A 70,603-nucleotide genomic window follows, 5' to 3' on the forward strand; every position below is an offset into this window, starting at 1 on the left:
CATTATTTATCCTATAAAAATCGTATTTTAGGGGCTAGGGCTGTAGCTCAGAAACAGAGCTATGTGTGATGAACTGGGTGTGAGTTCCAACGCCAGTAACAAGAATGAACACATGTTTCAGGGATGGAGATGTAGCTCAGTGGTGGGACATTTTATGTACAAGGTCCTGGGCTTAGTTCCTAGCACTGAAAACATTTTTTAAAAAGATATGTTAGTTTTTATGCCAAACTGGTTATTTTGCAGATGAGACAAAGTCTGTGTCCAGCACTCAAGTATTAGAATTATGCCAGGAATAGGAAGGAAGCTGAAAGAGAACACAAAGTGCTTCAGCCTGAGAGGCTGGTCTCTGGGTGGCACCTGCTCCCTCCTGGCCTTGTCCTTCTGTGGGGAAACAGAGAGTTTTGGGCTTAGGTCCCAAGCAATCTCAGCTCAAGCAGAGGGGCCTCCCCCCTATCCCCTGCTCAGTTCAGAATGTTTGTGGACAGCTGCAGACCAATGAGAAGGAAAAGTCCTATTAGGTTAGCCTCTCCCTTTGGGGGAGGTGATGATAGTGTTGGGATCTAGGGGATCTGTTGCCTGGCAACCCAAAAAGATTCTTCAAACAATCCTGCAGCATCTTGGTCCAGAATGAGAAGGGGCTGTATTGGGGACTAAGCCTCTTTTGAGGTTCCCTGAACAGCCCCCCTTCCCTCTTTTGACTGGTGACCCCATATGCTTTGGAACACCCCTCAATTCTAGGACTTGGAGAAAGCACTACAGTGAAGGATATGAGACCTAGCATCCAAGTAGCCACCAGGGATTAACTAACACTCATGTTCATGAGAGTGTGTGTCCTGTAGAGGGAAGTCACTCTGGACCTTTGTCGTGCTCCTGCAGCAGTGGGCAGCTCCGGAACACCAGGCACCACTGCCTGGCACAGCAGCAGTCTTTGCCTCTGGCCAGTTTCTCTCCCTCCCACCACTCCGGGCTTGCACCTCCAAATGTTCTGGTAGTTCCTCCACTCTTGTCTTGCTTCTGCTTTCTAGAACATCCAGGCTAAAACAGTGAGTGTCCTCCATGCCCATCAGAGTCTGGTGATCACACCTACAGCCTGTCACCTTGCAATGGATCCTTCTATCACCGTTACCAAATTAGTAGTTTTGTCACCCCTAATTTAGGATAAAGAAACTCAGGCTTACAGAGGTCAAGCCACTTACTAGAGGTCATACTACAGCATACCCAGGACCCAGTGAATGTTAAAACCAGCTTAGCCAACACTGCACCTAGCACACCTTCTATGTAGGCCACGACCTACTTATCCCAGCCCCTGAGACCCAATTGTACGCTGTGTGTCCAGGCCCAGAAGGGTGCCTGAAGGGTCCATATTTCAGGGCCCCTGAAGCCTCTGTCTCAGCTAATTGAGCACCTTAGGAAATGAGGGCAAAAGAAATGCAAGGCCTTACCAGCTCCTTTCTCAGCCACTCCAGGGTCTGCCCAAGGCTGGGGGTGGGCTCTCCTGTTGTTTTCATTTCAGAGCTCTTGAGGGAGACCTTGATGTTGATCTGGGTATGGGCTTGAGGGACCTTTGACGTGTATAGTCCCCAGCTTTTCCCAGGCTGGCGGCAGGGACTGGGCAAATCACTGAGATTGGAGCTAATAAGAACAAAGCAGGAAATAGTTCACCTTGGAGAATAGAGTTTTTTTTTTAAAGGGCTTTTGGTACTTGGAACACAACAAGGAAGGAGGAAGGGAAATCTCTGAGATATGCAACCCAGTGCTCACTGCTTCCACAAGCTGAGAACAGCTGAAGTCAAAAGGATCACAGAAACTGTAAAGCTTTGAATGGTTACAATAATGGCTACTAGGAAAAGAAGTCCCTCAGCTTGATGGGTGTTTTACATATAAAGAATGCACACTGAGCTTTCGCTGGGACATAGCCCACTATGTGAGACAGAGTGTTCCATTCCTAAAACAAAATACCTGAGATAATTACCTTAAAAAATAGGAAGTTTTTTTTTTTTTTTGGCTAATAGTTTTAAAAGGTTCAATTCATGGTCAGATGGCCCAGTCATTTTGGACTGCGCATGACAGGGATTATGCTTACCTTTAGGCCCACAGCAGAGAAAAGGAGAGACAGAAACAGAGACAGAGAGACAGAGACAGAGAGAGACAGAGAGCAGACACACAGAGAGAGACAGAGACAGACAGACAGAGACAGAGACAGAAACAGAAACAGAGACAGAGAGGGACAGAGACAGAGAGACATGGAGAGAGAGACAGAGAGAGACAGAGGACCAGAGTCCCAATATCCCCTTCATATGACTGGAAAGCCTGCTAATAGGCCCCACCTCTTTCTTAAATGCTCTGCCACCTCCTAATAGCACCATTGGCTGGGGCCCAAACCTTTACTACATGGCCTTTGGGGGACACTTATCTAAACCATAGCAGCCATTTGTTTTCATGCATGAGTTTGTCGGTTGACCAGGATGTTTTATTTCCAGCGGCACATCTGTAGGTCTGATGCTGCTCCTGTCTTCCATAGTCCTCTTGGAGTCTCTGGGTTGGTGGTACAATCTTCTCTTAGCAGCAGCAAAGGGTAAGACAGCAAAGGAGTTACGTGAGGCTGCTGTAAGGCCAATGCTCAGAAATGCCACTTTGCCACTTTTCCCACATGCCTTTGGACAAAGTGAGTAATACAACCAAGCCCAAAGCTAAGGCATAAGGACACCCACCCATCTAAAAGGACCATGCCAGAAGCAGGGAAAAATTAGATCAACAACTCTATATGAGGATTTCACAAGGAGTCTTGAGGGATCATGTAGGGCAATCAACTTTCTGATCTCCTTCTCTGGGCCAGGCATTGTGTCAGGCATCGTGCTAAGCCCTTGATGTCCACAACTTCCTTTCATCTTCAAAGTCTTATGACTGCAGTTCCCAAACTGTGTGTCAAGGCACCACCAACTGTTGCGGGAGACTCCCACAGAGGCGGGGCAAAATAGTTGTGATTTTGAGGGCACACAATGGTATGGTCCAGATGCTATGCAAACAATCATTACTAAGTTATTTGAAACTAATCAGTTAATAAATAAGCAGGGAGCTACCACACTGAGATACTAAGGGTATAGTGAACTGAGAAAATTTAGGGTCCTCTGCCTGTGAGTTAAGTTCCACATGACCTGCACCTTCTAGATGATTACAAGTAGATCAAACCACTTTGTAGTGGCTGAGACCAAACAGGTATGGATTTTCCTAGGATCACCCTAGCATGTAGGTAACAAAGCTAGAATTAGAGTCCGTTCTCCCAGGCCAATGTGTGTGGTGGTCTCACCTACTTTTAGGGTATTGGAGGGTCAAGGGAGCCTGCAGCTAGCCCAGTATGCTCCCTGCCCTATGCAGTAGTGGAATGATCAGAGCACTTGATAGTTAGAGCCTGATGCTCTAAAGTTGGCCTCCTACACTGACGCCTAATTACCCTGGAAGCCATTACTATGGTTAACTTGCTTTGATATACTTTCATTTATTTTTAATCCCAGTCAGGAGTCTGGCCTAAAGCACATTTTATTTCCTAGGCTTAGAAAAGCTTGGCACATAGAGACGAGAAGTGGTGGAGCCAGAAGGCTTGGAAGGAAAGAGAAATTAAACCTCTGAATGAGGGGAAAAAATGCCACCCACCAAATAGGAAAGTCCAAATGGCCATCATTCATCATCCAGGAGCAGACAGTATATGTCTTCCATGTGCCAGACCCGCAGTGCATTCTGGGAATATAGTGGTGAGCACTAGAGACTTTGTACCTGACTTCATGGGGCTTATAAGGTCCACTAGCATTAAGCAGGTTCAAAAATCTTACTTTAGAGCCTGGCACTGATGTCTCTGGCCTGGGGTTCTAATTCTCAGGATTTGGTGACCTGGAAGATGGATTTTTGTTGTTGTTTTTTGGTGGGTCATGGGGCTTGAACTCAGGGCCTGGGGGCTGTCCCTGAGATTTTCTGCTCAAGGCTAGCACTCTACCACTTGAGCCATAGTGCCGCTTCCAGCTTTTTCTGTGTATGTGGTACTGAGGAACGGAACCCCAGGGCTTCATGCATGCTAGACAAGCACTCTACCACTGGGCCACAGTTCCAGCCCCAGATGGCAATTTAAAGACAGCCTAGATAGAAAAGTCCACTCCATCTCCAACTAACCAGCAAAAAGGCTGGAGATTGGCTCAAGTGGTAACTGAGCAAGCCCAGGGCACCTGAGTTCAAGCCCCAGTAATATAAAAATATTTTTAAAAAATCTTATTTCTGCGTGCGTGCGTGCGTGTGTGTGTGTGTGTGTGTGTGTGTGTGTGTGTGTGTGTGTGTGTGTGTAGGGAGAGAGAGAGAGAGAGAGAGAGAGAGAGAGAGAGAGAGAGAGAGAGAGAGAGAGAGAGAGAGAGATATGAATGAATTTAACAATAAAGAAACTATGACACAGATAGAGCCCAAGCAAGTCAATGGTTGTGATAAAAAGTGCAGGCTGTTTCTCCATACCCCACATGATATGGCAAAGGACTACATTTCCCAGACTTCCTTCCTGGCCAATGGGATATGAATGGAGGTAATATGTGCAATTTATGGGTTGTGCCCATATAAGGATGGAGAAGGGTACCTTCCCATCTCAGTGTTCTCTGCTGATTTCAATGCAGTGATAAGGGCTGGAGCTGAAGCAGCCACCTTGGCCCACAGATGAGGATGGCAGAGTAAGAAAGAAAGAATCTAGGTATCTTTGATAGGAAAGCCTCCACTCACCCTCAGCTAGGGAGTCTTCACAGGTGAGAAATAAATCGTGTTTTATTAAAGAACATGACTGTTTTGAGACGCTCTATTGTATGACTCAAACCAGTATCCTAACACTCTAGCAGCAGAGCTACAGCCAAAGCCAAGCATGCTATTCTCCCCTTCAGGGCTTGTCTGAAATCCCAACGTATCGATTTAGACATTGTAAGTCATTGTAAGCTCTTCCACCTGTTTTCTTGTTCTTTGTTTGTTTGTTGGTTGGTGGTGGTGGTGGTGGTCACGGGGCCTGAACTCTGGGCCTGGGCGCTGTCTCTCAGCTCTTCAGCTCAAGGCTAGCGCTCTACCACTTGACCCACAGCGCCACTTCCGGCTTTTTTCTTTCTGCTTATGTGGTGCTGAGGAATCAAACCCAGGGCCTCATGCATGCAAGGCAAGTGCTCTACCACTGAGCCACCTTCCCAGCCCCTGTTTTCTTACTCTTGTATCTGGTCCTTACCACAGTGCTGTGGCATCCATAGCTGAGAAAAGACTTGCGTGACCACCGCTGGGGTAGACAGCAAAGCCAAAGTGCAAGAAGGGTGGATGGCCTGCCTAGGGACAGGAATGAGGAGTCTCTTCCATCTCTGGGATGGACAAGTGGGCCCATGCTATTATTCAGTTCTTCCCTTGTGTTCAACTTCTAGGCAGGGCTTTTCCACCTTTGGGAGGGCTGTATCCTTTCTCCTCTGTGCACCTTAGCTTCATTCACTTTGCCAAATACAAATGAGTCATAAGTCTGATAAACTTTGAACTCTCAGCCCTCCCTTCCTACTGTGCAGGCTCACACTGTCACATCAACCAGAGGCAACATGGGGACAGAAAACCCACGGGTCCTTTCACCACCTCTCTGGGTTTACCCCCTTCCAGTAGGCTCTCCCTTTAGCCCAAACAATCATTGTGTCTCCTGTCTATGCCTGTTGACTGTGTCTTCATGGGCCATGTGTGTCCCTGCCCCTGTGCTCTGTATCCAGCACTGCCAGCACCCTTGTCACCCTTACAGCAAGCATGTCTGATTCCACTTCAGGGACATCCTTGGCCAGTGTAAAACTGATCAGAAGTGCTGAGAACAGCCCTCAGCCATGCTAAGCATGAAGACAAACATCTCAATCCATCCATCAGCCTGAGTGTGGGGGACCCAGTGAGAAAACACACTAAAGATCACCACACAGGAGATAATCCATGGAGTAAGGCCTTCCCCATCTCTCCTTCAAGCCCTACCGTCTCCCAAGTGAGTGGATTGAATACAAAGCTAACCTAGTGCCTCTGGTGCCCCGGGCCCTGAGGAGATGGAAAGGAACTGCAGGTGGGAACATAGGCTCCTCTCTGCTTCCCTTCATTTTCTTTCCACAGCAGAAAGAATTTTTCCTTCCTGAAGGCTGGGAGCACCAGACAGAGCAAGTAAACAGGGAGGGAATCCAGGCAGGTTGACTGGAGGTTGCGTGTATATGTAAGGGTGGGTACCTGTAGGCTCTTCCTCCAGAGCCCAGAGCCTGGCCATCAATTCATGTCCTCAAATCTCTGACAAGGTATCCCCAGAAAGACACTAGGCTCCAGAGAAACCAGAAGATCCAGTTAGCTGTACCCAGCCAGATTCTGAGATTGGTGAAAACTGTGTGGGGTGGGCCAGAGAAGGCAGAGGATTAGATCAGCCCTGGGACGTAGTTCTGCCTGAGGTTTACAAACCAATATGGAAGTCAGGGCTCCCAGAGTCTGACAGGACTGAGGCCACTTTTGTATACCTGTAGGGGAGTCTTCTCTTTGGCACTCAATTTTCCCCCAAATGGAAAAAAAATAAAATGGTAACAAGTAATTATATTAACAATTAAAGTTGGAAATGTGAACAATCTCTTAAGAGTGTTGTAAATGCTTTGAAAATTACAGTGAAACCTGGCCTCATGATTTAGGTATTGACCCAAAGTCTGGTGCGTTTTTGTTTTGTTTTGTTTTGGTAGTACTGGAGTTTGAACAAAGAACCTCATACTTGCTTAGGCAGGTGCTGGACCCCTGGAGCCAACCCCCCACCCCCGTCTTTTTATTTTGTTGCTTTAGTTACTTTTTAGATTGGATCTTGCTCATTTTATCTGGGCTAGCCTTGAGCCTCAGCCCTTCTAACTATGACTCCTGCTAGCACATCAGACTTATTCATTGAGATGAGGCTGGCTTAAAAACTTGGGAGCCTATACAGAAAAGGAAACTCAAAGTGTTTTCCTTATTAGGTCTTCATAATTCTTCCCAGCTGTTGTTACAAGGATAACTTGATTGATTGCTTGAGACAAGATTACAGGTAAGCACTACTTTGCCCGGTAATCATTGTATTTTTTAAACAGCTTTAAATTTACAGAAAGTGCAAAGATAGTTTCCTAGTATCTCCCCTACCCAGTGTTCCTTATTATTAGCATCTTACATGAGTGCTGGACACTTGTTTCAATTGAAGACTGATATTAGGTACACTGTCTTTGGCTAAAGTCCTTAATGCACTCAGATTTCATCAGCCTAAGTACTATGACTATTTATTTTGTTGCTCTAATTTTTCCAGCTTTAGCCATTGGAGGCTCGTAAATTTGGCCCATATCTTTTGACAGTGTCCTATCAGCAAGTGTGTGTGTGTGTGTGTGTGTGTGTGTGTGTGTGTGTGTGTGTGTGTGTATTTTGCATGTCTTTATTTGCTAGACATTGTAAGATGCTGCAGGTTTATCTTGTATACTCACTGCCCCATTTATCACAGGAGCCCTGATTCCTCTTATTGGAGAGTGGTGTTAGGAACCAAAATCTTGGCATAAGGCAGGCTCTCTACTATGGAACATCACTGCTGCTGGTCCTGCTTACCTGACAGAGCAAGGAGACACATATATGCACATGTGCCTATGTATATTTTTTAAATGTACCTGTAACTGTTTTTATATGTGATTATCCGCATGTGCATTAAGTGAGCCATCTATCCAGGTATCTCTAGTTCTAATCCATTGCCGCTTGGACCATTCTAGCATCCTCGTGAGGGGTCATTTTCATCCTAAGCAATGTTGCTTAGTAACCTAGAAGAATATATTTATGTGTTTCTAGGAAACAGCTTGACAAGTAATCAAAGGTGAAAAGTCATATGCAAAAGGGAGTTTGGTTAACTGCCACCTACATTCCAGCCTGGCTTCTGGTTGTGCTGAGAATAAAGGACTAACTCTTTGGCCTACAAGACTACAACATCCTGGTTTGCTAACACTGAGTCCTCCATAGAGGCCATACAGCTCTCTCTCTCATCCAGATTCTCACATACTCCATTCCACGCAGGGGCCTTTCCCCAAGCTAGCCCTCTGCCGAAACCCATCCTTGCTCTCTTTATCCAGCTGCCTTCTATGCATCTGCCAGATTTCACCTCAATCCTCACTTCTGCAGGAAAGCCATCTTGTCCTCAGGACCAGGTGAGCAAGCTTGTTTGAAGCTTGTTCATGTAAGGTCCGCTCCTGGATGGCGAGCAGACTCCACCCTCCTCGCAGCAAAGTCTCCACCCAGTACCTGCGTTACCTAGGCAACTGGGACACCTGGAAGAGGTCACATCTGCATCCGCTGAGGTCACATCTGAATTTGATGTGGCCACACCTTTCCCCACCCATACCCTACATAAGGGCTAGCCCAGGCCCAGACTCTGCCTTTTTTTCTCTCTCTGTTCGTTTCTAGCTCTTGCTGCTCTTTTCTTGCTCTCTTGCTCTCTCTCTTTCCCAGCCACGTGGAGTGCCAACCTTGCCTGGTCCCAGCAGGTCTACCCCTTACCTGAATACCACGTGAGTGCTACTGTTCTTACCCCTCTCTCTGCTCTTTTCTCTCTCTTTCCTCTCTTCCCAGCTCTCTCTCATTCCCAGGCCTTTCCCAGCCACGTGGAGTGCCACCCTTGCCTGGTCCAAGCAGGTCTACTAAATAAACCTACCCCTTATCTGAATACCACGTGCGTGCTGGTGCTGTTCTTACTCGGCTACCTCTTTTTTAAAAACCTAACAGTTCAACACGATGTCCCTTTGTTTGCTAGCATTTTCTACAGCGGTGATGTTACACTTACTTAGCCTTTTCTTCTACTGGAATATGATATGAGTTTCTTCATGGGGTCTACTAAGTTCAAGAGGTACTGACAGGTGTACAGGAAGTACCCACTTACTTCCTTTATTCTTTATTCAAAGAGTATTTATCTATCAAGGGCATCCTGGGGTTTGATTCATTTTCTAGACTCTTGAGTGTACACAGGGAGGGAAACAGTCAAAGCCCTTAGTGCACATGCGTTCTCTCTCTCTCTCTCTCTCTCTCTCTCTCTCTCTCTCTCTCTCTCTCTCTCTCTCTCTCTCTCTCTCTCTCTCTCCCTCTCTCTCTCTCTCTTTCTCTTTCTCTTTCTCTCGTGGAAGTGAAAGGAAGTAAATTCATGTGAGGAACTGAAAAACAATACAGAGGAAAAAGAGTGAAGCAGCAAACTATACTAGGTAACAGGATCAAACCTCTAATTCTACATCTTTTGAACTCAACTTCCCAAGTGCTAGGATTACAAGTATGTACCACCGTGTTCTTTCAGCAAATGATAATGCGTATTCCCTCCTTTGCTGTGGATGAAATCTAGGGCCAAGTGTGTACTAGGCACGTGCTCTACCACTGAGCTACATCTCCAACCTACCAATTTTTTTTTAATGGTTGTGGGGCTTGAATGCTGGGCCTGGATGCTGTCCCTCAGCTCTTCAGCTCAAGGCTAGTGCTCTACCACTTGAACCACAGCACCACTTCTGGTTTTCTGGTGGTTTATTGGAGATAAGAGTCTCATGAACTTTCCTGCCCGGGCTGGCTTTGAACTGCAATCCTCAGATCTCAGCCTCCTGAGTAGCTAGGATTACGGACATGAGCCACTGGCACTCACCAAATTTTTTATGGATGGCCTGGGATCTGAGATCCCAGATGGCCTGTGGTAGAAGACCTGAGGCAAGGGAGTGAGTGCTGGAGATATCAGGAAGATAATGTCCCAAGCAGTACAGCCAAGGCACAGGCTGTGAAGCAGGACCAGGTAGGGCAAGAAAGGACCTGTGAGGACTTTAAGGAAGGGTCTCATGGAATTCCTGCACTACATCCATTCTGCAGAGGAGGTACTGAGCTCCACAAGGGGAGCTCAAGGCCCACAAGGCTGTAAGTGGTGGCACTGGGTGTGCAAGAGTCTGGTGGCAGGGCTAGAGCTTCCCTTTGGAAATCCTCACCACCTGCCAGCCCTTTAGAGAGCTGGAAGAGAAGCAGACCCCTTCTTCCAGGGTGCTCTCAGCTCTCCTAGGGTCCCGAGTGTCAACAGCACAGGCCTTTGAAGCCCAGGTCCATCAGACTCTAATGGGCAATGAAGAGTTGGCCCATGGCCCTGAATCCTGCAGTCCTGATTCCTAGAGACAGACGTAGACAAGAAGCTCAGAAATAGATGCAAGGGGGCTCACCTGAAGCCCTGCCACAGAATTCTCCTGGAAAGCCAGCTCCTTCGATGGAGTTTCCTGGGCTTGGCCTGGGCCCTCCAAAGAAAGTGTCTAGTTGAGGTCTGTGCTCAACTTAATACACCATAGCAAGAAAGGGTCACACCCACTCACTACCTGCTCACCCACCCACCATGCTGTATTCTGGGGGTGTCCTGCCTAGGCCCTGTTCTCTTCAGAGCTGCCAGGTTGAAGGAGGAGGCTGGCCCTACACAGACAATCACAACCAAGTGGCTTGGTCTAAAGAGCATGGGGTGTCCGGGAATATTCAGGAGCTGGCTGCAGGTGAGTCTCCTGGACTCTCTGAGCCTATATCCACCCCTGTCCATGGGGATAATGATGGCAGGGCTCAGGGAGGGTGAGCAGAGGCAAAGAGGGAGCCTGAGCTGGGTGCCCGTGGCTCACGCCTGTCATCCTAGCTACTCAGGAGGCTGAAATCTGAGGCTCATGGTTCAAAGCCAGCCTGGGCAGGAAAGTCCATGAGACTCTTATCTCCAATTAATCACCAGAAAACCGGAAGTGGCGCTGTGGCTCTTGGGGTACGCGAGGGGGTGTAAGGAAGCTAGGGGTCTAGCACCTGAGCCATGGAGGGTGAGGGTGTGCATGGCCAGCAGGAAAGCCCAGAACATGCCCGTTGGGTGTGCAATCTTCTCCTTCTCCTGTGTCCCGCAGATGAAGACCGGGGGGTGGGGTGGGGTCTGTCAGAAGCTTCCCTTCCACCTTCAGGTGGCGCCCTCGAGCCATGGAGTCCCACGAGCGCGGGGACACTGGGAACCCCAGGACCTTAGAGCGGACCTTCGGTCCTACCTGGGGAGGGAGGCGTGGGAGCGGGGAAACCGCGGGGCTGGGCGCAACCGGAGCCCCCAGCGGCGGGGGGGAAGAGGCGTCTGGACCCCGCTCCTCCCGCCGCCCCGCCCCGGTTCCTTGAACCCTGGCGGGGACGCCGGCACTCCGGAGGTGCCCTGACGGAGGAGGAGGAGGAAGCCGGGTCGGCGCCCCCGAGTCCCCCGCCCTAGGCCGTGGCCCGCCTGCCGGTCCCGCCCCGCGCTAACTCTCGGGGCGCCCTCGCCGGCGGCAGGCGGAGCTCGATCGGCGGCGCTCGAGGATCCCCGGCTCCCGCCCCTTCCCCGCCCCTCCTTCCCTCCCTCCCTCCCTCCCTCCTTCCCTCCCTCCCTCCCTCCCCGGAGCCCCCCGGCGGCCGGAGCCGCGGCGGTGTGGCCCCGCGCGGCGCGAGCAGGTACGTGCGCCTCGGCCGCGGCTCGGGGCCGGCAGGGGAAGGTGGGCGGGAGCCGAGGAGGGCGAGGCAGGGGCGGCCGGGCCCCGAGCCGCAGCCCAGACTCGGGCAGGCGGGCGCCGGGGAGGACGCACCCCGGGCCGCCCCGCGTGGGGAGGCGGCGGGAGGCCCGGTGCAGGTAGGCGCGCCGGGCGCGATGGGCTCCGCGAGGCGGGTGGCGTGGCGGCGGCGGGAGGCGGAGGCCCGAGGCGGCGGCGGGGGAGCGGCGGCGGACAGCTCAGCCTGACCTCGCGGCCCGCCGAAGGACACGCGCCGCGGCGTGGGGGGGGGGACCCGGGCGCGCTCGGATCCCCGCCGCGCCTCGGCATCTCCGGGGCCTCCCTGCGGTGGGCGCTGCCCGGCCGGCCCGCTCCGGCCTGGCCCGGGCCCGCGGCGGCGTTGGCGGTCAAGGGCAGGAGCCGGGGGGTGTGAACTGCGGGCCGGCGGGCGCACGGGCGCGGCGGGCGGGCGGGCTGCCGGGGCTTTCTGCGCGGAACTTTGGGTATGACAGCGTGGACCTGCGTGTGCGTACCCGCGCGCAGGAGGCTTTGTGTACAACTCATGCGTGCGTGTGTCTGCCGACTGGATTTGTGAAGCTTCGCCCATCCTCGCTGGGCGTCTGTTTCCCTGGGTGCTGGGGTACCTACGCCATGGGCCGGGTGTTGGGGCCTGGGCAGGTCTGGGGTGGACATGGCCTGGATCTCAGCCGTCCTAGGAGGACCAGGGGAATCTTTCTGGATGGTCTGTCTGTCTGTCTCCCTTTCTCTCTTCACTCTATTCCCTCCTTAGTACCAGAGTGGCCCGCGGGTCACACTGCTGGCTCCCCGTACCTGGGGGTGTGCCTTTCAGGACCTGCCCCCACTGCAGATGGGTATGGTGGTGGTGGTGGTGGTGGTGGGGTGTAACCGATGGGCACCAGAACATGGCATGGCATGGTCTTGAGTAACTAACTGGTGGGCACTGGGACCTTAATGAGAAAAAAACATATTCTAAAACTGAGGGTGGAGGACCCCCCCCCCCCACCACACACACACTGTCATCCTACGGAAAAGTTTTGGGTTCTTGTAGGGTGAAAGAGAGCCCCAAGCCAGGAATTTGAGCGCCCAGATTTCCTCTGGGATATAGGGTTATCAGGGAAGAGGTAGGATATTCAAGGGGACTGATGGGTGGGGCACATCTGAGCACCTTAGCACCGTGGACGTAGCTTTTGGTGCTAAGAACCAAAAGTCAGCCAGCTCTCCTGTCTTTCCTGAGCAATCACCAGGGAGTGAGAGGGCCCTAGGCAGGACCTTCGGGGCTCTATTACAGTTGGACCAAGCGGAGGGCAGGCAAGGAACAGGATGAGCTGGGGAAGGAGGGTGGAGTGCTGTCACGCACAGGACTTGCACAGCTGTGCAGGCTTTAGGGTACAATCATCTTAGAGCACCTGCACTCACCTGGCTCCCTCGTGTGTGCCATGGAATCCCGGCATGTTTCCTGTTCCCTGTGAAGATTAACCAAGATATTCTTCATCCTGAATGAAGGGCGGGTCCAGAGTCCAGCACATAGTGGGTGCTCAGTGAACACTTATTAAATGAATGCTCCGGAAAGAGGGACAAAGTGACAGAATTGTCTGTAGAAGCAGGTCTTGTGCTCAGATGAAAGGCCCAGGGCTGCCCGTCCACATGGTTCAGAAGGTCAGAAGGGGGAAGCCTGTGCCTTCTTGCATGGAACCTCGTCCTCAGCATGTAAGACTTCCATTTCATTCATGCTCACTTCATTCATTTGCTCAGATTCACACATACAACTGCAGAGCATGAGAGAATAAACACGAGAATGCACAGCATCAGGTATGTGTGCATGTGTGTGCATGTGTGTACATGTGACAGATAGCAGCACAGAGCCATTCTGAATCTAGGGGATGGTGTCCCTGGGATGTGTGAGCACTTGTGTGCTCAGGGGGTCTGGGTATCTGTGCCCAGGGCCCAGCAGAGCTACCTGCTGTGTGGCTCTGCAGTGAAGGAGGGGCCTGTGGGAAAGAGACAGGATCTGGGTGAGACAGGACTGGGCTGATAGCTGTCCCCGGGTGTTAGGAAGGAATGGCACCAGGGTGGGCTGATTCTTCCATTTTTCAAGAGAAGAAAAAGCCAGGCATCCAAAAAGTAAAATGGGATTTTGCTATACATATAAGTGTGTGTGTGTGTGTGTGTGTGTGTGTGTGTGTGTGTGTGTGTGTGTGTGTGTGTGTGTGTGTGTGTGTGTAAAACTAATTCACTGAAACCAGACTAGAAATAAAACAAAGCAAAAATTTGTGTGAGTCAAATCTGGCCATGGGACTGTAGATAGGTATTGTTTGATGGGTGTGCCCGTGTGTGTGTCTGTGTGTGTGTCTGTGTGTGTGTCTGTGTGTGCGTGCACACACACATGCATGCGCACTTGTTTGAGCATGGTGGGATATCCCAGCTTTGCAGCTCACAGAGTCCCCCTTCTCCCTCCTCCCCTTTTCTCTTCTTCCCCCCTTCCTTCCTCCCCCTCCTAACCTCTCCTATTCAGTTTCAGTCCTGACTCTCAGGTCTGCACCTCCCCGTCCCCGCCTCGCTGCTCCTTATCCCAAGGAGTGAAACACATAGCTTGTTCTAGCCCCCAGCAGCCTCCCTGTGAGATGAGCCACCACCGGGCCAGTCCGTGCTCAGGGGCCAGTCCGTGCTCAGGGACCAGTGTGGTGTCAGCTCCCCCTGCCCACTGGCTTCCTGGCGGACCCTGCCCTCCATTCTCCTGCTTCCTTTCCTACTATCTGTCCTGCTGCCTTCTGAAACTCACCTGGATCTCAGCCCTCGGGGTTCTAACGCCATCACTCCCCTGACTCCCCGGCCTGGCTTTCAGAGCCCTCTGAGCTGCCTCTGGGGCCCTTCTTTTCCTTTCCTGAATTCCCTCCTAGATCACCTTACTTATGGGGAGCCCCATAAGTCTGGCCCCAGGAACAGCAAGTCTCAGAGGCTTCCCTGGTTCCTCTCCTTTGTCCTCACCCCACTCCATCCTCACCACAAATAATGATGCTCATGCATTGAACCAGCCAGGGCCTCATGTGCATTGTACTTGAAATCCTCACAGCCACCTTGGGAGGAAGATGTTTTGTTTACTCCCACTTTACACATGAGAATAGTTAGTCTGGAGAGCCACCCACACCACTGTGCCTAAGCTCAAGATGGACTTAAAGCCTATGGCCGCCCTAAGTCCCTCCATCGCTGACACTTCTGTGTGTTGCCTCCATCCCACACTAGGCCTGTGCAGCAGGGAGTGCTGCTATCCTGTCACTCCATAGACGGAGACACAGAGGCCTAGAGAGGCCGAGGGACTTGTTCAAAGTCACATACCAGCCCGTGCTGGAGAGGATCTTTGCGTGGACCATACTGCTGTGTCATTGTTCTTGTCCCCATCTCCTCCTCTGTATGTCCAGCCAACCCCGGGTGGAACCACACCCATGGACAAGTGTGATGTCCCATCGCAGCAGGCATTTACTTGGCAGAAGTTGGCTGAATTCAACTAATGTGCTGTTTTCTCTTCTAGCTGCCAAGGGGCCAAGGGATGAACTGGGGTCTTCCTTCCCAATGGCATCGATCCCTGGACTGGAACTGAAGACATTGAGCAATGGTCCCCAGGTCCCAAGGCCACCCAGAGTGGGTGTGGATAATGCCTGTTTCTCCTCTGAGGAGCATGAGACTCGATTCCAGTACTCTGGGGATGCCAGACTGGGTGGCTCCCCCAGCTCCCCAGGGCATGTTTCCTCACTGCCCCGGTCTCAGAGGGACGATTTGTCCCTGCATTCAGAGGAGGGGCCGGGGTTGGAGCCCATAAGCCGCCCGGTGGATTATGGCTTTGTTTCTGCCCTGGTTTTCCTGGTGAGTGGGATTCTCCTGGTGGTCACAGCCTATGCCATCCCCCGTGAGGCCCGCGTCAACCCAGATACAGTGACCGCGAGGGAGATGGAGCGCCTAGAGATGTACTATGCCCGCCTGGGCACCCACCTGGACAAGTGCATCATCGCGGGCCTGGGGCTACTCACTGTGGGCGGCATGCTCTTGTCTGTGCTGCTCATGGTCTCCCTGTGCAAGGGTGAGCTGTACCGCCGGCGGACCTTCGTCCCAGGCAGGGGCTCCAGGAAGACCTACGGCTCCATTAACCTGCGCATGAGACAGCTCACTGGGGATGGAGGCCAGGCCCTGGTGGAGAATGAGGTTGTCCAAGTCTCAGAGACCAGCCACCCCCTCCAGGGCTCTTAAGTAGGAGCACACCCTTGGTGGCTGCTTCAGCTGCAGGTCTAAGGCCCCCAGAGGCCTGAGCTCCACATAGTGCCCCATGGAAGGAGTCTTGGTGCCAGAGAAGGAGACAGAGCCTGGGCCAGGCCACATACATGCAAAGTGCTCACTGATCTGTTTTGCAGCTTGAGGTTTTGCATAAGGTTTTGTTTGGAGGGGGATGGCTTCTGCTGCTAAAAATACAAAGTTTGGAAACCACTGCTCTTGGAAGATGAGGTCTCTTGGCATTTCTGAGGGCTGAGAGTTGTTTGAAAGATTGCCCAGGCCTGGGGGAATTCTGAGACCTCCACCAGCCTCTTCTGCCAAGGTTTGATCTTGGCAGGGTAGGGTGGAGGGGGATTTTGAGCTCTGGCCATCCACGGTGGCAGATAGCTTCTTGAAAATGGGGATCCCATTCAGCATTGGGGTGACTCCTGCAGCATTCCACTAACTGAACTATAATCTCCCCCACTACAGACAGCTGTTAGGCTTGTCCATAAAGTGAGAGGTTAAACTGCACAAACCCTTAGGGCCAGCTCTGCCCCGGAAATGAGAACCCCCCAACTCTGACCTCGGCCATTCCTCCAAGGACCAGCAGGCACAAGTTATTCTCAGTGGCACATTCTGGCCCACGTTTGGTGATCACCACTTGGTGACCCAGGAGTGGTGATCTTAGGCCTTCTAGAGTCCTTTGGTCCAGTTGGGCTAAATCTATCATTTGCCAAAACCTTAGTTTTGGTCTTGGGGTATCACTTCCCGTAGTGCAGGTGAGTGGGAGGCCGAGAGGGCTTTGCTGTGTCTGTGGCACAAGGTGGCCATCGTCACTTCCTTTCGCAACCGTGTGTCCCTAGGGATTGACCTCATTCTGGTAGTAAAAAATGTTGTTTTTCTTTTAAAGAATTTGTTTTTTTAAATGCTGAATTTGTAGCAAACTATAGATGTGATCCCTGAAAGTATAGTCTGAAGGTATAAATGCTGAATTTGTAATCTTTATTTCTCCTCTTAGTAGTTAACATGCAGCCATATTTGTTTGGGGAGAAATCAGGCACTTTTAGGTAGATACTCCAGCCATATTGATCACTGTTTGTTTTTGGTCCTGTGGAATTTTTGCAGGCTCCTTCCAAACTCCCTTTAAACTTCTAATGGGGAAGGGACACAGATTCTAAGGGCAAGGGGCTGTGGGTGTGTGAGGATTGGGGGCTTCCAGAGCCCATACCTTCTAAGCCACTGGTGAGTTGTTTTGGTGATCCCCTAGGGGCTGAGGATCTGGGCTGTCATGGGGTATGGATGGGGTGGGCGGTGGGGAGATGCAGGGGGAGTCTGTGGATTAGAAATGCCCTGAGTCCCTGTAACAAGAGCCTTCAGTCTAGCGAGTTGAGCCTCTGGGGCAGTGTAATGTCACAGCTTCTGAGACAGATCAAATATCTGCTTCTGCTGGCAGTCTTTGCCAGAGCTGAGGGCCCAGTGATTGCTGAGGGGACAAAGATGGTAGAGCTTGGCCTCCCAGGTTCGGAGGTAGTGGTGGTGAATGGGTGGAGCTTGCCCAGCATGGGCGGGAGGATCACGAGTCCTGGGCTTGTGTAGACAAGTCAGTCTCTCTCTCTCTCTCAGGCTCCAAGCAAAGGAACAACGCAAAGAATTCCACCCCTGGTGAACCACAGTGGAACTGGACCATCCCAAATGATGGGCCCAGGCTTTGCAAATCCATAATGATAATAATAAAAATGTGAACCTAAGCCATACTGGTTCCTGTGACAGTGGCAGGGGGGGTGGGGGGGTGGGGGGGGGGTCGGGGCTCATTTGGTTCTTAAACCTGTGAAGAAGCTGAACCTGAGATCATCCACTCACATCCGTTGAAATGCAATGAATTGTATGGAGGGGAAAAAAAAATCTGTGAGAAGATTAAATTCCAGGAATCTCAGGTTTTTCTCTAAACCACAGAAACCTGCTTTGCATGCTGATGCGGAAACTCCTTTAGAAAATGTGGATAATGGATCGAGGCAGTCATTACCTTGTCAGTGAATTAAGAAAAACGTGCGAGATGCCAAAAACATTTCCCTAGATTGCAGCTGAACTCTCCCAAACTGGCAGATCCCAGACAGAAAGGAGTCAGGTAGAGGGTAGATGCCTAAGAAGGTCCTTTGTAGGGTTTTTCTCTCCCACACAACAGGCTACCAGGGTTCCAAAAGCCCAATTTTCCTCGCAGTATCTGAACACATCGCGATTTTGGAGTGAGCGAGCCCTGGTGATACTCATGGCTAGCCTTCGGCTCCTTCTTACTCTGTACCTCTGGCCCACTGGCAGATCCTGCTGGTTCCACTTTTAGTCTCATCACAGCTCATTCCTTGGCCACTGATACCCATCCAGGATACTCTCTGGAGGTCATGGTTTTCTTTCCTCCCCCTCCCTCCCACCCCGTGTTCAGCTAGGTCAGGTCATCCCTCTGCCCTAAGCCTTGCTAAATGTCTCTTGTTCTAAGCAAAACTCAGCCAGAGGTGGATGGAGGCAGGACTAGCACAGCTCATGCATCCAGATCCCTCCCTTGCACAGCCCCCTTCTGAGGCCTTCAGAGGCACCCAATCCTGGGCCTTTGGAAGTCTCCACTCACTCATCTCAGGTGCTGGCTGGGATCCACTGCTGTTGCTCCCTTTCTCAGGAATAAATATTACCTTCTCTGGGATTCTCTTTAAAATGCCCTCCTTGCACACATGCATCTGCCTACATGCATGCAGGTACATATGCACATACCCTTGTGTGTACACACTCACATCCTATCACACACACACACACACACACACACACACACAGCTTCCTCTTGTCTGACCTTGCTCAGAAGCCAAGGACACATGCTCTGGGGAAGCAGCACCAAGCCAGGGCATCCTTTGGATGATTGACGACGTTTGCTTTCTCTGCCAGCTACAGGCTGTGTGGTTCCCAGCATGCCTCCCTCCCCACTGTCAGATCTGCCCTTTCCAGGGTGGGTCGCCATCTCCTTCCATACTCTCTGTACTGCTTCCAAGCCTCTTCACTTGGGGAGAGGAGGAGGATGCTAAGACGTTTACCTGGGCACTTTGGGAGGGGACTAGGTGAGCCAGGTCCTGCCCAGTGTTGACTTTGGGCAGGTAGGTCTACCTCCTTGGTCTTCCAGCGTAAAACTGGGCAGATAGAATGTGGTTCCTTGAATGTCAAAGGGCAGAAGCAAGAGGAAGATGGGGTGTCAGTAGCACTGAGGAAGGCAGAGACACTCAGGGGAGAGAAGCTTGCTGAGATCATTCCCAGATGCTGGTGGTGAGTACCTCATCACTGAAGGGATGTTAGCAATCAGGCACTGTCTATATTCAGGGATGGAGCTTGTAGAGTTTGGTGAGCTCCCTGAGCTTTTACACCTCCTGTGAGGAACGCCAATGCTCCATTGGCCAGAGCCTGGCTAAAGACAAGGACAACATTTGCCCAAACACCCTCTTCCAGGCCTAGTTTGCCCAGGGACAGATGGGCAGAGGTACCAGGCCACCTGTGAAGTGCAGAGTGTGACAGGATGGCCACCTTCCTCCTTCGTGTGTGTGTGTGTGCGCGCGCGCGCACGTACGTGCGTGCGCGTGCACACGTTGTGATTCCCCAGGGGAATCTAGGCTGAGAGCAGAGCCTTCCAGAAGGACTCCATGAGATCTGATGGAAAAGTCAGTCAGTGTCTCCAGACTGCCAGGGTGCTGAGAAGGTGCCCAGTGTCTTGTAGACTGTTTCCTGAGCTGTGTAAGTGACAGTGCGAATCTCAGTACCTTCCCCAGAAGCCTGTCCAGGAAGCACTTAGCACGGTGCTTACTCACTTGATGCTTTCTGCGCCGGTGCTTCCTAATTGTTTGGTAAATGTCAGCGCTCAGGTTCATTTATTCACGCACATCTAATCTCCATTCTTCACACACAGCCCCTGTCCTGGAGCCACTGCCAGGCTGGCTGGGGAATAGGGCAGTTCAGTGGTCCCTGTGGTGATGTGGGAAGCAGGGAGGCTTGTGCATGGGGGTGGGGGTGCGGATGAGGCAGCTGTGTGAGCTGGAGTAAGGCTGTCCTGGTAGGGGGAGGCCTAGTAGGAATCTCAAACAATGAAGTGGCACCCATGTGGGATGAGGAGAAAAGACACCCCAGACACACACAGAGGCCAGCGTGAGCAAAGTCCTCCACAGCAGGCAGAGTGGGGATGGGGGGAGGGTAAGGTCTACAGGTTCTGTGCAGGAAGGAGTGGGAGATGACATGCTGGAGTATGGGGGGGTGGGGGGGGGTGCGGGTGGAGTTAGTAACTGGCTTGCAGGTTACTGTGAAGACTTCTACAGGCTCCAGGAGTAGCAGAAGGTCTGTTTGCCCTTGGATGGCTACAGATGTGTGTACCAGGAAGGATCTGCAAGGGCAGATGCAGTGGGGGAGGACTGTAGCACTGTGGCTTGCTGTGGGAATTCTCCAGGGCTCCCGCTGCAGTCCTGACCCCAGCATGACCTCAAGCTCCCTCGTGTGACCTCTTACCTCCAAGGTCAAGACACAGCCACTTTCACTGAGTGAAAGGGAGCTCACTAACCAGCTCTGCTAGCAGCAAGACTGGCCCCAGGGAGCAGGGAGGGAGCCGGGGAAGGTGGCGGCGGCCTTGTCAACCTCTTCCCAGGAGGTATGGTGTCTGACTTAGGGCCAATGACATTCAGCCACCCCTTTCCAATCGTCTCTTTCTTCTTCTCTTCTACTCTCCCTACATCCTTTGATCCCTGTCTCGGTGTCCACCTCTTTCACTGAAGCTGCTTAGGAGCGGCCAGGCATCCAGAGGTGAGCTGTCACTTTTGCCGACTCTCCTGCCAGCCGCCAGCCACTCCTGAGCCCCCACCAGATGAAAGCTGGGACCAAGTGCAGATGTCTGCAGGGCTTGGCAGGGACATCAATGAACGCAGCGGGTGGCTGTGGCAGTGGTGGCAGGACCAAAAGGCATCTGTTCCAGCTCTGGCCAGCTGTTCCCTGTGGTCACCAGAGCCCCGGGTTTCTCAAGGGCAGCTGGACAGCTCAACTTTTAAGTGGGCGCAGAGATGATGCCAGGCATTATCGCATTGCTGAGGCCAAAGCTGGGGACAATGAGATAGCACATGCTGGGGCTAGAACAGCACCCACTCACAGTGACGGGGGCACAGACCATCTGAGGTGCCCAGCCAAACACCATTCATTCATTCTCTGGTGCTTGGAGATTCAGCACTAAATAGATAAAATCCCAGTTTTGTTTTTTTTTTCAGGGCTTTGTGCTTGGTAGGCAGAGGCTCTACCACTTGAGTCAGGCGACACCCCTTTTTGCTTTAGTAATTTTCTAGATAGGGTCTCCTGACCCTCTCCCCCTCTCACCTAGGCTGATCTGGATCACAATTCTACTTATGCTTTCCTTATTCCTACCACTTATGAGTAGTTTCAGTGAAAGAAATGTGGACATGGAGGAATCCAAAAGGTTGAACACCTGTCATCACCTCCATTTCACAGATGAGGAAGACCAAGGCATCTGCAAAAGTCCACACAGCTAATAAAGCAGGGACAAGACTCAAGCCTAATGATACATCATCATGTATCACATGACTTAATATGACAGAAGCCAGTTGGAGCTTGTTTATGGAAGATCTAGGCTGTGGACTACTCACAAGTGGCCAGATCCTAGTCAGCTCCATCCCTACCTTGGTTTTACAGATGGGAAAGCAAAGGGGACAGGACTTGCCCAGGGTGTCTATGACTCAGGCCCATCCCTTTTCATGAGCTTCTCATGGATGCAAAAAGCCTGAGGATGAATCTGCTCCTGTAGTTCTGAGGGTGGGAATTCTACATGGGAGGCAGGAATCCTAGATATAGTTTTCCTCCCTTCAGGGATGCCTCCCTGTTCCTAGGAGTTGGACAATCTGGGTTTTTGGGTAGACTGGTCTGGCATAACCAGGCCCAAAGTTCTCCTCCCAGGGCTGCAGGGCAGGCAGGCGCTGGCCAGGGTGCTGAACTAGTACAATGCTCTCCTAACTACTCAGGAGAGCATCAGAACCTCCATGACTGTTTTGGCCAGTGTTTGGTGGGAGAGCCTTGGAGTTGAAGCCAAGATTTTCTAAGGTCAGTGTGACTCTGGGAAGGTCATCCTTACTCATCTGCTCTGGACTTGCTTTTCCACTTGTTCATTGAGCAGACTATCCTACTAAACTCAGAAGGCTGAGGTGAGCAGCCGCTGGGCAGGTGAGCAGCCGCTGGGGGCAAGTGATTGCCATCCTTTAGAGCCCAAACCTGGTTTTGACACCCAGAGAAGCCTCCAAGGAGTTTACCATCCAGGGGGCTCTGGGCTTATCTCCTCTGCAAGGTGGAGGCTGTGCCGGGTGGACCAGAATCCCCTTCTGCTCCAGGCATTCTGGAACAGTAGCTGTTAAGCTTAGGAGTATGAGGAGCATTTTGCCAAAGAATGTTTTTGTTTATTAGGATCACACAGCATTGTTCTTTTTCAGACAGGCCTTGATTCTTCCCAGCTTCTGGGATGGGTTTGGGCCAGGGCATGAGGTCTAGGACACCTCTATTGAAAAAAAAAATGCTACAGCTGTAGAATCAATGATCCCTACTCTGCCACCCCCCCTGGGGACATCTGGCACAACAAGTGTCACTAGGAGGGTTTATCTTGGGTTTGAGGAGCACTCCTTGAGATGGTATGCCTAGCATACTGGGCACCATATTAATGCTTGTCCCCTGCATTGGGGACAGCGCAAGGTTCCTATTCTTTGGCTCATTGAGTCTCATCTCACCTACCCATAAGACCTTGGTAATAATTGTGACTGGCACCCACTGGGCCACCATTATCTGCTGATATGGCACGTTTGCCACACACTGGCAAAAGGAATGTGGGGTCACATTCACGCCTGCCTTCTAGGGTCTGTCCTATCACCAGGGCTGGAACACCACACTGCCTCCACCCCCAGTGCCGGCTTAGACTTGCCTTATAGCCTGCTACCAGAGGCAGATTCAGGGCTCATCCTAACTGGAGTGAGCCAGGGTGTGTTTGTGGCAAACAAGGTCTGGGGCCCAGATCCTGCCTGGAGCAAGAAGTCAACACTACCCAGCAAACATGCAAGTGTTAGGACAGCAAAAGGTAGAGGTATGCTTGTGGGGTAGTGAGTCCTGTGTTTACCAGAACTGCACCAAAGTGTATGAGATTAGGTGACAGAGAACATGACCTACTCCCTGTGTCCCAGTTGTCCTCCTGTGAAGACAGCCATGGGTCTGTAACACAGTGTTATTAATGAAAACAGATAGGGAGGCCCCAGGGAGGCTGGGCCCTAAAGAGTGAGTCTGTGTGGGACTCACCACATATTCTTTAACTCTGCGTCCACAGGCACTGCTCAGCTTAAGAATATACTTGGCATTGCAAACACTATGCATTCTTGGGATGGGTCTTAAGAGACTCATGACTTGGATTGGAGGTGTCCTGAAGTTCAGGATGGAGAAGGTAACACAAGGGGCCACTAATCTAAGCATGGGGAAAACCATCCAAAGAAGAGAAGGTGGAATGCGGGTCAGTACAAGGTCTGCGGCACTTCAGCACCACTGGAAGACCATGGTTTAGAACCAGACTCATATTCTACTTGTGTAAGCCTCTGATGAACTATGATATTTCAAACCATGCAAGGGTGGTGCTGTGAACTTCACTGTATCAGAACAGGTCATAGGAACTCACCTGAAGGACTGTCCTGTATCACATCTAGCCAAGAACCATCCCCCAAAGTCACAACTTCTCTGTGTCTCACTGGCAATGGCTTGCCCCAAGATGGCTGTTCTCAAAGCCATGGTCTGCTCCCTGAGGGTGAATGCTCTTCTTTCTTTCTTGCATGACATAAATATAGGTAAAAAAGAAAACAAAACAAAAAAACCCACACAACCAAAACCACAACAAGGTGAGCTGAGAGCCACTAGGTTGGCTGGGCCAGAAGCTGAGTAACAGAGCTGGCGAGAATGACTGGAGTTGTCTTCCACACTTCTGGGTGTGAGGATGGTGCGGTGCTGTGGAAAACAAGAGTTCCTCACCAGCAAGTAGACAGACTCCTTCACTGCCCAGATAAACACAACTCATCTGCCCACGTAAAATCTTGTACACCACTTTTCATAGTAGTATTAATTGTAATAGCCAAAAAGGAGAAGCTATCCTAGTAGTATTAATTATAATAACCCAAAAGGAGAAACTATCCAACTAGCCATCAGCTGATGGATTAATAAAATGTGATATAGCCCTATAATGGATTATTCAGCCACAAAAGGAATGCAATAGGCTACCACATGAATTAATCTTGAAAAAGCCGGACTGATTCCATTTATGAGAACTGTCCAGAATGAGCAAATTTTTAGATAGTGGACTAAGAGTTGCCTAGGCTGGGACAGAAGAAAAGGGGGTAAATTGCCTGTGGGTATGGAGCTACTTTTTTGGGGGTGGTAAAATGTCCTGGTGGCAGATGCCTAATACTATAAATATACTACAATTCACTGAATCACAGTACTTTAAACAGGACAGCTTATAGGTAGTTTCTCTCTATATAAAGCAGCTACTTTGAAGGAAACAGAAAACAGGCTATTAATGCTGATGTTTATTGTCAAGGCTGTTTTGGGTTCTACAAGACATGGCCTGAAACATGCCACTGCTGCTTGTTACCATTCCTAGCTCAGACAGAAACAGCAGCAACAGCCTGCCGGGAAATTCAAGCCCCACTCCCTGCCTCCTTCCTCCCTCCCCCCACTCTTCTCCTTCCCACCCAGTCCCACGGCATTGCCAATGTCCTTGATGCAAGACCACATGAAAAATGGCTGATTCTGCAAATGTATCACTGTCTTCAGAAAACAGGACTTTATATATGATTCTTTTTGACCTTTTGCTACTAGAAAATCAGTGGCCAATTTATTGATTATATTTCCTCTTTTCCTAAAATCAGAGTTCTAACAGTTACCTATATTTGCTGCAGATATCTGTCCAATGGCCTTTAATCCAATATTCCTCTAAATGTTCCTCTGATTGAAATGGGTATTTTTATGAGGAAATTGCTCCTTGAAAGCCCCTTTAGCTGCAGGTATGGTCCAATTCCAAAACAGAGACAGACATTCCACCCATCCACCAGCCCTCAAAGGCAGTTAAGAGCAATGATGGCATTTGCACTTATGCCTTTCTTTCTCCACAGCATATGTTCTAAAGGCTTCAAGGTGATCAGCACTCTGTCTCCAGGATTTATGCTAGTGTCTGACGTGGGAACTGCCAGAAATACCCGGAAGACCAAAGCTGACATTCAGCTCAGGTAGAAAAGTCAGGGGCTGGGAAGGTGGCTCAGTAGTAGAGCGCTTGCCTTGCATGCCTGAGGCCCTGGGTTCGATTCCTCAGCACCACATACGCAAAAAGAAAAAAGCCAGAAGTGGCACTGTGGCGCAAGTGGTAGAGCGCTGGCACTGAGCTGAAGAGCTGAGGGACAGCGCCCAGGCCCAGAGTTCAGGCCCCACGACCGTACCCCCAAAAAAAACAAACAAAAGAAAAGAAAAGTTTGCCAGATTCCAACTCAATGGAAGAAGTTGGAGTGGAGTATACTTCTCAGATGTGTGGGAGGCTTGAGATTGGGAGGATCATAGTTTGAGGCCAGCTTGGGCAGAAAAGCATGAAACTCTATCTTAAAAGAAGCTAGATGTGGTAGCATAGGTCTGTCATTGCAGCTACAGTGGGAAGCCAAAAATAGGCAGATCAAAGTCCAGGCACCAGCCATGGCAAGTAAGACCCTATCTTTTATCAAAAATAGTGCAGAAAAAGCTGGAGGTACGGTCTAGCAGTATAGCACCTGCCTAGCAAGCATAAGGCCCTAGTAGTTTAAAATAAATACAACCCCCCCCCAAAAAAAACCCAAAGCAGATTCAGGGAGCCCACCCATGCTAGCCTGGCCTCAAGTCCAGTTTCTACCTGAGACTAGCTCTGGGCTTGTTCAGTTTTTCCTGCCCATTCTTGGGCTGAGCAGACAGGCAGTCCTAGGCTATAGAAAAAAGCCTGCAGCACTTCAGAAAAGTGACAGCAGCCTGTTGCTGCCTACAGGAAATGCTGTGTTTCATTTTCAGGGAAGGAAACAAGGAAGTGAAAAGTGGAAGGACCCACTCAGCCAACAGTGCCAAGCCCACACCTGTCAGCTCAGGCTGCAAAGGATCCAGATGGCCAAAGTCAGGAGGACTGGACAGAGATTTCCAGAGGCTCCCTGCGTCCCAGGGTGCACGACCACGCTCAGATGGAACCTATGTTCCTGTGTTCTGAGCCCCAAGAGAGACAAGAGACACAGATGGACTTAAGGCCTCAAACTTTTACTCTTTTCCTTTTTTCCAGCTCCTAGGGTTGTTGCTATCCACAGAAAGAGACTTCATAATGTTTCAGAGTAGAAAAGGCAACTCTGATTTTACATGGGGCTACAAGGCTCAGAGAGAACTTTTTTTAAGGCCAATACAGAGCAAAAGTAAGATCAGCTTCAGGTCTGTTCTCATTATTCCTCTTCCTGAAGGCCACTGCTACTGAGGCGCACATGTACCTAGAGGTCTGCTCAGAAAAGGAGCATTTGGGAGGAGAGTAGGAGCAAATGGGAGGATTCTGCCCTCATGTAGAGGGAACAGTATTTCCACATTGTGCCTATCCTGGTGACAATCATCCTGGTGGCCTATTGGGGGTTCCATGCATGCCACCCATCTGGGGCCCATTTTAGTAATGTCAGGAGCAACAGCAATGTATGAAAGGAAGGTGCCTGGGAAGCAAGAATGGTTCCTGGATAGGCAACAAGTCCTTTAGCCCTACAAAGACACAGAAGTCTCAAAACTGGACAGCACTGTGCATTAATATAAATAAAAAAGTGGAGTCCGGCAACATGAATTCTGTATTGACATTTGGTTCTTAATTATAACATCCAAAATGCATTTTGTTCTTATACCACTGTGAGTGGGACTGCATCGGGACTGCTGCCGGAGTCTCCCTTGGAAGGGGGGAGGAGCTGGTGGTATGTGGACATACTGATTTCTCTTTGGGACCTATATGCAGCCGGGTGGAGAGCTGCGGCAGAAGCCTCGGCTGTGACAAGGGAGGGCGAGGCAATCCCAGCCAGCCTGCAAACACACGGGCAGAGTCCCTTGCTCCGAGCCTGCCAGAACACTGTTGCTGACAGGGCCAGTGGCGGCAGCTCCTGGATAGTGGAGGAAGGACTGGGATGTTACATTCTTGAGGATCTCACAGGTACATGTCATCGTAGCCAGGTGGGGGGAGATGGTCTGGGTTAGGTCTGAAACAGAAAGAGGGACTAGTGAGCATGAGGAGATGCGAGGGAGGACCGGGTGCACACACAGATGCGACCACCTGCCAGCCCTCCAAAGTGTTGCCTGGATCATGGAGTTTCAGTGCATGCACTTCAACCAGAGGGCCTAAGTGTGAGCCCCTTTGGCTAGGTTATCCAATCCTTGGGGGCTCGATTTTACATTTATAAAATGTGGATCGTTGTCATCTACTAAGCCCATCACAGCAGCATTCAGTGTTTCTGCCACACTTTCGGTTAAGTGTGGTGCCTCCTCCCCGAGGGGAGGTTAGGGAGCAGGCATGGAGGGTAGGGGCTCCCAGAAGGCTCCAGGGAGGCAGTAAGCAGGGACTGGAGGATGCGCCGCCCTCTTGGCAGTGGCTGGTGGTAGCAGTGGTGACCATGAGCTGGGTGCAGACATCTCAAAGGCTGTAGTGCGGGGTGAGCTGAGCTGCCTCCAGGTCCCACCACTGGGCATGATGGAGTAAACACCTACCCGGATGGGCTGGTCCCAATGGGTCCAAAGGGGTCAAAACGAGCTCCTGGGGGCACAGCGCCGGGAGGAAGCCGGTTTGGGAGGCCCGAAGATGGGTCAATGAGTGCTCGTGGAAAGCCAGATCTCAGGGGATCCACAATCATGCCACCTCTCCGGCACCTGAGGCAACAAGGAAGCTGGTTAAGCAGCTGGGCAGGGATTGCGCTGGATAAGGAGGTGAAGAAGGTGAGAAGGGACCAGGTGGATGTGTGGGGCTCAGCTGGAAGTGGGCCAGAGCCCCAGCACAAGAGTGTGAAGGGTACACTGTCACTGTACAGACACCTAGCACAGTCCAGGAAGTTCTGCAGGGATGGTTCCACAAAGTACTGCTTAGGTTTAAGGACTAATAGCACAGAGACTACAATGCCAATGCTTTTCCTTTGTCAGGGTGGTAGCTTCTACCCAAGTCTGGCTCTACACAGCATCTGTCCCTCATGGAGTTCCATGGACCTGACTACGGGCCCTTGCAATGGCAGGGATGAGCCTCACGTTCTCAGGTCATTGGTGCTCAGATGATATAGTTGGGTCACTGCAGCAGGGGTTACAAGCTCATCTGAACCTATCAAAACACACACACTGCACAGCCGAGGCTGTATTCCTTTGCTAAGTGCATGACAAGGGTCACAGAGAACCTAATGGGACTCAAAGACTCCCCTTACAGAGGAAAAGAGCACTGAGGCGGCTTGGGCTGCCCTCAGGCCTGTGACCCACTGAGTGCTCTGCACTACATACCCAATATCCTTCCATCCAGGGGAGGGCTGCTGTCCCCTGGGTGGGGTGGGGGTAGGGCATGACGGGGACCTGAGGTCCTCCCCAACACTCAGCGCTCTCCTGGCTGTTCCACGTATGGCAGAACACAGAACATGGCTGTGTTTTCTCAGCCACTCAGCAACAATGGCCTCCTTCACCCCTAAGGAAGACACTGACGAAAGCTCTAAAATTAGAAAATGAGCTGGGGCTGACATCCACAGAACTAGTTCTGTGGCTGTCACCTTGCCAGCAGTACTCACCCGAAGGGGTCTAGGTCTTCTCCCCCGACAGTAAATGGGCCCAGGGGATCACACCTGAAACAAACAAGGGACAATTACTGCAAGTCCCTGAACAGCTGGGCGCCTGGGCTCCCAGAGGCTTGAAGCTGATGCCAGCGGAGTCACAAATGCACGCCCACGCATAGGAGGCAGGGAAGACACCCACCCGCAAGAGACCATAACACAAGGGTATTTTAGCACAGATTAACAGATTAACACTGATGGCAATTACAGAAGAAGGGATGAGCCAAAGCAAAGTTACGTAGAGGATGACAATCTGTATCAACAATGGTTACCCATACGTACACTGTGTTTTATTCGCACTTACCTCAAGTTCCTAAACTTTAAAAAATCAGAATGTTTACATCTGAAAAGTATTACTCTAAAGCTAAAACCCCAAACCCCAAAGCTGAGATTTACAAGACAGGCATGTGCTGGAAAGCTGATGATCCTCAGTGCATTACAATTAGCCTCACAGGGGGCCTCTACACTCTGGAACCTGGTTGTGCAGGTAGCCTGTTAGATTACCACAGGCCAAAACCTCAGCAATCTCCAAGATTTTCTCCTCTATTTTCCTTCACTGAGATGCCTAGGCTAGGAGCATAAACATCATGCATTCTGGAGGGCATTTCTGATTTATCTCAACACACACCAAGTATCATCGATCTCTTTGTCCTTTAGCTAAATGATTTTGTGCTTCAGTATCCAAAATATATCCACAAAGGACTTTAATGAGAAAGAGTGGACTCAGCCTAAATGGGGACCAGTCAGGTTCTCCATGGTTTAGCCTCTAGGTAGCCATGGAAACAATAGAAACAAGGTTTTGAGAATGCAGAAAGTACCCATGCCCTAGTGCTAAATGTTGAGCCGCGTGTGTGGGGGTGGGGTATGAGTGTGTATGGGCGGGGCGTGAGCACAGGGAGGAAACTAGGAAGCAGCACACTCTAGCCGCAACTGTGACAGGCACTTCTGGGGGTGGGTTTCTCTTTATACTTTTCACAAGGGATGTACACACAAATGTAATAACGTAAGAGAGATTCAGTATTTAAAAATGTGTGCTTGGAACCCTGGCAAACCACATAACCCTGACAGTTCTGGGGCACAGGCAGCTTCCTGCCAGAATAGAAGAGCCTGTTCAGCAGCAGCTAATCCAAGCTCACAGGTAGAGAACTGGGAAGAAACCCCAAAGTGTCTCTGCCCCCAACCAGTCGCACCTACTGGGCTGGAAACCAAGGCCAGGCTCCAAAGGAAGGAAGTGAATTGTTCCTGACCTAGGTTAGGTTGCCAAGACATGGTTCACAGAGCCAGACCCAGTTTCTGGTGCCCTTACTCCTCCCCAAACCTGGCCTTTCTGGAGACAAGCCAGATGGTGCCTGAGGGAAGCATCTTCCTAACTCTATGAAGTGCTTGGCCAGACCAGCAGCTGCAGGGGTTACTAGTGTCTGGGCAGATGTCTAGAGTAGAGCCTAACTTCTACTCTTCTTGGACCAGAGTGAGGATGAGAGAACAAACAGCAAAAAGGCTAGCAAGGTGGCTGCAAGGCTGTCCCAGCAAGTTACACACTTGAAACTGTCACAGCACATTCAGTAGGCTCTCAACAGTGTCACGGCTACCCGTGCATACTTGTGGGAACACATTCTGTACACACAGCTCCTTTAAAGCAAATGGGCCAGGTTCTGGTCTTCCTTTCCACAACTCCCTTAGCCAGTCCCCGTCCTAGATGTGCTCAATGGGGCTCCAGGGATGAAAAAAAAAATCACTTTCATACAAGACTCCTGAATTCAAGTCCTTACTCTTTTCTGGTGAAGAAGTGTTGACAAGATCTTCTGGATCTGTAATGGTCTCTCTTGTTCTTGTCCTCTAGCTAATGAGGCACGAATGACATTAGTTTCTTCCAAAGGTGCCCATGAGACACGCAGATGTGTTCGCACTTTTTAAGTAGATGAGGTGTGTGGCTCTCCCTACACACCTCATCTTACCACACCTCTGCAGCAGCCCTCTCAGTGTGTTTCTCATCCCTTGTCACAGAGGAGGACACAGGCCCATAGAGGCAGTTGTTTTTTGGTCAGTTGTGGGGCTTGAACTCTGGGCCTGGGCGCTGTCCCTCAGCTCTTCAGCTCAAGACTAGTGTTCTACCCCTTGAGCCACAGAGCCACTTCCGTTCTTCTGAGTGGTTTATTAGAGATAAAAGTCTCACGGACTTTCCTGCCTGGGCTGGCTGTGAACTGCTATCCTCAGATCTCAGCCTCCTCAGTAGCCAGGATTACAGGCGTGAGCCACCAGCACCCAGCTGGCAGTTTCTTATATGTCTTAATAAATGACAAGATGGAACTAGGCTCCACAGTGGCTCACACCTGTAATCCTAGCCACTCAGGAGGCTGAGATCTGAGGACTGTAGTTCAAAGCCAGCCCCAGCAGGAAAGTCTGTGAGATTTTTATCTCCAATTAACCACCAGAAAACCAGAAGTGGAAGAGGGGCTCAAAGTGGTAAAGCACTAGCCCTGAGCAAAAGAGCTCAGGGACAAAGCACAGGCCCTGAGTTCATGCCCCAAAACAAACAAGATAGGGGGGCTGGGAAGGTGGCTCAGTGGTAGAGTGCTTGCCTTGCATGCATGAGGCCCTGGGTTCAATTCCTCAGCACCACATAAGCAGAAAAAGCTGGAAGTTGGACTGAGGCTCAAGTGGTAGGTGCTAGTCTACAGCTGAAGAGCTCAGCAACAGCGCCCAGGCCCAGAGTTCAGGCCCCATGACCGACAAAAAAAAAACAAGAGAGGAATCATATCAAGGCCAGTCCAACTTCAAAAATCAAGCTATTTTAACTGGGCTGTGGAGACTGTTGAGCTTTATGTGATTATTGTTTAGATTTTGATGTCATTTTATTACTAGATTTCCTATTGCTCCCTCTCATTTTTATTTCCCCCTTCCCATTCCTCCATTTTAATATGTTGTGGTTTTTGCTATTTCTCTTTGCAATAGTTTTGTTGGTTGTGGTTTTTTGTTTTGTTTTTTTGTTTTTAGTGGCTGCTCAAGAGATTGCAAGTTATCAGTCTTCTTAGAAATAATCTTTAGCCACTTCAAGGGGAATGCAGGGACCTTATATATTCTCTGCTTCAGCTCTGACACACATTTTAGAGAACAGTCTATTATGCTTTTCATTTCTTTCACTCTTCTTCCATTCCTGATGCTTCCATCTTGTACCATTTCCCTTTTCCCTTCTGTCTGAAGAACACTTCTCTTTGAGAAGACTTACTAAATTCTCTTAAGCCTCTTTCAAAAAGGAGACAATCTTTAGAAATGAAGGTGAAATACTCACTGGAATCTGGGTTGAGGATTCTTTATTCTCTATACTTTAAAAAGGCTGTTTTACTTCTTTCTGGTTCCCATGGTTTCTGATGAAGAATTCATAACCATCCGAATATGTCATTTTTCCCTAGCTGCATTCAAAACTTTTCTTGGTCTTTAGTGTTCAACAGTTTATGAAATGTTTAGGACTTCATTTGTTGTTGTTGTTGGGTTTTTTTGGTAGGTAGTGGGGCTTGAACTCTGGGCCTGGGCACTGTCCCTCAATCCTTCAGCTCAAGGCTAGCACTCTACCACTTGAGCCACAGAGCCACTTCCAGCTTTTTTTTTTTCCTGCTTATGTGGTGCTGAGGAATCAAATCCAGGGCCTCATGCATGTGAGGCAAGCACTCTGCCACTGAGCCACCTTCCCAGCCTCCAAATTTATCTTATTTAGGATTTGCTAGGCTTCCTGGATCTGTTGGCTGTTTTGTTTTTGCAAGATGGAAGGAGTTTCCAGTCATTATTTTCTTCCATCATTTCTTCTGTATTGTATTCTCCTTTTCTTCTTGGACTCCAATGGCCCCAGAGTTAAGACCTTTTACAATTGTTTCCCAGGTGCTAAGAATTTTAAATCCTCTTTTCTCTCTTGTTCAATTGGATAGTTTGTTAATTTCTAAGTTAATTCTTCAGTCAAATAAATTCTATTAATCATTGAGATTTAATCTTAATTCAAATTCTTAATTCAAATTCATTTTGTATATTTGTGGAGACTTTTTATCATTCCAGTCGTTTCAAGATTGGCAGGCTGAGAGTCATGGAGTCACAGCTGGAGAGTCATAGCTTGAGCCAGGAATCCTAGCTACATGGCAAGCAGAGAGTAGGATTGCAATTCAAGGGCAGCCCAAGCAAAAACACAGATACTTCCTTAGAAAACAAACTGGGCATGGTGGTACAAGGCTATAAACTCAGTTATACAGGTAGGGTGTATAGGAGGATCACAGGCTAAGGCTGTCCAAGGCAAAATAAAAGATCTTACCTGAAAAACTAAAGCAAAAAGGCTAGGGGCCTGGCTCAAGTGGTAGTGTAAAAGCTTGCCTGTGTAAGGCAAATCCTAGTGTACAAAAAGCAAAAGCAAACAAAAACCTGTCCTCACTCTTGTAATAGGTTTATAATAGTTGCTTTGAAGTCTTTACCAGGTAATTATGATATCCTAGTAATTATGCCCAGTAATTTTGGACTTTAACCCACACATTTTGAACATCTTGTCTTTCTTGTGGTCTTGCTGTCAGCTGAGTCTTCCAGCCTTTGCAGTACTCGTAAGCTCTGCACCCAAGTCTGTGCTTTCCAGGAGCTGGTCTGGGACCCAGGCAGTGGCTCTCCTATAGTCCTATGTGCTATTTAGAATCAGATGCATTCATATACACTTTGAAGGAAGGCCAGATGTCCAGAAACAACTTTAATGGAGTGTTCCCTGAGCTTCTTCCACTCTGTGGTCTCCTTGGTAATTCCCATTGTCCAAGGGGTGAGGAGCATTTTGGTCCTTTGCCAGAAAGCTAGGGGCTTTATTCACCCTGTTCTGCCATGGTGGAACCCATGTCCAGCATCAAGCATTGTTACTATCCCTATAAAGGAGAAAGCTACACTACCTTTTTGAGACAGGATTGTGCTATGGAGCCCAGGCAGCGTTCTTGCCCTGTGCCACCATGCCTGGCTCTGCCTTATACTCCTGAGACTCTAAGTCCTCCCACTGGAAGGCAAGCTACTTCACCCTTGGCTGAGGTGTCTGTGCATGGAGGGGAACCAGGTAAAGAACACAGGAGGTTCCACCTGGTACACTCTGTCCAGACCCACGTCCACTTTCTTCACTTCCGACTGGAGGGCCTGCCCCGAAGTTTGATAGTGCTTCCATCTCTGGTCTTGTCCGATGTGCCACTCCACATGAAAGGCAGGATGGGCTGCACTTACTTGAGCCTAGGGCTTTCTCAGCCAGCACAAAACACGAACATGCTGCCTTGTGGAGATCTGGGTTTACAGGCCTTGTTTTGCCAAGTATGCAAGTGTAGGGTTAGAAAAGGGGAGATGGAGATGGTAATAAACTAGATACACAGCATGCGCACAGATACCAAGTACAGCACCTGTCACAGGACCTGAGCAAGGAGTTCTGGCCTTCTCCTTCTGAGGAGAGCCTGTGAGTTCAAAGACAAACCAGGAACTCAGAATGACTCAGAAATACTGTGTTTAGGCTAAGAAATCAAAGATTCTTTTTTTGGGGGGTGGGGGGTGGGGGTGGGGTCTGGTCACAGGGCCTGAACTCTGGGCCTGGGCGCTGTCCCTCAGCTCTTCAGCTCAAGGTTAGCACTCTACCACTTGAGCCACAGTGCCACTTCCGGCTTTTTTTCTTTTTGCTTATGTGGTACTGGGGAATCGAACCCAGGGCCTCATGCATGCAAGGCAAGCGCTCTACCACTTAGCCACCTTCCCAGCCCCGAAATCAAAGATTCTTAAAAGAGAAAACATCTTTATAAATTAGACTAAAAAGTATAGAGCATTCAGAGAAAAACAAATGTCCCCCATATTTGACTATCACAGTGACTATTTCTGTTATCCCTTTTAAGTCTTCTTTCATAAGCACATTTTCTTAATCAGTTGTAATCACATTATAACATCATTCTGGATCCTGCTGCTCTTCCTCCATGGTAGAGCTGCATTTCTCAAGTTGTCTTTTACCTTTCTAATTGCCAAGCAATATTCACTCAAGTAAAGCAAAAGTTTAACTTGATCTTCTATTTCAGGTACTGATACTGCTTCTGGAGTAACTATTACTGGAGTAACTATTACTAACACTTATAACTTCCATGCACATCTTTAGAAACTATAACTGTCCCCCTCTGTGTACTCTTCCCTGCTGTGCAGGGGAGCCCACAGCCTATTTCCTTGGTCAACAAACAGAAAGGAGCCTCTACTGCACCTGATTCAGAGTATGAATGAGACTTGGGTTTTGAAGCTAATAAAATCTAGATGACTTTTTTTTATTGTGATTAAGTGATTACATAATTTCCCAAATTTCACAGTATTGTGGAATAATGATGCTCATTTAAGGTCACAAGCTCATTCTAACTTTCCTGGAGCAAACTGTCTATCACGGTCTATAACATATAACGGTGTACACATACACACCATACATGTGATCAGCAGCATGGGGATATTTAGTAGTGGTTCGACCAGATGAGTGGAAGTTCTTTGTTTCTTAAGTCTTGTTAATTTTGTCGTATCACCTAACATTTTGGATTTAACATCCACTTATCAGGGAGACCATGTACTGTTTGTCTCTTTGCTCTTGGCTTACCTCGCTCAACATGATTTCTTCTAGCTCCATCCATTTCCCTGCAAATGCCATTATTTTGTCATTTCTAATGGCTGCATAAGATTCCATTGTGTATAGATACCACAATTTTTGGATCCATTCAATTCTAGATGACTTTTGAAATGAGTTGTAGTAATGGGTAAAACTTGGGAACGAGGAGAGAGAAGAGCTGTGTTTTGCATTTGGTAGGTCAAAGGCTAGACTGCAACAGGTAGAATTTGGCACAATGCTTGTGATCCTAACTACTTGAGAGTTGGAGATAAGGAAGACTGTGGTTCAAGGCTAGCCTGAACAAAAAAGTATGAGACCCCTTTCTTCAGCATCTGGATGCAGTGGTCCATTAGCTATCCTCCTAGCTTCATAGAAAGCATAGAAACGGTGCATCACAGTCCAGGCATGTGCCTCCATAGAAACTGAGACTCTATCTCGGAAGAAAGGGCCAGTGGTGGAGCAACTGCCTAGCAAGTGTAAGGCCTTGAGTTCAGATCCCGGTATTTCCAAAACAAAAATAAAATCCTGCCAAGAGCCAGTGGCTCATGCCTGTAATCCTAGCTACTCAGTAGGCTGAGAGCTGAGGATCATGGTTCAATGCCAGCCTGGGCAGGAAACTCTATGAGACTCTTATCTCCAGTTAACCACCAGAAAACTTAAGCACTGTTGCTTAAGTGGTAGAGCATATACCTTGAGCTGAACAGCGCAGGGACAGCGCCCAGGCCCAGAGTTCAAGCCCCATGACTGACAAACAAAAAAACAAACAAAAACACTTTTAAAAATAGGCTTAATCCTTATTGCAATGTTTGCCAAGGGACTATTCAGAGATGTACCCCAAGTTGCATGAAGAGTATCTCCATTGAAGCCTATGCTATGGTAGCCCCAAATTAGAAATGACTTAGGCTAAAAACAAAACTTGCACCATCCTGAGTTTTTCTCCCTTCATTTAGTCAACCCATCAGCAAGTCCTGTCAGGTACACTTCCAGATATATACCAGCTCCATTCACCACCACTTACTGCCTACCACCATGACTTCCTGCCTGGAAGCCAGCGTCAGCCTCTTCCCTGGTCTCCTGTTTCTACTCTTGTCCCTCTATAATACCTTTCTTTAAAGAAGTGAGGGGACTGGGGTTTGTATTTTTTTTTTTTTAACTGTAAGCCAACGCACAGTAAAGACTCAAAATATTTACCATCTTAGAATCTTAGCTGTCAGACTCTTACTGGGATTCCTTGGAAGAAAAAGTCACTTATTTAAGAGATGGAAACCAGGTCACTATTGAAAACTTTTACTAGGAGCAGTAGCTTATACCTATAATTTTGGCTACGTTGGCAGGTATTGAGAGAATTGCCAACACAGGCAACAAAACAAGACAAAAAACCACTTGAGAGACCCCATCTTAATCAATAAAATCTGTCCTGCCAATCTAGCTACATGAGAAACACAAATAGGATCATGATCTAGGTCAGCTGGAGCATAAACATGGGACCCTATTAAAAAATTAACTAAAGTCATAAAAAGGCTGGTGGCAAGGCTCAAGAGGTAGGGCACCTGCCTAGCAAGTGCAAGACCCTGAGTTCAAACCCCAGTATTACCAAGAAACAAAACAAAAAGTGTGACTCCTGAAGGACCCCATCACCCAGGGTTAGCTCCTGTTCTCCAGCACACACTGGCCCTTGATGGCTTTCACATTCACCTCTTCTCCTGTCCAAGGGGATTTCATAGCCCTATTAGCACCCACCATTCCCTTGGTTATAAAACCCAATTACCCTCAATACCATGACATTTTTATTGGTCTTTCAAAACTTCGGCATCATCTTTGTGAAGCTGTCCTTCCATCCTGTCCTACTGAGTCCTTCAGAGCAACTGCTGTCCTCTGTGCTCGGCACACGTCAGGCACACTTCTGGCACTGTCTTCAAGACTTATGATCTAGACTAATAAGGGTATTAGCCCTAACTATCTGGAAACAACTTTTTTGGCAGTAATTAGGGGGTGAACTCAGGGACTAGCATTTGTTTGGCTAGCATTCTACCACTTTAGCCATACCTCCAGACATGATTTTTGTTGTTTATTTTGCAGATGGAGTCTAACAAACTTTTCTGCCCAGGCTAGCTTCCAATCATAACCATCCAATTTCATTCTCCTGATAGGATTACAGCTGTGAGCCACTGGCCTTTATTTTTTGTGGGTGGTGGGGAAGAAGGGAGGAAAGTACTGAGGTTTGAACTGAGCCTTACACTTGTTAAGCCACAACCCAAATGGCTTAGAAACTTCTCTAAGGTTGGTCCACATCTCTGTGTATTTCCAAAGCCAAGTACAGTATCTGAGAATTTGAACAAATTGACTTGGGGATTAGAAAAACAAAAGCTTCTAAAGGAAAATATGTGAGAATGTCTCCAGGATCTTGGGATAAAGCAAAGTTTTTTCAAATAAAGAAAACAGCAATATACTGCAAAATTATTGATAAACTAGATTATATAAAAATTAAGTTTTATTAAAAACACCTTAAGCCAGGTAATTAAAGAGATTTACAAAATTAAAATGTTACTCTTTCATAAAAGTTTGTAATTTATGTTACAAAATGTATTCTTTTAAAACGATGAATGAGCATTTGAAATTGTTCATTTTAATTCCCAATGCATTAAATATTGCTAGATATAACCTAAACCAGAGCTCTTTAGGGTCTTTAATAACTCTGGAGAGTGCAGAAAGGTTCCTGAGGCTAAAAAGGTTGAGGTCTGTTAGAATATGGATTAACAGAGCATAAGAAAAAAAAATCTCTATCTCTATCTCTCTCTCTATATAGTTATAGTTATTTGTAACTGTTCTACTTAAAATTGGAAAGTTGGAAATACTTGAAAAGGTCCTCTATGGATTCATGGAGGTTAGGCAATGCCAATAAAATAAAACTATCAAATACTCAAAAGATATGCTCAGTATTTTTACAAATAGAGTACGAAAATTTAAAAAGAAAATGTAAAACACAAACTGGAACATTAAAAAAATTACAAGTCAAGATACAGGCTGATCAGGATTAAAAATAAATTTAGAAAGACACAAAGAGCTTTATATAGAGATTTACTTTTAGCAAACCTGGTTAAACATAGGAAAAATTAGTTTTTCTAAACAAGGGACAGGATTTGGGGCAAACGTTTTCCTGACTGTGAGGACAGATGGTGAAAGAGAGGTGGCTAGATTTATACAGTAGGGACAATAAAAAGTTAGGCTTAGATAACAAAACAACCCTTCCCTAGACAGGCTGGCTCAGTCATTCTTTCCTACAGAGCTTGGCGGTAGGACTGATCCATGCCCCTTATTTCTCCTTTGCAATGGGATGTCCTCTCTAATTGTATGCCCAGCACAGGACCTGTATTGAACCAGCACACCCATTACCCATTCACATACTCTGGATATACTTTACTACACTTAGGAAAAGACATTAAAAACATTTTTTGTGGTACTGGGGAATGAACCAGGGCCTTGTGCCTGTTGCTGGATGAGCCCTCTACCATCTGAATTATATCTCAAACCCCAAACACCCTATAATGTGCTAGGGCAGACCTTGAAAGTTTCCAGGTCTAGAATGAGCAAAATACTGGTGTGGCAGGTAAGGGGTGAGGGGTGGCCTGCATCCAGGGCAAAAGGGGTGGAAAGGGGCGCAGAGCACCTGCCAGGAATGGGGATGTTACTTTGGTACCTCCAAACCTTCCCCAACTTGACAGCTCTCCTGGGCTTATGCTTGCATCTTACCACCACACTTCAATTTGCAGGCAGCCAGGACACCTGGCCGCAGTCCCAGTTAGGCAGGTCAATCTTACCTCCAGTTCCCTTCTATGAAATAAGGTTGTTGTGTCAGTAAGCTGTTCCCAACCATTTTAACCACTTTTTTTTTTTTTTTACTATTTTCCAATCTCTATAGAACCTACTGTTTTTGCTAGACTTACGAATTATCACCTACAATAATTGATCCTCGTTTTTAAAGTAAAGCTATACAACTGCAAGCCAAAATAAAATGTTAGTTAACACCTTGAGCACTTACTTCCTTCTCTAGCTCTGTCAAGCCCCATCCTTTCTAGCACACATCATGGGCCTCAAACTGGGAAGTGCTAGAGTCTGAGGTCCCCTGGTATTTGTTCCCCATGCCAGAGCAGAAATCTCCAATTCTTTTTAGCTGCCACCCCAATCTGCAAGGACTATGGCTGTGACTCACTCCACCTGCAGCGTGCTGCTTTGGAAGACTTCACAAGTTGCCAGAGTGGTCTGGGCACCTCAATTGAGTGAAATGGACAAGAGCCTGAAACTACACTCTTCCTGGACAGTGCACTTCTGCATTTTTTGCATTTTCCCAAAAAATCCAGCTCAGAGTCCTGCACAAAGAGGTTTAGAATGAATAACTGGACAGCAGCCCTGGGCCCTTGGCCAGTGTCAGGATGCTGGATAGTTAGAATGACCACTAGTGCAAGAATTCACTGATCTACTCAGGTCTCCACTTTCCACCCCACTCACTACAACCTTGGCAGCTGTGCTGAAGACATGAGGGGGCCTGGAGGGCGTCAAGTGTCAGGAGAGGGCCGATGGCAGGGCTCCTGCCACAGACGCATGCGCTGCGCTCTGGAGGCTGTGTACTCACCAGGGAGGCTGCCGGCTGGTTTGGGGGTGGTGGTGCGGGGGAATCCGGAGGGGGTCTACCTCTCTTGCTGTGGCAGGTGGGAACTCCCTCGGGACACTGCTTACACTAGGCTTGTCCCACTGCTCATGGATGGGTGTGAGGATTCCAGATGCAATTAGAGACCGAAGCTCCTCACTGTTTCGGTAAGTCCTGTAGGAAGGAGACGAGGAGTCAACTTCTTGCAGCTGGCTGGCACTCTTGGGTACAGTATTCCGACGGCGACAGCGACGGTCCTGAGAGCTCTTGTCCTTGCACTTGGCCTGTTTACAAGGCTGGGACTGGGCCGTCCGGCGGACCTGGGTGAGGGGGGCAACGGCCCGGCGCTGTCTCCGAGACTTGGGCCTAAGCTTCTTAGGCATCTGAGTTGCCCCTCCTCATTTACCACCCCATTAGAAAGAGGTGAGGGTGTAGGGGCACAGGGCCTGGACTAGCTGCTCCTGTCCCCACCACACCCCTCCTCAGCATCATTGTGTGCTCATCACATGTCATGGGAAAGGTCATGGATGGCAAAGGCTCTGTGAGAAGATGGTCTAGCTGCCTGGTCTGGGCAGGCAGGGATCTCAGAGCTCAAGGCCCAGTTCTGTCACAGGACCTTGAAAGGCTGCTCCACTCTGTCCTGTCTTGCCTTGCTTCTTTTCTCTACCAGTGAGGTAATGTGAGCTTCAGCTGAGGTAACAGGGAATGGGCAGGACACTAGGACTCTTGTCTTAAAATAAGCCAAATCCTGAGCCATAAGTGAACCTCAAGCTAAAATCATATGGAGTATATCCCTGACCATATAGTCACACTGGTAGTCAAAACTGAGAGGAAGTCTCTGAATACATGACCAAATAACCTAGAGATCAAACAATTAGTCCTAAAAAAACCACAGCACTGAATTAAAATGAAAATATAACATTAAAGTATGTAAGATATAGCTAAAGCACTGTTGAAACTCTAAAATTAAAGACAGATGTTAGAAGTGGGAAAAGGCCTCAAGCCAGTGAGGTCAATGTTGACCTCAAGAATCCAGAAAAGAGCAAACCAAACCAGAAGCAAGCATGTAACAAAGAGCAGAAATCAGTAAAATTGGAAATAGTAAAATGCAAAGAAATCTGGCTTTTAAGAAAGTGAAGGATTGGCCGGGCGCTGGTGGCTTATGCCTGTAATCCTAGCTACTCAGGAGGCTGAGATCTGAAGATCGCGGTTCAAAGCCAGCCTGGGCAGGAGAGACCATGAGACTCCTATCTCCAATAAACCACAGAAAACCGGAAGTGGTGCCGTAGTTCAAGTGGTAGAGCGCTCGCCTTGAGCTGAAGAGCTGAGGGACAGTGCCTAGGCCCAGAGTTCAAGCCCCATGACTGACCAAAAAAAAAAAAAAAGAAAGTGAAGGAAGCTGACAACCTCTAGCAAAATTTACAAGTGTATAAAAAGTGACAAACTAATGTCAAAATGAAATTTGATACAATAGATTTGTAACCACTGAAAAGATAAAAAGAACGTAAAGAACAAATTCAGTAACTCAGAATAATCAATTATTCATCAATGATACATTACAACTCAGTCAAAATAAAATACATAATATGAACAGCTGTATTAATGTGATTGAATTCACAATGAAGTACCCTTTCCCCCAAGACAGGCTTCTCTAGACCTAAATACAGGGAAGTCTACTAAGTAGAGAGAAAAAGACAATTTGACAGTCATCACCAGGAAACAGGAAAGAACATTTCCCAATTCACTTCATGATCACTCTCACGTCAAAGCTTCAAAAAAATCAAGAGCATAGAGCTAACAATCCATTTCATGATGACTGAGTGCTTTACTCCTAGTCTTGGGTGAGACAAGCATGTCCTCTCTCATATTCTCATGTGACACAATACTGGAATATAGGAAGTTACAGGCACTGTACTAAGGCAGAAAGAAAGGGCATAAGGATTAGAGAGAAAAACCCCTCATTCACTATACAAATTAGAACTATGATGAGGTATCACCACACACAAGAGTAATTAATATAAACTGAATGCTAACACAGACGCAGGAGAAATGGGCCACTCATATATGAGTTGTGGATGTGAACTGCTATAAAATTTCTAGAAAACAATTTCTTAGAACATGAAACTACCATTGTACTAGAGAATACTTCCTGCAGAGGAATGAAGACTATGGCACACAGTTCCCAATTGGACATAACACTGTCCTTTATCCTTTAATAGTAAGCAAACCCAAAGCTGGACGCTGATGACTCATGCTTGTAATCCTAGCTACTCAGGAGACTGAGATCTGAGAATCGCAATTCAAAACCAGCCTAGGCAGCAAAGTATGTAAGACTCTTCTCTCCAATTAACCACCAGAAAACCAGAAGTGGAACTGTGGCATAAGGTGGTAGAGTACTAGCTATGAGCAAAAAAGCTCGGGGGAGGCTGGGGGGGGGGCAGGGGGGCGGGGGAAGGGGACGCAGGAAGGGGGGGAGTGTAGTTGAGGAGGTGGGAGGGAAGGGATGGTAGGGGAAAAAATGCTCAGGGAGAGTGCCCAGGCCCTGAGTTCAAGCCCCATGACCAACAAAAGAAAAAAAGAAAAAAGAAAGAAAAAGAAAAGAAAAACCCCAAAGATTAGGACATTGTTGGCATGATAAAAATTAGAATATGGACAGAATATTAGATGCTTTATTCCTAAGTGTGACAGTTGTATTGATGTTAGGTCCTTGTGCTGCAGTATTAGGGGTGAAGGTCCATAGAGTCTAGGAATACCCTCAGATGATTCAAAAACAAAAGGTAATATGAACAAATTAAGAAAGAGTGGAAAATGTCTTTTTTAAAAAAACAACAAAACACCTGGCAACTGTACATGATAGTCGTGTTCACTGTGTTTTTACAAGCTCTCTCTCATGTGTTGAAAATTTCAAAATAAGAGCTTCACACATCAAGTGAGGGCTGGATCAGTGATAAGAGCACCTGTCTAGCAAACGTGGGGGGCTAGTAAGTCCCCCACGTTCAATCCCCAGTACCACAAAACAGTCAAGAAAAGGAGAAGACAAGCAAGACGGAAAATTTTTGCAAAACACAGATCAAGTAAAAAACCCATTGTTTAAAATATACAATGAACTCTTGAAATGCAGAAAGAAAATAAACCCAATTATAAATTGAGCAAAGAAGAAATGCAGATGGCAAAGCAGAGCACAAGGAAAGATATTCCATATATTCTAGGAAACTACAATGAAAACAAAGAAATACTACTATTTGAATGGCCTACATTCAAAACACTGGCATTGTCAGATGCTGGCCAGGATGCCGAATAAGAGAAACCCTTCTCCACCGATGGGAAAGTAAAAAAGTACAGTCACAATGGAGATAGCTCATATGAAATTTTTTCCAACTACATGATGTTCCAAAAGGACAAAACCATGGAGACAGTGATGAGATCAGAGTTTCCAGGCATAGGTAGGAGAAGAATGTGAACAGGTTGATCACAGAGAATTTTATGGAGTGAAACTGTCACTGTCCACAGAATGTAGGACACCAGGATGAATCGTCATGTGAATGTCAGGTGGTAAGTATTGTGTTCGCTCATGAATGGTAACAGATGTGGACTCTGTTGCCAGGGGCTAAGGGGGAGGAGTTCTTCTTGCTCGGGGGCAACATAGGGACTCTGTCATTTCTGCTCTATTTTACTATGAACCTAAAAGTGCTTGAAAAATAAAGCTTATTTAAAAAAAAATCTGGGCCTGTCATTCATGACTCTTGCAATGATCGTAATCCTAGCTACTCAGAAGGCTGAGATCTGATGATCAAGGCTTGAAGCCACCCTGGATATACAAATCTGTGACTTTTATCTTCAATTAGCCAGCAAAATGCCAGAGCCACTGAAGAGGTGATGGAGTACCAGTGTAAGCAAAAAGACCAAGCTAGAACTTTAGACCCTGATTTCAAGTCCTGTTACGGACAAAAATTAGTAAGTAAGTAAATAATGTTAAGGTGGAGTGGGGACCTGATTTGGCATACCTCCTCGCCAGAAGCCCACACTGGACTGAACCAGCTGGCCTGGCCTCAACTCTGTCACCACTGTTGGGCCTGCAGACATCTGATTAATTCCTCATTTTATGTCCTGTATGATTTTTTTTCCTGTTCAAGTAAATGAAAGCAGAAAAGAGAACTAAAAAAAATGACTGTTCCCCGGAAAGCAAGTTCTTCCATTCACTTGCCTTGGGCACTTCAACCTCATTTCTCATTCTTGCTGTTGCTTCTCTTCCTTGCGCTAGGTTAAAGACATCATTTAGAAGTACCTGTGGAAGTCACTCAGATCTTCATCACTGATGTAATCATCTAAGTTCAGAGTCAAGTCTGCCACTTGCTGTGAGCCATATTCCTAGAAAAATGAAAATAGAGAATAAGAGACGGGGATATTTCTGGGCTAAGGTGTGCGTGGATAGGGAGGACATACAACCTGATTTACTCACTTATGTTCACAAAGCAACAGATATAAGTACTGTTTCTAATGTGTGAAACGTTCTCACACTTAGGGACATCTGTGGTTTAGGAATATTGCCTTTCCAACACCAAATTCCAAGTATGTCCACATCATGGGCCCAGGCATGTAATCAAGGTGCCTGATGGATGTACCACAGTGACTTCAGTGACATGGAGAAACAGGCATCACAAGAAGTAGGCATCTTGCTAATAAGGGTAGCAGTGGAGAATATAAGGGTTACAACAGTGGTTGATACAAAGCACCAAGCTGGCAGTACTAGACAGCACCTAAAGCTGGAGGCAGGTAGGAAGCAGTGGTTTCTAAGGTGTGGGGCACTGCTTTCTGTAAGCCCAGCACTGACCTGTTTCAATGGGCTATCTCAGTTCTTTTAGTAAACACTTTCTTCTTACACTAACCTGAAGGAATTCTGTTGCTTACAAATAAGAACCCTGTTTACAAGATCTCAGTGCTCATCAATGAGAAGGTATAGTGAAAATATTTTATAGTAGCTAAAGCAAATGAGGTATGTCTTAAATATGTTCTTGTGTAAAGACTTGCAAAAAAAGCAAAGTACAAAATATGCTGTATGATACAGTAGGCCTATTTGCAGTTTTCACCAAACACAGTAAAAAATTTTTTTAAAACCAATCCAATAAAATTCAAAAGAATAAAATAAAATCTCTGTATGCATTACACAGCTGAGTTGATGTGGAAAGCTTTCAGTGAGTCTAGCATTATTTGTCAGTTGTGTTTAAATCACTGTGTGATCTGCCACATGGGCCTAGCCTTTCTCTGAATTTTGTGAAAATCTACCTCTCCAAAAGCAAATGGTATCAAAAAGGAAGGTTAAAAATTAATGTAAGCTGGGTGCCAGTGGCTCACACCTAAATTCTAGCTACTCAGGATGATGTGATTTGAGAATGGCAGTTTAAAACCAGGTAGGGCAGGAAAGTCCACAAGACTCGTATTTCCAATTAACCAACAAAAAAAGCAGAAGTGGAACTGTGGCTCAAGTAGTAAGGTTCTAATCTTGAGGGGGGGGGGGGAAATCAGTGACAGCACACAGGCCTTGAGGTCAAGCCCCAAGACCAGTACCAAAAACAAACAAGCAAACAAACAAATGAATAAATAAATACACTAATGTACCTAGTGATAAAGTGAAAATGTTGAGATTTGGTGAAAATCAGGAGGTCTTTAGCAGAAAAGTTCAGTGGCATTATGGAGAAAGTGAATGGCACGTGTACAGTACAGCAGAACTCTGCATCCTAAGCATGCATGGGCTTTCACTGGCTCTCTCCCTGGAACACTGCAGATATCAAGGAGCTACCTTACTTGCATATTAACATACACAGACCACCATGACAGATTTAACAAGAAAGCAATTGCCCTCAGGGTGCTTATAGTTCAGTGACAGAATTTAGACATTAAAGCAAAGCACAAATAAAAGTGCATAATTGCAAGACATGAAGGGTACCCTGCAGGAAGTACAATGACAGTGAAGAGACGCATCTTCCTGGCAGCTGGGAGTGAGGTGTCAGGACTGAACTTTTTGAGTAGTGAAAAAAGAGAAGAAATTATGCAGCTGAAGGAATGAAGGGACAGTGGAGTGTGGGAGGAGGGGGGAGGAATTAGCATCTTTAGAAATATGAAATGTAAACCCTCTGAGGTAACAAAGAATGTGGCTGACTTAAAGTAAAAGAGCCCAATGAGGTACAGTCCATTGCTTTCTCCTACGATGTCACTGAATGGGTTTAACATTACTTTGTGGACGAAAGCCCTTGCTTTGTCACACCAGCAGTGAGCATCTCTAACAAAGCCTTTCTGCATTTAGGGGTCTCACCTCAGAAAAACGCTCCAGAAGTGAGGACACTGGGTACAAGCTTCAGGGATACGCGCTCTGTTAAAGGTGTTTTTTTTTTAATTTAATTTTTTTATTGTAAAGATACTATACAGAGGGTTACAGTTACATGAGCAAGGTAATGAGTACACTTCCTATTAAGCATTGTTACCCCCTCCATTGTGTTAAGGGTGTTTTATCCCAATTCTCATACCATGGACAGACCACACAGACCTGACTCACCAGCACGTTGATGATCATGCTGTTCTCTATGGTGACGGCTTTCATCAGGAGCTTTCTGGAGCCATCTTTGGACTCATACCGGAGAACATACAGGTCTTTGTTGCTATTCCACCCAGCTGGCAGCAGTTCTGACTTCTTATCATTGGGACCTGGCTGGAAGACACCAGTGTTGAGAGGAGAAAGATGAGAACACAGAGCTCTAAAGGACCTTACAGATATCTAGTCCCACCCTCACGTCACAGACAAGGATACAGAGGCCAAGTTACATTCAGCAAGATAGATGCCTTGGACCCAGGGCTCTCCCAGGTATCTGCTGCCTTTAGGACACAGCACAGGACCTGGGGAGAACCTACAGCCTCTCCATCATCCTGCTGGGAATAAAACCAAATGGCTCTATGCTGGTGGCTCATACTTGCAATCCTAGCTACTTAGAGGAGGTTGAGATCTGAGGATCTCAGCTTGAAGCCAGCCTGGGCAGACAAATATGAGATTCTTATTTCTAATTAACCAGCAAAAAGCTAGAACTGCAGGTGTAGCTCAAGTAGCAGAGCACCAACATTAAGCAACAGAAACTAAGCAAGAGTCTGAGGTCCTGAGTTCAAGCCCTAGTACCAGTGCAAAAGGAAGGGGGTGGGGAGGGAAAGACCAAGTGTCTCAAGGTGGAGCTACATCTTCCATGATGAGATCTTGGGTCATCTGTAATAGATCACAAAATGTTGACTAAAATCAGATCCTAGTGTATAAACTCCCCAACAGACTGCAGTGGCTTAAGAAAAATTATGAAAAAATTTATGTACACTAAAACATGTACTTTTTAAAATTGTAAGACAGAGATCTCTGTAGCTACCACCAGATGAGGATATAGAAGATTACTGATCACCAAACACTGACATCCTCACTACAGCCTTGCGTAGCATATTCCATGAACCTGCTTCTGCTCCCTTGACAGTAACCACTACTCTTGACAACATTTTTTTTACTTTGTCCTGGAGTTCCATTAGTATAGAAGCAACCATAAAAACAGTCTCAAATGTTTCTGAGTAAACAGTATCACCTCTGCCAACTGTCTTCTTGATCTAATTATTGGTTTTGGAGATTCATCCCACAGTGCATTTAACTATGACGAACTGAATTCACAACAGCATCCCATTGAATGACAAAGCTGACACTCATGGTCACTGGATGATGGTGATCAAAAGTGCTTCTAGTCTATTTCTTTTGCCATTATAAAGAATGCAATGAACATTCTTGTACACATGTGGTACAACTCCCAGAAGCTTTTAATTTCTGCGGTGGATGCAAAAATACACTGTACTGTGATGCAAAAACACACTGTACTGTGAGTTGTGGTGTTTTCCTTCGTTCAGTACTGGGGCTTTGAATTTGCCAGACTCCTCCATTAGCACTTTTGGTGTTGGTTATTTAAAAAAAAATTGATTCTCATATATTATGCCTGGGGGCTAGTCTAGACAGCAATTCTATTTGTACTTCCCAGAGTAGCTGGAATAGCAGATACTCACCATCATGCCTAGCTATTAGTTGAGATGAAGTCTCACAAACCTTTTTTTGTTATTGAACTATAATACTCTGATCTCTGTCTCCGCTATGATTTTAGGCTTGATCAACTATGCTTGGCCTCTTTCTTTTTAAAATCCTAAAACTTTCATGTAAGAAATCTGAAACAGTTCTCAAATTATCTTGATGTTAAAAGCAAACACAGTTGATTTCTAGGTGGGGAAAGTATTCTTATACAGGAGCCATTAAAGAAAAAAAATGCCACTTTTAAGACAGTCTATAAAAAGCTTCTGCTCAGAGCTGGGAAGGTGGATCAATGGTAGAGTGCTTGCCTTGCATGCATGAGGCCCTGGGTTCAATTCCTCAGCACCACATAAGCAGAAAAAAGCCAGAAGTAGCACTGTGGCTCAAGTAGTAGGGCGCTAGCCTTGAAGAGCTGAGGGTCAGTGGCCAGGCCCACAGAATTCAGGCCCCACGACTGGCCAAAAAAAAAAAAAAAAAAAAAAAGGCTTCTGCTCACTGACAAAATGTGAAAGTAATATCTGTTAAGAACAACAGGAGGCCATTAATTCAGAATCGCTGGCATCTTTCATCTCCCTCCTGTTTGAGAATCCACGTGGGGAAAATGATCCCAAGTAAAATTCAGGAGGTAGCAACTGGAATAATTTAAACCTGACTGACAGTGAAATTCACTGGCCCCAGTGAGAAATAAAAACAAAAAACTAAAAGTGAAACTAATCAAACCACACAGCCAGGAAAGTGAAACAAACCCTTTTCCCAACCCAGGCTCATTTCCTGTGACACTTCAGAGCTATGAATGTTTAAGGTTTTTCTGGACAGGTGGGTTTGATGACAGGTTTTATTTTTGTTCTGCCAAAGGCCTTTAACTTTCTCTTACATCTTCTGAAAATTCCACACTTACTCAGTCCACATAAATTCTCTCGTGACATAGAAGTGATTTAATCTTCTTACTACCTCATCTTTGGCTTCCAGAGTTGAGTGAATCCCTATTCATGTAAGATGGATGGCCCTCACTGCTGTTCCCCAGAAAGCAGTTAGGACTGATGGGACAAACCCTGGTACAGGCCAAACAAGGCATTTGACTGTCCTTTGGACCCGAGATCCAAAAAACAACCACCACCACCACCACCAACACACACACACACACACATACACACACAGATCCAAAAAACAACCACCACCAACACACACACACACACACACACACACACACACACACACACACACACACACACACACACACACACACACACACACACACACACACACACACACACACACACACACACACACACACACACCTAAGAAAGCTCCAGTTGAAAAGCAGCCAGGACACAGGTGCATAGTTTAACTCCTTTGGATGACAACTAAAAACTGGAAAGCAGCTAAGATTCACAGCAAGTGAAGTGCAGAGCTGAATTCCTGCCTGCTGAGGCTATGGCCGGAAACTTTTCTCAGCCAGGTCCACTAAAATACCCACCGCACCCCCACCCCCACCCCCCAAAAGAAGACAATTGACGTTTTGGCAAAACGCTGGGACTGAAAACATTCTCACCCTAGTGTCTCTGGGTTAAAACACATCCAAAAGAACCCAAACAGATCATTTGGGGGGTATTTTCTCTTCCTTCTTAATCCTTAGATTGCTGCAATAAAAAGCCACGTTCTCTAACTCAAGTGTATGGCCATCTCCATTTCCCTGCCACAGAAAGCTCCCATGAGGAGTGGCACCGAATTCAAATGGTGGATTGTTGTTGAAACCAGTAGATGCCTTGTTCTTCTCATCAAGTTTTACACACACACAGTACGTAAAACTAAAAAACAGATCAATAGATTAAGAAGGAGACCTGGATTTCTGTAGGAATGTCAATGAGTCAGAATCCGGGAATGGGGAAAAGAGGAGCTGTCCTGCAGGGGCCAGCTTTAGAGAGGACCCACACCGCCAGGGCGTGGTGGACTGTAGTTGCGTGTTGGGGGCGTTGTTTCCTGGAGCTGAGCCAGGTGACAGCAGCTAGTCAACTGTATTGCCAGCGTGATAACGGGTGAGGGTGTGTGTGTGTGAGCTCTGAACGGTGAAGAACAGGCCCTTGACTGGGGCTGATTAGGTCCCAGCTCACCCTTTAGACCTGTGCTTGGGCTCAGATGTCTGGGTGGCTGGGTTATCAGGGCTCAGATGTCTGGGAGGCTAGAGCTGGGGATCAGGGCAGAGTCGGGGCGTCTCCCCCATCCCGCTCCGTGCCCGTAAGGAGCTTGGCGGGGATCCCGGGAGAGCCACACCGGTCTCGGTGCTCGGAACTGCCGGGCAGCGCTGATACGACGTTGTCTCGCGAGCCCCTGGGCTGTGAACTCGGGCTCGGGCGTCCCGCACCAGACAGGCCACCAGGCCTCGAGGTTTGGGCGGAGGATGACCCCAGCAGGCTCGTGGCGTACCTGGTCGCCGGCGCCGAGGCCGTAGTAGCCTTGGGTCACCACCTCCCAGTGTAGGAAGCAGACGAGCGCGTCCTGCGGGCAGGTGATGGACGGCGCAGCCGACGTATAAAGGACTTCTAGACCCGCCATGAGCGCCTTGGCTTCCGCGGGCCAAAGAGGAAGGGGTCAGCGCCGCGAGCCGTTCCGCTCCGTCCCGCCTGGGACAACCGCGAGCCCGCAGCACGATCCGCGGCTTCCGGCCCGCTCTGCTCCTGCAGCCAAAAGAGAAGCAGCCCAGGCGTAGTGCCCGGCGCCGGAAGTGCTCCACGCGCAGGCGCACTGCCTCGAGGCGTACGATCTCTATGCGCACCGACTGGAAACGCGGGTGCAACGGTTAAAGTTCCGCCAAGCAGTGCGTGGGCCGGGCCAAGCCGGGCTGTGGAGGCCCTCAAAGCTGGGGGCCCTCATCTTACCTGTCACTGTCTAGACAGTGACACACAGGGTGATGTGTCCTCGGGGAAAGACCACCTTTCTGGGAACTACAGACTTAGCATCCTCAAAAAATGTGTGTGTGTGGGGGGGAGGGATCTAAGCTAGGGAAACCCTTAGGAAATGTGTCTAAGATATATTCAGAATTGTTAGCACACATGCAGTACTCACCCTGTTCCAAGTGCGTTACTTGCACAGATTTATTGAATGCTTCCTACTCAACCTTATGCAATTGGTATTGATGATAATGACCCTTCACAGGTGAGAAAACTGAGGCACAACCAGCTAGTGAGAGGCAGAATTGGGACCCGGTGGTCTACCTCCTAGGTTAGCAAGAACCCCTTCACTTTGTTTTTCTTGATATTGCCTTAGTCTGTCCCTTCTGTTTCTAATGTCCTTTCCCAATTATGGAAGATTCCCATAGATTCATTCATTTCTTTAACACACCTTCATCGACTAGGCTGCCGTGGACAATAGTGTAGGTTGTGAAATGTGCATCTGCCCAGTGGCAGCTCCATTCCTAAGTGCCTACTGTGAGCTAGGCCTGGATGGACAAGGCATATAGCTTCTGTCTCTATGGAGCTCACTCCAGTCTGAAAACTGAGAAGAGGGGGAGGCCATTTGCAAGCCCACAGGAGGCATCTCTGGTTTGGGGGACCAGCAAGGGTGTCTTTGGGGAAGAAATGAACTTTAATGGATAAGGAACAAAAGGAATTACAGTAAAGGGACAGTGAGTGCAAAGGCCCCAAGGTGGAAGAGGTGGGACAGGTTCTGGGAATGGAGTGTCAACGCCACCTTTCCTTCATGTCTTGCCTGGGATTGATCGCCCTTTTCTCAGTGACCTGAGCCTTGATGGGGTGCCAAGAGCCAGGTTTGGCACAGTAAGAGCTATCAGCCCCAGTGAGGAGGGAAAGTTTATCATTGAAGTTGGTGAGAAATGCTGGTTTGTGGTGATAATATAAAAGGCAGATCAGCCTTTCGTCCCTTTTCTTATTGCGTGTAAGGCTGTTGTTGCTGTTTTGTTGTTAGTTTTTAACAAATAACACACCCTTGCTGCCAGCCCCTGTGCAGCTAGCTCCTGCCTCGGTCCTGCCCTGTGGTGCCACGCTGCCATGCTTACCAATCATGCCTTGCATCTCCCAGAACTTTGGTTCCCTGTTAAACCTTACCACTCCTGTCTTAGCCTGGGCTCTCTCAGAAGGCGATTCAGAGGTGAGGATTTGAGTGACTGTCTGGGAGCAGAAGGGAAATGGGGACAGAGGATGGGGGAGATAAGGAGGTGGCACTGCCACAGACAGCTAGAGCTCAGCTGCTGGGAACTTCCAGAAGAAAGGTCATACAAGGCAATTCCACTCACATCCCTTTGCAAAGCGGTGCAGAATTCAGAGACTATGGCTCTGGTGCTGACTGGTGGGTGATCGAGGGTATTGAGTGCCGTTCTCCTACCTCCAGCTAAGGGTGACTTAGCAAGTCTGCTTCTAGTAGCCAATGCAGGAGATCCATTAACACCTTGGGAAGGGAAGTAACCTTGTTTTCCTGCACTAGGCTGAGAGTTCCCTGGGGGCCAGGGCTGGGTTCTGTCCATCCTGCGCCCCAACATCAGTGGATGGGCAGGACTGAAGTTGTCTGTGTCATGCCTGATCCTGCCATTGCTTGCTGTGGACTTACCTACATCAGCAAGAGTCCCAGGATGGCTGGGGAGGCCCGTGGGAGCTAAGAAGGGAAGCAGGTGGATGGTGCTTCCCTGGCTGGCCCCCTCTACCTGACCAGATCAGAGCCCATGCCAGAGCTGAGGGCCCCGGGAGTGGAAAGGACTCGGCCGGTGGCTGCAGCCACCAGTTGCTTGTTGCCAAGTGACAGCAATGCGGGTATTCCAAACTCCCTGTCTCCTTGGAAACTGTGAAAACATGAGCTAAGGCTAGGGCCCATATAGGCACTATGGCAGGATGATTCGCTATGGGAATCTCCTCTTTTGGCTTAACCTAAGCACAACCATCTCACCTCCTCCAGGAGGCCCTCTGTGATTAATACTAATCTTTATTTATACCAAGTGGCTAAGAGGTAGCTAAGAGTTCCCAGCATACTTGACACCAAGAGCAGAGAACTTTTGAAATACACATTTAATGTAATATTATTACTTTAAAAAATCAGTTGAAGCCATTTGACAATGGCTCACACCTATAATCCTAGGTACTCAGGAGGCTGAGGGCTGAGGATTATGGTTTGAAGCCAGCCAGGCAGGAAATTCCTAAAACTCTTATCTCTATTAACCATTAAAAAAATGCCAATAGTACAGGTTTGTCTCAAGGGGTAGAGCACCAGCCTTGAGCAAATAAGCTAACTAGCAACGCCAAAGCCCTGAGTTCACTTCCCAGTCCTGGCACAAAAAATGCATTAAAGTATTTGTAACAGAAAATTGACCATCTTAATCATTTTTAAGTGGACAGTTCAATGGCATGGTATACATCACACCCTCCAACTCTTCATCTTTCAAAACTGCACTGTGAAGACATTTATTGTTTCCAGTATTGAGGATCAAACCCTGGGCCTCAGGGTATTCTAGATGAATGCTCTATCACTTGAGCCATGCTCCCAGCCTGCAAAACTGAAACTCTGAACCCATTAAACAATAATCCCCCACTTCCCTCCTCTTTCAACCTCTTCACCTTCTATAATTCAGACTATTGCAGGTATGCCATGTAAGGGGAACTCTATAGCATTTGACCTTCTGTGACTTGCTTGTTTCATGGATCACATCATCCTCAAAGTCCATGTTCAACGGTGTAGCATGTGACAAAGTTCCTTTTTAGGAAGAGTGGTTTCTCACTGCCTGTAGCACATGACAGTCTGCTGATTTATCCAGGCATCAATGGGCAGGTGTCTTTCTCCCTCTTTGGCTATGGTGAATGATGCTGCGATAGACATCCATGTAAAGTATCTCTTTGAGACCCTTCTTCTCATGCTCTGGGGGTCCTAGAAGGATGGCTGCATCATAAACTAATTTTAGGTGGGCTTATATTAGGGCTTGAACTCAGGGTCTTGCACCTTCACTCTCCTTTTCCACTCAAGGCTAGTGCTCTGCCACTTAAAGACACAGTCCCACTTGCAGCTTTCTGTTGGTTAATTAAGATAAGAGAGAAGAAGAGGTGAAGGAGCCACGACTGAGGAAGTGTGTATGTGTGTGTGCGTGTGCATGCACGCACGTGTGCACACACATACATACACATATGCTTACACACCAACACTAGGGATAAGCTCAGGGCTCTGTCACTTGGCTTTTTCTGCTCAAAGCTAGTGCTCTGCCATTTAAGACACAGCTCCACTTTTGATTTTTTTTGGTGGTTAATTGAAATAAGAATCTTATGGACTTTCCTGACCTGGCTGGCTTCAAGCCAGGCTTCAGCCATCAGATCTCAGTCTCATGAGTAGCAGGCTTAAAGGGGTGAGCCACAGGTGTCCAGTTTGAGGCCCATTTTTTGGGGGGGGTCCAGTCATGGGGCCTGAACTCTGGGCCTGGGTGCTGTCCCTCAGCTCTTCAGCTCAAGGCTAGCACTCTACCACTTGAGCCACAGCGCCACTTCTGGATTTTTTCTTTTTTGCTTATGTCGTACTGAGGAATCGAACCCAGGGCCTCATGCATGCAAGACAAGCGCTGTACCACTGAGCCACCTTCCCAGCCCCTTGAGACCCATTTTTAAGGCCTCAGTTGGGGTCAGAAGAGTCTAGATAAAGGATCTGGTGGGGATGGAGAAATGATGATGGTACTAGAAGCCTCTGGAATCTCAGGAGCCTTGCAGGGCCTATGCAGAGACAAGAGAAGCCACAAGAGGGCACCCAGGCCCGCCCAAATATCCACAAAGGGCAGCACTGCAGGGGAGAGGTGTAAACCCCACACTGCACCTCTGACTCCATGTGGAGTCAGGGGATCCCTGGACTGGAGCCCCAGGAGGCTGTGTGCCTGATAGTGCAGTATGCACACCTGGGCACACCTGCTTTTCTTTCTGGGCATCACTAACCTCTGGGAGGGACAGTTGTGAGACAGCCCTGGTGTGTCTGAGAGCATAGGCCTTCCAAGGTTCCCTCTCGGAAGATGAGCAAGGGGGAACGTGAGGCCTGGTTTCCACAGCTACCAGAGTAAGATTCGGGCAGTGGTTTCTAAGGCAGGCCCCGTTAAGTGATCATTTTCAGAAACAGACTAAAGTCATGTCTCTCAGCGATGAAAATGACCACATGTTAGGGTTTTTATTTTGCTTGTTAAACAATGAGGGAACCACAGATGTTATAACTGGTTAAAAGGAAAAGTAATAAAAGCATAAAATTCTATTGAATGGTGAATAAAGGCCAAGCCTGACTTTCCATGAAGGGGAGGGAGGAGATTTTTTCCAAGGCAGCACAGAGTTTGCAGCACTATTGTTGATCTGCAATCTGCAGTGTAACTTCAAGACAGGGAAACAGAGATGGAAAGCCTGGAGATTCTAGGCCTCTTATCCTGGACCAGTGCAGCCTTCTCAACCTTCCAAGGTCTCAGTTTTTCCCTTCTGTAAAACAAAGTTGCTGATCGAATTCCTCCTAAGGTGAATGTGAGGATGAAATGGAGCCAGTAGAGTGCTTAGAAGGAGGCTTACACCACGCTGTTATCTCTCTGTCTCTGTCTCTGTCTTTCTGTCTCTCTTGCCAATCTTGACGCTTGAACTCTGGGCCTGGGCACTGAACCTAAGGTCCTTTTGCACAAGGCTAGAACTCTACCACTTGAGCCACAGTACCACTGCTGGCTTTTTCTGTATTTAATTGGAGATAAGAGTTTCATGGACTTTCCTGCCCAGGCTGGCCTTGAACCATGATCCTCAGACCTCAGTCTCTTGAGTAACTAAGATTACAGGCATGAGCTCTGTTATCCCTTTTTCCGTGTCCAACACTGTCCTTACCAGGAGACTCATGTCTGATCAGGCACCGTTTTGTGTGGAGTTTTGCTTCAACTTCTCTACAACCGTATGTGAGAGAAATTATGCTTAGACTCCTGAGGTGGCAGCATCTGACCAAAGCCATTTTGTAAGTAGTGATAAACTGGCTTAAAACTCAGGTCTGTAGCTGGGGACCAGGGGTTTATACTTGTAATCCTAGCTACTCAGGAAGCTGAGATCTGAAGGATTATGATTTGAAACTATCTTGGGGGGGGGCAAAATTCCCTGAAACTTTATCTCCAAAGAGACTTTATCAGCAAAAAGGTGGACTAGAGGCATGGCTCATGTGATAGCACGCCAGCCCAGCAAGCAACCCTGGGGAGTGTGAGGCTCTGAGTTTAAATTCCAGTAATACTAAACAAAATCCAAGCAAACAGCAGATTAAAAAAACCCACTCATAACTGTGTGTTCTCATGAGCTGTTGTGACGTTTGTTGCTGGCTTTCCCCCCACCCCGTCCCTGTGTTCTTGGGGGTCTGCTCCACTCCCGCCACTATGTGGGGAGGACACTTCATGACTGTCAATCAAGTCAGGCTGGAGGCTCTGGGAATGGTCTGGCAGGCAGGTGGCATGGGTGTGGCGGCTCAGGAACCCGGCCTGGCAGGGATGTTGTCCAGCCTCTAGCACGCAAACTTCAGCCTGTCCAGAACCGCCATACTTTCCACCTTGCTCACACAGCCTGGTGGGCAGGGCAGGGCGGGCCCAGCTGCGCTTTAACAAGAGGGAAGGAAAAGCCATTTCCCAATCACTGGGTCCAACCCAAGCGGGCAGCGAGGGTGGGCAGGATGGGGCAGAGGCCAGGCCCATCTGTATCCACAGTCCCTGCCTTGTCTGTGGCACAGCTGTCTCGCCATCCGCTCAGAGCATCCCTGTTGCCAACGCCAGCAGCTGGCAAGGCATCATGCCATGGGCCAAGGCCTCTGAAGACCAACTTCCATCCAAAGCCTACAGCCGGGCCGAAGGAGGAGCCCTGATCCTCACAGAGGCTTGGAGGGACAACTCAAATGAGTTTGGACAAAAGAGTGACTTACTGGTTTATGTAACAAAATTATATCAAGAGCAAAAGCAAAACAGAGAGCAAGGCAAGTTTGTTTTAACTGTGGAGGCTAGCGAAGGCCTCCCTGACAAGGGACATTTTAGTAAAGACCTCAGGAAGGTGAGGGAGTAAGTGTTCCAGGTAGAGACTGGCGAGTGCAAAGGCCCTGAGGTACAGTACTTGGCATGGATGTTCAGAGTCCAGAGAGGGAGAAAACCGGTGGAAGATGAAGCCAGGGAAAGAGCAGGGAATCCAAATATTATGAGAACCTTGGAAGTTAAGAAAAGAAGGAGGAAGGCAGTTTTTAAAGAAATCTTTTGTCCTACAGGTTGATAGTAGAGTCTGGTTCCTACAGGATTTGGTGGGGAGGGATTAAGGGGAGGAACAGAAGTCAGGAAGAGAGGGAGGAAATAAGAATCACCTATCCTAGACCCACCCTCAGCCTCCACAGGCCCAGACAGGGAATCAAAAGAGAATTCATGATGAAGGCTCTGCTGACAAAGGACCCTGATGCTGAGCATTGGTGGCTCACTCCTATTACCTACCTAACTCACAAGGCTGAGATTTGAGGATTATTGTTCAAAACCAGCCGGGCAGGAAAGCCATGAAACTTTTATCTCCAATTAAACACCCAAAACTTCTAGAAGTAGAGCTGTGGCTCAAGTGGTAGAACAGTAGTCGAGCAAAAAAACAAATGCTCAGGGACAGAGCCTAGGCTCTGAGTTCAAGCCCCATGACCAGCATAAACACATACATACAAAATTGACAGGTGAACCAGTATCTGAGTGGAAAAAATAAGGGACAGCACCTAGACCCTGAATTCAAACCCCATTATTGGATGGACAGATAGACAGATAGGGATGGAGGGAAGGAAAGAGAAGGGAAGGGAAGGGGAGGGAAGGGAAGGGAAGGCCTGCAGGAGAGAGAGATGAATGATGACTGTAAGCCATTGGTAGAAAAACTTCTGGAAGTTGTTAGGAAAGGGAAAGAGAAGGCAAGGAAAGGGAAATGAGGACAAGGTAAGGTGCCCAGGAGTCATACATACCTGTACGTGCACACACAGGCCTGCCCCCATGTGTGCACACCCACCCACACATGCACACATACCTGGGTACACACACGCACACACATTCACGCAAGCAGCAAGGTGGTCTGCTATCACAGTATCCAGAGAGACCCAGAGGTCAGTTCACTAAAGTAAAGGCTGCATCATTTATGCAAATCCCAACTCTATTCATAGACTCATTCATGTCCTATTATGCTCATCCCCACCCACCCACCCATTTTCACCCATGGAAATAGGGAGTGACACTAGCTCCCCCTCTTACTTGTGTGACTACATAACCACAGCCCCTAATGCAGCCTCTGATAGCTAGAAGTCCTCGCTGTCTTCTGGATCCTTCTTCCCAAATCAATCCTCGAGTTCACTACAGTTGTAGGAGACATCAAAGGACTCCAATTCTAGAGAAAGCCCTGAGCAAATGAGATGAGAGTTAACACTGCCTCACTGGCCAGCAGACCCTCTCCTGCCCTCTTTCTGTGGGGTGTCTTGAGAGGAGCCCGTGGAAGCAAGCGGTCAGCAACTGGATAGTGTACGAGAAGAGCTTGTTTGGACTCCATGGCTCTGCATGTTCCAGCTGAGGATCTGGCTGGGGCCTCTGGCTGGGGCAGCACATCATGGTGGGAGCACAGGAAGGAGACCAGAGAGAACAGGAAGAGACTGGGATCCCAGAATCCCCCTGATTTTCCTCCAATGACTCAGGAAGATTTCCTTAGGTCCCCCCCCCCCGCCCCCTACAGCCCACACCACATAGCCAGACCACAGCAGCACCATCTGTGTGGCAGATAAGAGTCTGAGGGATTTTGCCCTAGGAAGATTTGAGGTATAGCCAGTCACTCCCTAGGCTTCTGCTGCCCATATATAGAAGGGGGACAGGAACTCTTAGGCTGGACAGTTTCTAAACCTCCTCCTTCAAGCCTGACTTAAAGTTTCTGAAGTGCTAGCGGAAAAGGGGAAAGAAAGGGAGAGGAAGAAGGGCAGAGTGTTAAAGGGGAATGGTTTGGACGGCAGTTGTTCTTTTTAAGGTCCTAACAAGAAGAGATTCAAGCCAGATGTGGTCTTGGGGACTTGCAGTAGCCAAGAGGAGAATTGTGGTGATAATCCCACATTAGCATGAAGCAATCTGTCCATCTGCAGCCCGGGTCAGGGCACAGCAGTTGGCATTGGCATGACAGGATGTACCCTCATTGGATTTCAGCATTTGAAAGGACCGTAGACCCCAAATGGGCCTCCAGACTCTTCCAGACATTGCCGAGTCTTTCATGTGCCTTGCCCAGCTCTCACTCACACCTCACTTGTGGGGCACATCAAGGACTACAGACACTCACTTGGCTACACATTTGAGGCAGCAGGCTGAGGAGGCAGGAAGAGCGGCAGCTCGGCTGAGCCAGGCCAAGTGGGGGCTGATGGAGCGGAGCCCAAATAGCCCACAGAGTCACAAGCTACATGGTTATTACTTTTTAATTAAAATGGCGTCTTTCCCCCTTATTACAAAAGCCATGTCTGTTTATTGTAACAAAATTAGAAAGGATAGACAAGGACCCAGAGAGAGCCATCATGAATAGCCAAGGGGTGGGGGTCAGGAACCAAATGCCCCAAAGTGCCAAGCTGTTAAATGGAAATGTGACATGGATTGATGGTATGAAATTGATACATGTGTGCATAGCTCATAATAACATATATATGATTATAAATATTTATGCATGATGGGGGTGTTATAAATATACCAACTATGGTATTAAAACCATCAGAAAATTTTGAATCAGTGAGTACAACAGGCAGAGTAATGATATTTATAAGTCAAAGAGGGGCTTGGGTGTGAGGGCTCACACCTATAATCCCAGCTACTTTGGGAGGTAGATGGGATAATCACGGTTCAAGGCCAGTCTGGGTAAAAGTTAGTTAGACTCTACCTCAAGCTGGACAAGGTGGTATATACTTGTAATCCCAGCTATTCAAGATCCAAGGCTGGCCTGGGCAAAGTTAACATGACACGCTTATCTGAAAAACAAGTTGAAAGCAAAAGGAGTGGGGGAGAGCACATGCCTAATAAGTATGAGGCCCTGTGTTCAATCCCTAATACCCCCTGCTCCCCCAAAAGTCAAAACATTTAAAATACTGATTTAGGCTCCATTGGACCACCACTTTGAAATTCCTGCTAAGAACCATTCCACATTTTTATATACAATAATATACATATTTGTAAACACACATATATGTATTTATAGGCCTATATAAAATACAAATACACATTTATACACATGCATATATACCTATGTATTTACATGCATATACACATATACACACACGTAGGCACAAGCATGCATGTGCACATGTATATACCCATATGTAAACATATCTCTAGGCATATATATGCACACACATATATGTATATGAATCAAATAGAATTGTATGTGTATGCTGAATATAATAAAATGCATCCATATGTCTTCTTGCCAGCCCTGGGCCCAAGGACTCCGCTGGGGACCATTTCTCTGTGACCTTCACACTTACCCCCCCACATCTGGTCTGGCTCTCTGCCAGCCAGCCCTATGCATTATCCAAAACATAGTCAGGCCCCTTTAGTAATTCAAGGAGTGGCTTAGTTAGATATTAAACACTGTACTATAATGATATATACTGCATTGTGTATACTGATAGTATATTGTGTCACAAATTAGAAAATATAATAGCTTATAATAAAGACTGACAAACTATCATCCTTAGGCCAAATCTGACTTGATGCTTGTTTTGTAAATAAAGTTTTATTGCAACACAACCACCCCCACATTTGTCTGTGGTTACTTTTACACCTAGTTGAATAATGGTGTCAGAGGCTATATAACCCACAAATACCAAAATATTTACTGTCTGATCCTTTACAGAAACTGTGTTGGTTCACTCCTGCCTGTATCCTGCATGTGGGAGAGCCAGGTGGCTCACTCAAGACCTGGGGGCAGGGGGGGTTGAGGGGGTGGCAGAGTGACAAGACAAAATACACCATTCACAGGCATGCCCCAGTGACCCACTTCCTCCAGTAGCTCCACCTCCTCATAGCTTATTCGGCTATGAACTTGTGGCTGCATGAAACCATGAAGGGGTAGTGCCCTCATGACTCTATCAGTTCTCAATAGCTGGAGATCAACTCTATAATCCCAGTCTTTGGGGGAAGTTCCAGTCCTAGCACTTGCCCGGTAAGAGACATCTTCCCTGAAGGAGTACTCTGCTCAGTTTACTTAGATCTTGTAACTTTATCCTCCACAAAGGCAACACGTTATTTACTTATTTATTTTCTGCTTCTCCCACAAAACAATCAGCCCTGGAGCTTAGCACAGTGTCTGCAAATGAAGAGTTGAGGGAATGAAGCATCTGTGAAAACGATGCCCTGTGCTCAGCACCATGCATGTTGTGAGCCTGAATGAATGAATAAGTGAATGAGTGTATGAACAGACTATACTTCCCCATCCTTGGTCATATTGGCTGTGGCTCCACTCAAAGACAGCACAGGGCCTGTCTAAGGGCCTGTTTTTGTTTCCCTTTCTGCAAAAATCTCCTGTGACTGTTTAGAGCCAGGAAACAAAATCAAAGGACTCTGGGTCCAAAGGATGCTAATTACCTTTCAAAGAGTTCCCCTTGGCTCTGGCCACATGATTTGATTCCTGGTCAGAGGCTGTGGGAGTCTGTGGTTCTTGTGTTGGGCTTTGAAACGGGGAGGGATTAATGGGGCCTTGATTAAGCCACAAATGTCAGGAAGTGTGGAGGACTACTAGGAATGCTGGCCACCTCCGCCCTGGAGTGGGTAAGGTGGTCACTGACCTCCGCTTCCTACACTGGGCTTAGGGGGAGAGTGTCTCCCTCCACCCCATGACTCTCCAGGGTACCACATCCAGGTTTATGACGATGCTTGTGGATGCAGACATGACTGATGTGCTGATGGGAGAATTTGATTTGCCTTTGAAATCCTCCCACTAATTTTCCATGTCCTGACGACTTGATAATCAATCATTTGAAGAAAAAGAAAAAAATCTGTGTCTCAAAGGCTCATGGTTGCACAGGCATGCTAAGGGTCCTATCCCCACTTGACTCCAGGAAATGCTGAGTTCTTTAATGTGCTAATACTGGGGGCAGAGCTCAGAAGAGAGTAGCCTAAAGCACCCCCCCCACACACACACACATAACTTTGATTAGCTCACAAAATGCCTTTTAAGGAATATGACCTGTGGAAATATTTTGAGGAATTAACATGTCCTAACAGAACAATGGAAAATCAATGTAAAGCACTCGTGTGTTGTTGATAAAATGTCATGTTTACCCTTGTGAAGTATAAAAAAATGTCAGTACTTAGCTAGGTGAGGTGGGGCACACCTGTAATCCCAGCATTTTGGGAGGCAGGAGGATTGAGAGTTCATGGCCAGCCTAGGCTACAAGTTGAAACCCTGTTGCTTTTTTAGGATTTTTAGGATACAGCTGTGTGAAAGTTTAATTTACAAGTTGTATTGGGATTTTTCTCTGAATAGTATTATAAATGGAAAAACAAAATGCTGTGTGTATGACATGGACCCAGATTTATGTTTTTCCACTGAGATTTTGTTAGATTTGCTTCTAGGGACTTCTATAGATTCTGTGGCTGGAGTCAACTGAGTCTCATATATATATATATATATATATATATATATATATATATATATACATATATATACACACACACACACACACACACACACACACACACACACACACACACACACACACACACACACACATATATATGTTTTCTATTGGCACATAAAAATACTGCTGATGTTTGCATATTGGCCATCTATGTGGTAATTGGATCTCTCTCCCTCCTTCTCTTCTTCCCTCCCTCTCTCTCTCTCTCTTTCTGGAAGTACTGGGAGACTTAGTACCTCATGCTTGCTAGGCAGTCCCTCTACCAATCCAGCCCTGTCTCCAACCCCTTCCCTTTTTTTTTATTGTAAAGATACTATACAGAGGGTTACAGTTACATAAGTGAGGTAATGAGTACACTTCCTATTGAACATTGTTACCCCCTCCATTGTTTTCCCCCTACCATCCCTTCCCTCCCTACCTTCCCCAAGGTTCTTTTTTTTTATTGTGATTAGGTGATTACATAATTTCCCGAATTTCACAGTATTGTGGAATAATGATGCTCATTTAAAGTCACAAGTTCATTCTAACTTTCCTGGAGCAAATTGTCTATCACAGTCTATAACATATAATGGTGTTCACATGTTATACACCATACATGTGATCAGCAGCATGGGGATATTTAGTAGTGGTTCGACCAGATGAGTGGGAGTTCTTTGTTTCTTAAGTACTGTTAGTTTTGTCGTATCACCTAACATTTTGGATTTAGCATCCACTTATCAGGGAGACCATGTACTGTTTGTCTCTTTGCTCTTGGCTTACCTCACTCAAAATGATTCCTTCTAGCTCTATCCATTTCCCTGCAAATGCCATTATTTTGTCATTTCTAATGGCTGCATAATATTCCATTGTGTATAGATACCACAATTTTTGGATCCATTCATCTGTGGTGGGGCATCTGGGTTGTTTCCATATCCTAGCTATTGTGAACAGTGCTGCAATAAACATGGAGGTGCACATGTCCTTGTATATTGGTTCCTGTTGTTCAGGGTAGATGCCTAGAAGTGGTATGACTGGATCGTAAGGGAGGTCAATCTTTAGCTTTCTAAGGACCCTCCAGACTACTTTCCAAAGTGGTTGTATAAGTGTACATTCCCACCAGCAGTGTAATAGGGTTCCTCTTTTTCCACATCCCCTCCAGCATTTGTTGTTGGCTGATTTGTGGATGTGGGACATTCTGACTGGGGTAAGGTGGTATCTCAGGGTTGTCTTTATTTGCATTTCCTTCACCACCAGCCACCCCTTCCCTTTTGAAGGGAGGGTCTTGCTTCATGTCCAGCCAGCCTGGACTGTGACCCTCCAGCTGTGCTTCTTCATATCCAGTTGCATGGCACTGCATTCAGCCATTGTGTAGCTAGGATAGAAGGCATCTACCACCACACCTAGCCATTGGTTGAAATAGAGTCTCCTAAACTTTGAGTTGTCCTTTAACCATGTTTGAAGAACTCAAGTCTCTCAATTGGGGGCTCTTGTAAGAGTCACTGGGGACACTGTCCCTCCCTTTGTCTTGGCTGAGCTATTTTGTTTATTGTCTTCATTCTCAAGCAGGTATTCCTCACATGACAGTAAAGACATATGCCAGAGGCTCCTTATTAGTGGCAGCCTGAATTTGTCTCTCCATCCCCTAACAAGCACTCTGATTGGTCGATCTGGCCATGGGCCATCCCACATAGGACCACATGATTGACAGTTCCACTTGATTAGCAGAAGGGAAAGAAGATAGAGAGTGGTGTTGCATGGCCTGAGTGAATGGCAGGTGTTCACACTATCCCACCAGTTCCCACAGCCCCTACCTGGGCCAGGGATGTGCTCCAGAGGCCACCCCTGCATTCTGCACTGGCTTTCCCACAAGTCCTTTGCATGCAGTGACTTCTAGAACTCTTACTTTGCATCTCTGACAAATGCAGAGTCCAAATGCATGAGTGGGAACCAAATGGGAACTGCATGGAAGACTAGCTCTGTCAAAGCAAACTCTTCATCACTCTGCACCATCATTGGCCTTCAGTAATGGAGCCATACCTCAGCTCCAGAATCTTGAACAGTTCCCCGCTATCTGATTCATTGAGTTCATGACTGTGGAGTTTGCAGGGCTCTTGGGTGAGGCCTCACCTGGTCTACCTCCACTGTCCCTAACCCACCTCCTCCACTCAAAGAAGACTAATCTTCATGGTTCTGGCCTAGCTGTACTTCAGAGTCAGTCCCATGGCTCCTCCCAGAATGAACCCTTTCCTGTACATTCCCAGACACGCAGTTCACTCATCTCTTAGATGGGACCAGTCACTCCACAGGCTCATTGTATTGTGGGAAAGAACAGAGGTCAGGAAGATAGCATAATTTATGCTCTTCCATGCTGGTTGGGCTGTGTCCCCTTTCCCTGGAATCTGGGTGCATCTGTGGCTATCCTGACTAGTAAAATACAGTAGAAGGGAACTTGGGGACCAGAATGAAGGTTACAAAAGTCTATATGTGTCAAGCCAGGTACCAGTGGCTCATGCCTCTAATCCTAGCTACTCAAGAGGCTGAGATCTTAGGATCACAGTTTGAAGCCAGCCCTGGTAGATATGTAAATGAGACTTTTTTTGCGGTCATGGGGCTTGAACTCTGGGTCTGAGCGCTGTCCCTCTGCTCGTCAGCTTAAGGCAAGTGCTCTACCACTTGAGCCACAGCGCCACTTCTGGTTTTCTGGTGGTTTATTGAAAATAAGAGTCTCACGGACTTTCCCACCTGGGCTGACTTTGAACCACGATCCTCAGATCTCAGCCTCTTGAGTAGCTAGTATTACAGGCATGAGCCACCAGTGCCCGGCTATAAATGAGACTCTTATCTCTAATTAACCAGCAAACAAAACAAAACAATTTTAAAAAACCCAAAAAACTCGGGGTGAAGCTGTGGCTCACGTGGTAGAGTATTAGCCTTAAGCAAAGAAGGCCCAGAGACAGCACCCTGAGTTCAAGATCCAGGACCAGCACACACATACACACACACACACACACACACACACACAAGTATATGTACATTCCATCTGGTTTTCCTGCCTTGAGGATGGTCAGACATACCATCCCAGAAGCTAGCATCATGCACAACAGGCCCAGGCCAACTGAAAAGCCATGGCAGGAGTGAGGGGATAGTAGACAGTCCCAGCCAAGCCTGGCCTGGCCACCAGCTATGTGAGTAGAGAAGCCTCCAGAAGGTTCTAAATCCAGTTGTTTGAATTGTCCCAGCTGAAGTCCCAGACACAACAGGGCTGAGCTGAACTTGACACAGAGCATCTGGGGACATCATAAAATGCTTTATTTTTTTATCATTAGATCTGGGGTGGTTTGTAACATAAAAATATTAACTTCTAAACGTTGGATCCAGTTAGCAACATTTAAAATTGGGAGCTCTTACATACATGTGGGTGGCTTCTGGGTTTTAATGGGAAATCAGAAAATCTGCATACTAGATCTGTGTGCATTTGGCAAAATTTGGTCAAGTATACTCAAGTTTTCTCAGGATCCTTGATTCTCCTGGATGGCTTTGGGTACTCTGACTTCTCTGGTTATCTGACCTCCCCCCCGCCATCTTTTCTCCCCAGAGGGACCCACAGCTATTGTATCATATAAGGTTCCATTCTTCCCTCTGCGGAGAGAATTGCTTATGGGAACTACAAAGCAGGCAGAGGCTGGAGTGGTGATGGCAGTGTCTGGAGCTCACTTGTCCAGTAAACAATTTCCTGATGATAATCTTTTCAATTATGCCCCCCCCAACCTCCCCAGTCCAAGCTGGAGCTGCTCTGTGAAATGAAGCTGGCTGCCCTTGGCTTCTCTTGGGCCTCATGGCGTCATTACAGTCTGGCTTTCAATGTCAGGGTGAGCAATCCAGGGCCACAAAGGCCAGCATTGCCACCACCCTTGACACATACGATGGTGTCAGAAAGCGTAGAAAATAATCACAGGGCAGACAGAGGCTGCACAGACAGCAAGACTTAAAACCATTTTTTTTTCTTAATACCCAGCACACCTAAGAGCCAGGAATGTATCCTGATATACATATTTTTCCTTGCTTCCTCCTATACAAAGCAATTCACTAGATAATCATCTATCTATACAGGTAGCCGATGTTTCATTAATTCAACAGATGTTTATCAAGGGTTCTATGTACCAGGACTTAGAGTTTTTATTGGCTAGGGGTGTGTGGTGGGGAGGATATAACCATAGAGAAGGTACCTAAAAATCTCTGCTACTGTGGAGTTTAATTTGCAATTCCGTGGACAAGACTGATGAAAAACAAATAACATGAAAGAATGTTACAAGTGCTGATAAGCACTCTAAAGAAAATTGAAGCAAGTGGAAGGGACAGATATTAATGAAGGAGTGTTGCTTTATACAGGATAGACAGGGAAACTGTCCTTTTGAGATGACATTTATGTAGTGACCTAGAAGATTTAAGAGAACAAGACCCAGAAGGCCCCAGAGGAAAAGGGTCCATCTATATGAGGGAACAAGACTTGCAAAGACTCTGGGCTAGAGCAGCTTGATGAGAAATCAGAGTAGGAAGAATGGGAACAAGGAATCTTAAGCTGACTGGGGCTTCAGATTCCCTGTTCCCACTGGGTAAAGCCTATTTCTGGAGGGAGAGTAACCCCTCCCAATAAGATGGCACACCCAGTCCTACACACACCCCTTGTGCTGGCAGCTCCTGTCCTCATCCATTTCATCCAGGAGTGTGGGCCTTTGATGTGTCCTCTTGTGTGTGGGTCTTGTCGGCACCATGAATGCACACCACTGAAAGCACTCTGAGCCTGAGGAATATGTGAAGCATGAAACTAAAATTAATTGTTGCATCAGATTGATGTCTCTATTATCTGCCGATTGATTTTGTTTTGGCACTCCATCAGTCTCTGACCAGGAGCTGTGATGTAAAGAGAGAGCATCCTATAGCACTTTGTAGCTCAAGAAAGATCAAATTTGTTTCTTCTCCTTTGCTTTCCCCTTCCCCTTCCCCTTCCACTTTGCTTTCCCCTTCCCCTTCCCCTTCTGTCCCTCCCTCCCTCCATCCCTTCTCTTTTTTTCCTCCCCTCCCTCCTTCATTCCTCCTCCTCCTTCTTCTGATAAAGAATGGACCCAAAGCTTCATTCATGCTTTCTACCATCAATCTACACCTCCAGCCCCCCACCTATTAAATATCTACAGTGGCTCTACTTTGGGAGTCAAAGTTTTAGCAGACAGGCTTTGAGGATAGTACTGTAGTCACACTGTAGCATAAGGTTACCATATAGCCCTGACTCATGACAGTCCCTAACTGGACTAAGTTGCTCATTCCACTTTGTGCCTAGCTGAGGGTGAGTCTTCTCTGGAGGAATTTATCATCTGGAGTCTCTGTGTAATGTACACTGAGTGTCATTTGAATAAAGTGATTAGTCATGCCATAACCAGAGCCATGTATCTGAAAATGGGGTGAATTGGGACTATATAGAAAGCAGGATCAGATACACAGTCATGATTTATAAAATACTAGCATTAATATGGAATGGAAGTCAAGAATTGGAACCCCTATGGAAAAGAATGCAATGGCACTTCTAGAATAGAAAATCTTAGTGACTGAAGATAGAAATCCAATAGTCAATTAAATACACAGAAGATAGGATTAATGAGCTTTTTAAAAAAGTGAAAATTGCAAAACTGAAGTACATAAAGAAGAATATTGGGAAACACAGGAGTGTTCTATGTAGGACACTAGCAGTAATAAATGCATGTATTTGGAGTCCTACAAGGAAAGGAGATGGAGAACTAAGAACAGGTTTGCAGAAATAGGATTGAGAATTTTTCTTAAACTGATGAAAGACATCAACCCACAGACTCAAGAAGCTCTACAAATCCCTACTGGGAAAAACACCAAGAAAAATTCGTACAGAGAAAAACATGAGAGGAAGGAAGCTGGAAAATAATGACAAAAAGAAACCCTAAAAGTTCTGAGAGATAAATGACAGATTGCCATTGAAAGAGCACTAGTAAGACTGACAGGTAACTTGTTAACAGACACGATGAAAGCTAGGAGACAATGAAATGCCACATAGAAAGTGCTGCAGGAAAACAGGCCAAGCTAGAATTTCACAGCAGTAAATACATCCTTCAAAAATGAAGGCAAAGGGGCTGGGAAGGTGGCTCGGTGGTAGAGTGCTTGCCTTGCATGCATGAGGCCCTGGGTTCAATTCCTCAGCACCACATAAGCAAAAAGAAAAAAAAAGCCGGAAGTGGCGCTGTGGCTCAAGTGGTAAAGCGCTAGCCTTGAGCTGAAGAGCTGAGGGACAGCGACAAGACCGAGTTCAGGCCCCATGACCAGACCCCCCCCCAAAAAACAAATGAAGGCAAAAATAAAGGTGCTTTTACAATAAGAGGATTGTGGCTGAACAAGACTTTGCTAACAGGAAACTTGCTTTAAAATAAATACACAATAAAATGAGTTCTCAAAGGCCCAAAGAAAATGACCCCATTAAAAAAAAATAACCCAAGCAAACAAAAAACCTCCAGGGAAGAATAAAGTGGTAGAAAGGAAAATTTATTATGCTCCTCATATCAAGACCCATGATCAGAGACAGATGCATAAATGTTCTCATTTGTTTTATTTTCCTTCTCTTATTGCTGAGTTAACATTTCTACTCACCTTCCTCACTCTTTAGTCCTAAGAAGGCACCCACCTTGGAGTGTCTTCCTGATGTAAGAACCTAAAAATTTGGTGTATATATATATTTTAAGTATGCAAGTGATACTGGGCTGCAGTTATCAATGTAAATATATATTATCCAATGATAAGAAATACTCTGAGCCGGGCACCGGTGGCTCATGCCTGTAATCCTAGCTACTCAGGAGGCTGAGATCTGAGGATCAAGGTTCAAAGCCAGCCCGGGCAGGAAACTCCCTGAGACACTTATCTCCAATAAACCACTAGAAAACTGGAAGTGGTGCTGTGGCTCAAGCAGTAGAGCACTTGCCTTGAGCTGAAGAGTGCAGGGATAGCGCCCAAGGTCAGAGTTCAAGCCCCACAACGGAAGAAAAAAAAAAAAAAAGAAATACTCTGAGCAGGGTGCTGGTGGCTCATGCCTGTAATTCTAGTTACGCAGGAGGCTGAAATCTGAGGATCACAGTTCGAAGCCAGCCCAGTCAGAAAAGTCCCTATGAGATTCTTATCTCCATGCTCCACTAGAAGTGGAGCTGTGGCTCAGAGTGATAGGGTGCTAACATTGAGCCAAAAGAGCTCAGGGACAGCTCCCAGGCCCTAGTTCAAGCCCCACAAGTGACAAATAAAGATGACTCTGAAGAAAGATGAAGTGGAATACAGAGTCAGTGATTAAGGAAGTGTCTTTGAAGAGGTGATGTTCCAGTATGATCCAAATGTCTTTTGAGTTGGGGGAGAAGTAGTGAGATCAGTAAGTGCAAAGGCCTTGCTGCAGGAGCACAGTCACTGTGTTTGGAATAATTTTCATAAGTTTATTGGAGCCACCACCCATCAAGGCCTCACTGGATACTGTATCTTAAGCCCCAGTGACTCATTTGGTTCTAATTTTGATGATTTGTAGCACCTGCTGCTAGGGCAGGGCTGCCTCTGGAGTTGTTAACGCCTTGTAAATCTGTCCCTATAAGTGGCACCATATGCATATATTTTGGCCCAGTTATAATTACAGTGTTGGTTTTCATTAGAGGAAATCCTGGAACCTGGCTGGGTGCTAGCAAAGGCAGTTGGGCATCTTTCCGCAATGCACCATGTCATCAAGGCTCTGCTCAACCCACCGGGGTGGGCTATCCCACAGGGGTGGGGGTGAAGTCACCTTGGAAGTCCAGCCTTCACTGTGGCAGAGAGATGCCCAGCGGTGGAGGTGGCACCAGCCCTTTCCCTTGGGGTGGATTTCTGTGGATGGGGAATCAGAACTGCTTGCCCCATTTAATGGTGGGGGAAACCTAAGGCACAGCA

General features: G+C 47.4%; 3 protein-coding genes across 4 annotated transcripts in view; 1 reads left to right on the forward strand and 2 right to left on the reverse strand.

Annotated features, from left to right (window-relative positions):
- The window catches only part of CUNH20orf202 (chromosome unknown C20orf202 homolog), a 4,323-nt gene extending 2,737 nt beyond the window's left edge, over positions 1–1,586 (reverse strand). Inside the window, exon 1 of the mRNA XM_070007759.1 lies at positions 1,443–1,586. Within this exon, the coding sequence (XP_069863860.1) occupies positions 1,443–1,508 (66 nt within the window). The 5' untranslated portion in view covers positions 1,509–1,586. The remainder of the gene's footprint in view (positions 1–1,442) is intronic.
- A 9,850-nt stretch (positions 1,587–11,436) lies between these two features.
- Positions 11,437–17,517, forward strand: Tmem74b (transmembrane protein 74B). The gene is made up of 2 exons (XM_070007760.1): positions 11,437–11,484; positions 15,067–17,517. The coding sequence occupies exon 2, from the start codon at positions 15,108–15,110 to the stop codon at positions 15,777–15,779; it is 672 nt and encodes a 223-aa protein (XP_069863861.1). The 5' UTR covers positions 11,437–11,484; positions 15,067–15,107; the 3' UTR covers positions 15,780–17,517.
- An 8,597-nt stretch (positions 17,518–26,114) lies between these two features.
- Psmf1 (proteasome inhibitor subunit 1) lies at positions 26,115–52,672 on the reverse strand. 2 transcript variants are annotated; one of them, XM_070006946.1, is made up of 8 exons: positions 52,598–52,672; positions 50,462–50,712; positions 46,499–46,651; positions 44,234–44,316; positions 39,934–40,122; positions 28,649–28,702; positions 27,600–27,758; positions 26,115–27,094 (listed from the first exon to the last, which is right to left on the reverse strand). In XM_070006946.1, exons 2-8 carry the CDS (start codon positions 50,588–50,590, stop codon positions 27,043–27,045), a joined length of 819 nt encoding a protein of 272 aa, XP_069863047.1. In that variant the 5' UTR covers positions 50,591–50,712; positions 52,598–52,672; the 3' UTR covers positions 26,115–27,042. The 2 variants fall into 2 exon arrangements, with proteins under 2 accessions (XP_069863047.1, XP_069863046.1); XM_070006945.1 differs by lacking the exon at positions 52,598–52,672 and having other exon boundaries at positions 50,462–50,730.
- Between the last annotated feature and the right edge of the window lie 17,931 nt (positions 52,673–70,603).

Source organism: Dipodomys merriami, unplaced genomic scaffold (genome assembly GCF_024711535.1).
Source record: "Dipodomys merriami isolate MVZ:Mamm:240054 unplaced genomic scaffold, mDipMer1.0.p SCAF_7, whole genome shotgun sequence".
Taxonomy (NCBI): domain Eukaryota; kingdom Metazoa; phylum Chordata; class Mammalia; order Rodentia; family Heteromyidae; genus Dipodomys; species Dipodomys merriami.

Excerpts from the sequence above, each read along its gene's own strand:
- Tmem74b (XM_070007760.1), top strand. The coding sequence starts at position 15,108 with ATGGCATCGATCCCTGGACTGGAACTGAAGACATTGAGCAATGGTCCC.
- Psmf1 (XM_070006946.1), bottom strand. The coding sequence starts at position 50,590 with ATGGCGGGTCTAGAAGTCCTTTATACGTCGGCTGCGCCGTCCATCACC. Across the intron at positions 40,123-44,233 it reads GATCTGAGTGACTTCCACAG|GACTTACCGAAACAGTGAGG; the intron begins GTACTTCTAAAT and ends TCCTTCCTACAG. Across the intron at positions 28,703-39,933 it reads ACCAGCCGGCAGCCTCCCTG|GTGTGATCCCCTGGGCCCAT; the intron begins GTGAGTACACAG and ends TGTTTGTTTCAG.